This window comes from Hordeum vulgare, chromosome 1H (genome assembly GCF_904849725.1).
Source record: "Hordeum vulgare subsp. vulgare chromosome 1H, MorexV3_pseudomolecules_assembly, whole genome shotgun sequence".
In the NCBI taxonomy this organism is placed as follows: Eukaryota; Viridiplantae; Streptophyta; class Magnoliopsida; order Poales; family Poaceae; genus Hordeum; species Hordeum vulgare.
In genome coordinates, this window is record NC_058518.1 from 476,009,467 (window position 1) to 476,081,555 (window position 72,089).

Sequence of the window (72,089 nt, forward strand, 5' to 3'; positions counted from 1 at the left end):
CATAGTTCGTTAATGCACTTGTCTGTTGCTTTGAGTTTACACTTTGGGTGGGGCTCGCAACTTAATACCGGCGAGATGTTCTGGATAGATATCTCAAGGTGGATGATTAGTAAGTAGATGCTGATGAATAAGCGATCTACTTGTCTTGGCGTACTGCCCATTACTATTGAACCTCTAACTATCAAGTAGCATAATTAGCATTGTGGTGCGTTCATAATTCTGTCAATTGCCCAACTGTGATTTGTTTACCCAAGCATAGTTGTTTATCGTCTTTTGAGAGAGAGACATCACTAGTGAACATCATGTGACTACGGTCCATATCACCATCATTGTTTACACCTTCGTCATTTTCTGATTTCATTTACTTTTCCGTTGCAATCACTATTACCTTCCCGCTTGTGTTTTGATCCTTTGCAAACTATAAGGCCGGAGAGATGGACAACCTCTCTGTACTCGTTGGGAGCAAAGTTATTTGTTGTGTGTGCAAGTCTACGTCTTCTGCTAGCGCCAGGGTGGAAGACACCTACTTGTTGATCCTAGGAGTCCTCCTGGTTCGCTAAACCTCACAGTCTCCGTGTGAGGGAAAACTTGCTGCTGACTACATCTGAACCTTCCACTTGGGGTAACCAACGAGGTGCGAGAAGTATATACATCATCTCGTCATCACCATCCTCTTTGCAGATCTTGCAGACTTCGTGAGCATCGCGGTCACCACCTCTTTGGCGGCGCGCACCGCCAGAGCCGCCACCACCTGAATTATCGGGTAGCGGGAGCCACCTCCCTGGTTGTTGTTGCTAAATCCGCCACGTCTATCGCTACTCCCACCATCGTGGCCGCCGCGACTGTAGTTCCCACGTCCGCGAGATGCAAGGTTGGCGGAGTGGTTGGTGAATGTCGCCTGCTGCGCGGTGATGCGAGCTTCCGCTGCAAGGAGCAGCGAGAAGAGGTCGCCGAGCCCAATCTGCTGGTCTGTTTCGGGTGGGTGGAGATGGCCAAAAAATAAACCATTGTAGTCGGGCCCATGTAGTTGACCTTGGAGGATATGGGAGACGATGTCGTCTTCCTCGAGCGGCTTCCTGGCGGTGGCAAGTTCGTCAGTGAACCCCTTCATCTTGGTGAAGTAGGAGGCTGGTGAGAGGTCGCCCTTGCATGTGTTTCCAAGCGCATAGCAAAGATGAATAGTTCACATCATAGATTGCGAAGAAAAGCTCTGGAGCAGCACTTGCCAGATGCTAGCAGCAGTCGTGAAGGTAGAAAATTGTAGCAAAACTTCACGAGAGAGGGAAGCGATCAAAGACATCAGAACATGTTCATCCTGAGTTACCCAAACAACATGTTCAGGGTTTGGCATGGAGGTGACCTCCTTCTTCCCCGCGACCTCCTTCTCGGAGAGAAGGGCAGCGGTTGGCTCCCGGATCGATCCATCTATATACCCCCATCATCCCTACCACCCGGATATGAGGGAGAACCTGCGCCACCTGTGAGGAATCTGACGTATGTATAATGTACAGGATTGATCATATGCATGTACCACTTGTGCAGCCGCACTCGGCCTCCTAGAATCAAGGCCCCTCATTCAGGACATGTCATCTAGATATTATACGTTTAGAAATGAAAACAGGAATTAGAAATGAAAAAAAAAGCAGATGAGGGGGCCCTTTCTTTGGTCTTGCACAAGGGGCCCTACATGACAGGGGAGCAACTAATGGAGAAGTACTCCTCCGGAAGCCTCCCTAAGAGTCATTCATGTCTCTCAACCGCCGTCAAGTATCACGCTTTGGACGCTTCCATCGAAAAAAAAGTATGTATGTGTTTTAGGCTCACACTGTGACCGTTCACATTAGTTCCGGTTCGTAACGCAATCGGGACTATTGCTCCGATACGGCTAGAACGAAAGCCTTGTTTCTACTAGTGTTATATATGCAGCAGCTAAGGTAATTTTTTATTTATTTTTTGTGGGAGTAGATTTTTGGAGGCATCCATCAAAACATGTTGCATGCATGAACGATGATGATTCGCGAGAATTATTTCAACAACAGAAAAACATGTTGCATACACCACTTTAATTGTTGCAACAAAGAACATATTGATTCACAATTAGACATGCATGCTGAACAACCCTCTATACACAAGCAAGTAATTCGGTAGCTTGACAAGAATTGAACCAAGGAATAACCAAAGATAAAGAAACTCGAGATGATGAGTGCTAAAAAAAAGCGTGCAGTAAATATTCGCCAAACTTTAGAACATGAACTCTCTTGAAAAGGTTGCAGCAAACCACTGAGGTCGAGTGATCCTTCAACATGCATGCATGCACGTACGAACGGGCGCAGCTGCTGTACCACGTACTCCACTTGTTAGTAGTAGTTGATTGCGCGGCAGTTCTTCCTGACCTGGCCCTGGTAGCCGGTCTTGACCTCGATGCCGGCCATCTTCACCATGGCCTTCTCGAACCTGTCCTCCCACCACCCGGGGATTTTGGCGTTCTCCACCACCATTCTCGCCGTCTCCGCCGACGTCATGAGCGCCGCGTCGGAGGTGAAGAGCACCGTGTGCGACAACACGTTCTTGTAGTACTGCCTGTCCAGCTTGTTGGGCGTCACCACGTCCTGCATCACCGTCGGGTCGTTGCCGCCAGGCGTCGCGTCGGCCGGGCACTGCCCCCGCAGGAACGCGGCGAGGCCGCCATTGATGTCGGAGGGGGTGTTGAGGCGATCAGAGACAAAGGACGAGCAGTGGGAACGCCCAATAGTGTGCGCGCCGGAGAGGACGACCAGGTCCTCCGTGTTGAGGCCCTTGATGACAAAGCTGGCGACGAGGTCGCTGAGGTTGGACGTCGGCGGGACCAGGAACTTGAGCGGCTCGGAGGCGTTGGAGAAGGTGCCGTCGCGGCGGCCGGACGGCATGTCGAAGTTCACCTTGCCCCTGCTGAGGATGCAGGACGCGTCACGGGCTGCGAAGGCGATGATGTCTGCACAGGAGACGACGCCTGGGCAAGCCGCCTCGACGGCATCCTTGATCGCGTCAATCAGCTCGAAGCCGCGCAGGGAAGGGTCGTTCGGCGGGCTGAGTTTCTCCGGCGTCGGGCTGAACGGGGTCGGGTCCAGGAGAACGGAAGCATCACAGCCCTAATCATCATCAACGCAACCAGATCAATCAAGTCTGGCTAATCCATGTATACTTTGCAAATTGGTTTCTTGCCGTGCCAGTACCTCGACGAAACAGTCGTGGAAGAGCATGCGGATCATGGCGGCGCCATTGCCGGGGTTCTGGAAGATGGCCTTCTCCATGACGCCCTTGACGATGGCCTCTGCCTGGGGGCACTTGTCGTGGTAGTAGCCGATCTCCAGTGGCCAGAAAGGGCTGGCCTGGCACCCCACAGCGAGGAGCAGCAAGGCACAAGCCACGAAAACGTGCAGCTTCGCAGCAACAGACGCCATTTCTTCCAAGGTAGCTAGCCTTGCTTGCTTGACTAAGAGTCTGAGGCGAAGAGAGATCGGGGGAGAATGCTTGTTGCTATAGCTCAAGCAGGAAGCTCTACTTATATAGGCGGGCACTCGGGGAATGCATATGTATGTTAGCACGAGCTTAAAATTAACAACGATTATCTTGGCTTCGTTGGAACGTTACTACACCAGGTAGTTGCCACCAATCGCCATTCATTTCGTTCACTGTACTCCTCCCACCCAGCGGCACCGAAAATTAATCAAAGGGCGTGTCGGTAAACACACAAATATTTTGTAGTAACAAACAGCAAGCAGTTCACTAACCCTGATTGTTACATGCGGTTGACTCCATCCATGCACTTCCTCTGTACCGGGTTTTTCCAACTACAATTATTTAGATATAAAGAAAATATATATGAACCGGTCACATATATACATAAGTTGGAGCTATTTCGTAGCTAATAGCTAGAGAGCAGCTGATTGATCTAGCCATCTAGGATGCAAGCTAACACGTCCGCGACGTTTGCACGAAACTGAAAATAAGCTAATCAATTAGGATGTGGAGTTTTTGAGCTCGAGCTTAAATACACCTACATGTATAATAAAATCGATAAAAAAATTCAAAATCATTTCACAAAATAATATATTTTGCCACGCCTTATATAATGTGATCACATGATGAAAATTGCAAGCATTTAGAACATTTATCAAAGTTCATCACAAAAAAAACAATTATTTTAAGGTTTTTAATTAATTTATTTATTTACTGTTCATGTGTGTGCATTTCAGCTAGGACTCAAAGGAATACTTTCTAATTAGTCACTTTTACTTTAACATAATAATAATCAAGTGGTAAGATATTATTCCCTTTGTATCTAAATATTTATAGTTGGAGGAAACTAGACTAGAGGGAGTATAATTTAAAATGGAAAGTAAAAATGATCAACGTAAACGGTCATGGACTTCGCAGACGCGTCCGCCTGCATCCTTATTGCCAGTTCCATGCTTCCTTCTATCCTCTTTTTAGTGGAGTGTTTCCTTCTTTCATGTTTCCTACTCTATAAACGACATGATCCACCGTGCTAGTGGCATATGTGGACGCCTGCTTTTCCGGTCGTTGAGAGGTCAGGTTAATTAAGAACGTTTCATCTGTGCTTCATCTTCTTCAAATTCGTTAGAGCATCTCTAGCAGACCCCTTGTAATGTTTCGACCCACAAAATAACTGTTAAAAAAGGATTGGGATGGAAAATGTTGTCAGATCAGATCCCGCAAACTCGTTCGACCGTAAAAAAAATTAAGGGGCGCGGTAAAATCCCCTTCCCGATCCGTGAAAATACATGTTTCTGCCTCGCGTATACGGTGCCCTGTATCGCAGGGAAACGGTTGGCCGGACGGGCGTTTCAGCCCGCTCCCTTTGCCCACCCCCTTCCGCCGCCGCCCCACCATTGGTTCCCCGAGTCCGCCACCGGCTCTGGGGCGCCGCTATTAGTCGAATCTTCTGGGCGAATCGTATCGCTAGTTCGCCGCTTCCCTCTTTCGCCGAGCCGCTGCACCGGCTCCCCTGGTGCCGCCTATCCACGGTGGTGGGAGAGCCACCGCCGGAGATGGACTTGAGCCTGTGCGAGAAGTATATGCTCGAGGATTCATCATCTTCCGATGACTCGGATGTTGGGCGGATGCTTGTCACATTTCACCAACAGAGCTTAGTGACGGCCCTTGCCGTGAAGGAGCACGAAGACAAGAACCAAAAGAGGCAGCGTGGATCGACTGTCGATCGTCTTTGCATTCCTCGAAATCGCCATCTCAGCAACGAGATGTTGATGTGAGACTACTTCGCCGCCAATCCAACATACCCGCCGCACCTCTTCCGGAGAAGGTACCGTATACGTAGATTCCTGTTTGTTAAAATTGTTCAAGCTTGCAAGGCAAATTGTCGATATTTTACTCAAAGAAGGAATGTCACGGGCTTGAAGGGATTTAGTGCATATCAGAAAATCTCGGCAGCCATGCGGGTAATTTCATACGGCGTTCCAACTAACTATACCGATGAGTACCTTCGCATTGGGAAAGATAGTACAATTGTGTCGGTGCGTAGGTTTGCCAAGGTGATTGTCCGCGTCTTTGGTCCTGAATATCTTCGGGCACCGAACGAGGAAGATACAAAAAAATTGATGGCATTTAACGAAAGAAGAGGTTGGCTTGGCATGCTGGGAAGCATAGAATGTATGCATTGGACTTGGAAAAATTGCTCAAAGATATGACAAGTAATGTATGGTGGCAAGTCTCGTGATGCAACAATTGTGCTAGAGGTCGTAGCTTCACATGATTTATGAATTTGACATTGCTTTTTTGGTATGCCGGATAATTTAAATGATACCAATGTGTTGCAACGGTCTCATTTGCTTGCTAGACTTGCTAGTGGTGATGCTCTAGCTTGCAACTACACTATCAATGCGCATGAATACACAAAAGAATACTATCTTACAGATGGTATATACCCTTCTTGGTGCATTTTTGTGAAGAGTATCAAAGACCCCCAAAATAGGAAAGAGTATGAATTCACAAGGACGCAAGAGGCAACCCGAAAAGACATTGAAAGAGCATTTGGGGTTTTGCAATCTAGCTAGGTTTGCCATTGGTCGTGGTCCTGCTCGGTTTTGGGACAAACGATCCTTCAAAAATATCATGACATGATGTGTTATTCTTCACAATATGACTCGAAGATGAGAGAGGCATGAACTTAGAGTTCTTCTATGACAATGTGGGCAGCCGTGTCAAACCAGCTAGAGACCCTAACTGAATCAGAGCTTTTCTTCAGACCTACAAAGAGATTCAAAATACAAACACCCACTGTCAACTAAAGAATGATCTCATTGAGCACCATTGGCAAAGGGCTGGGGGATAGTAACATTCCATTTTTCCATTATTTTGATTTCATTCGTGTGTCATTTGTTTACAAGACAAGTTTTGTATTCATGTGTGACATACATTTAGTTTGCTACGGTGATTTGAATAATTATTATGCTTTGGATGATTAATGTATTGATATTCTATTTATTTTGCACATGATGAGTAATTCTGATTTACCTAGTATTCGGTTTGTGGGTTCACAGGGTGTCGCTCGAACAGAACCCGCATTGACGACCTGTATAGCAGCATTTTCTGCGAATATGCTTTTATATGTGTCCGTTTTAGGGAGTATGCTTCTGTCCACATCCGCGCCTACCTGCAAAATCTGTTTTTCGTGAACTAACGATCTTTGTGGGTCTTTGTGGGTCGGCATTATACGGGATCAGTTAGAGATGCTCTTAGGTCTTCTAGCTATAAAGGAATAAATAAATAAACATACTCCCAGCGCGAGAAATTTCCATCGAGGCCACTTTCTTTCGTTAGAGGGCACGAGTTTTTCCCTCGCATAAAACAAAAGGCGGTATGAGCTTTTAGCAGGTGAGACGTAGGTATGCTCCTGGAAGCGTCAAACACTTTAATTGCGTCGTCTCTTTGACCAGTTCATTTGTCACGTCTGACCATTACATGGCTTTTAGATAGCTGAGATGTTAAAGTTAAACCTAACCTGACGTGCATATCTTTTGTAATGTACATGAGGGGTTATGGCCACGCGTGCGAACTGGCCGACCGCTAGCGTGTGGAATGTGAACTCTTTTTTTTCTCAAAATAAAATAGAAAATAAAGAGCTGTAGTACATAACATACCGTGAGAATATTGATGTGATACTTCGTTTGCCAATAATGTTGAGCCACTTGTGGTACATCACTACAGATAGCGAAGATGACCGAAATGTCAATATACTTCTCATAGTATATGTGCCTTGAACGATTTCAATCTCTGAACACACGACTCATTCAGTAAACCCCGGCTTGTCATCTACTTCCTCCGTTTCTAAATATAAATCATTTTAAAAAAAATTATTAGAGACTACATATGAAATAAAATGAATGTATCTATAATATAAATTATGTCTATATACATTCGTATGTAGTCTCCTAATAAAACCTTTAAAAAAATTATATTTAAAAACAGAGGGAGTAGGTAATAACCAGTTGTTTAAATTTGTATGTTGTCGGTTGCAAGATGATGGTTTGTGGACATGGCGTCCAAATAGTGGTGAGATGAGCATCGAGGATCCATGTTTATGCAGATTTGTCCTAATAAAGTTCACACAACCGCCAATTCTTTTTAGGTTGACATAGATAAGTAGTAGAAGCATTTTTTCCATACCGTTGATGATTTAGAGCAACTCCAACGCAAAGATCAAACGGACATCAGTTTTTATCCATTTGTGTCGGCTAAACGGACATGTTTGGCCGCTTTTTTATTTGGATCACGTAATGCGTTCAATAACAGTTGAGTGGATGCATGGATGGGAGAAGAGAGAGGTGGGATGGGATGGATAGGTGGATGACAAGTGGGCCACGCGGTGGCTTTATGACCGGGAAAAAAGAGAGGAAGAACGAGAGAGATGGGATGCCATGGGTGGGTGAATGGCAGGTGGGGCACGCTCACATGCAGCGGACAAAGGCAGACGAAGAAGATACAGAAAATGTCTGTTTTGTGTCCATCCGTGATCCAAATACGGACCAAATTTGGCATAAAAATAGGTTTGCACGGACAGAGGATGGACACAAAAATGGAAATGAGTCTCCGGTTTGGGCCATATTTTTTCCGCGGTGACCCAAAAAGACATGTACGGACGAAATGGGTCACCCGGTTCGAGTTGCTCTTAGGCAAGAAATTCCGGCATACATATGTCTACTACACATTTCTGTTTCTGTAAGCTTTGTTTAGTCCTCCAAGTGTATATAATTGTAAGACGCAACAAATTTCTTTCAAGTGGAATATTTAAAATTTATTAATCCATGAGCGGTGTAAGATGAATGTATTCTTCTCTCAAGCCACCCTGAAATAAGATACAAGTAGTCTCCTATGATAACAATGCACCTAGTACAATTGTCAATCGTGTATAGGTCCACTACTTCGACAAATGTATTCATAATTTGGACAATACATAGATAGTACGGATGATGACAATATTTTTTGTATTTTCTGAAATAATAAAAACAAAATGGTAACAAGACGAAAACGTGACAGAAACAATGTTTGAAAGAGTTGGAAACAATGCTTAGAGTTCAAAGATTCACTATTGTCAACTCTCAACATTGACAACTTCAATAAAATACATAATATAGCCTCACAAAGTTCTGTTATATTGCATCAAACCCAGATGAAATCTATTAAGCCACCCCAGTGGGTGTGTAAAGTACAACACCTCAAAGTTATTTTTTAATGATAATCTATTAAGCCACCCCAGTGTCACTTCACACATCCTTCGAAATTATTCTAGCCAGCAACATATTATATAGAGTCGTCCCAATGTCACTATAGATGTATCCAAAAATTATACTCGATGTGCATCATTAATCTCATTAATTTCCAATATTCAACATAACATGACCAAGATTCAATCCATAAAGAAACTCATCAAAAGAGGTACTCCCTCCATCACAGTATATTGGGCGTATCTCACAGGGCTCTCGGACCTAGATGTTTTTCTATTGCTAGAAAAAACCGAGCCGACGAGCTGTAAAAGCATTGTACTGCAAGGTGCAGTTGCCTGCACGGGTGGTGCTGACGCGAGCGCAAGCAGCGCTGCTGGATCCCGTGTGTGAGGAATTTTTGCTTTAGGTGCGTTGGTGGTGTATTGCTTGAAAACGATGTTGCTAATCTAACGTGTGGGGATCCTTTGATCGGATGGATAGGGACCCGACTTATTACCACCTTGGAATCCGTTTCTTGTGTAATTTCTACCGTTTGGCACGTCATCCACACGTTTGCCCCAAAAATAGAGGCCTTCCCGGGGGGAGCACAACGCTCTTTGTGAAGAACGGAGTCGAAAAATTGAATTTCATCGAGTTCGGAGGACGAAACCTGCAAGGCGGCATATGCTAGTCTAAAGAAATCAACATATAGTGAAAAATTCGAGCAGGGGGTCAACATCGCCCCTCCGGTTGGGGATTGCTCGGAAGGTCCGGAGCTAGACAAGCCGCTTCGGGGACGTAAAGAACCTATAGAACCTATTTTCATTATTTCAGTGTGTACCTGGAACGACCTAATAGAAATTCCCATGGGTGTGGAGGAGAGCGGCTCCACCCAAACCACATGCCCTCTCTTGGATGGGCACATGGAGGGAACCTTTCAAAAGACAAAAGCCACAAATGTTCCCTAGATCAAACAAACGCAAAGGGGGACCAAGATTTCAGGTTGAACCTTTTGGAAACCATAAAAAGGGACAATATCATTGAAGAAGTACATGTGATTTAGTTTCAAAGATCCTTACGCAAGAGCTTCCATGGTGAAATGGTTTGGGATTTGACGCATAGTTCCAGATATAAAATATTTTAAATAAATAAATCTACGAAAAAAGAAAACATTCAAGTCGCGACAGGTGATGCACATACAATACGCCACTTGTCAGCATTCAAGAAGGGGGTTGTGACACTTGCAAGGGCTAACACTTTAACTAGTGATTTCATCGTACATGACGGCTAGTCATATTGGTCACACAACTAGCGATGCAACGTGCACCATCCTACTGCGCACGTCCTTTGTACGGGCTATCCCATATTGAGTTTTCCCCCACCGATTTTGGGAACTTTCTAGAACCTTCTTGGAATCGATTTTCCCTTTTCTTATTCTTTTTCATTTTATTTCATGTTATATATTTTTCTGATTACCCATTTCTTTTTTCTTTTTAATTTTCTAAAATTGTGAGAGCCTGACATCGCTAATATTTTTCAATTTTTCAACAAAATTTGGGAAATTTTCTTAACAAACTAACATTTTGTAAATTTTGCTAAAACAATCTTCACAAGCTTTCCTCGATACAAATTGATTCTTCGCTGGAGTACTCCTACCGCCTAGGAGTCTTTGACCCCAAAGAGTAACATGATCAAGGGGGGGAATTATTAAGATTGCTAATATAACGACTTAAGCTGATCAAAAGAGGGAGAGGGAGAGTGGATCTATGTATGGTGAAATTTGTCTCAAGGGCTTAAGAATCTCCACGAAATCTTCGTTTTGGTGTGTGGGAGAAAGAGGGAACCTTTCTCACATCTAAGGTTCTTAGTGTTGTGTTGGTAAAGCCCTCAACAAAGTGGTGGAGGAGTATTTGTACACCTTGAGAAAACTAGCCATTTTAGGCTGAAAACAGATGGCTTGTACAATCTCTCCGCTAAAGCACTTACATTAGAGTCCAGAATTCAATAAGAAAATGGATAGTTCGGCATGGTTAGCCGAACAAAGACAACTCCTATGTGATCATCTAGCACTAAGTTCAACTAATTTTTTCACGTACTCATGTCTCGGTGAGGGTCCGTAAGACAGTCCCGCATGTTGCCGAGCAAAACCCAATTTTGTCTAACCACCCGATGAACCGGTTGGCTATATTTTTTGCTTTTTGTACATGGACGCTAGGTAGTCGGACAGTGCGACACATTTTCATGGATAGTCCTACCACATACATAAACTCATTCTTTTGCCAAATTGGAAATAGGACTTTGGTAGGCTTTTGGCATTCATTTTTTATATGATTGGAACGGAATAATGATTGTGAGCTGAGAAATTATCTCGTGATCCCATTTCAATCCCTCTTAATAGTATGGGATGCCAAAGAGAAAGGATTCGTTTCTCATTATTGTTGCACATTTCCTAAGTCATTATCATTTTTTTTTGGGGGGGGGGGGGGTCTATGATCCGCAAACGAACTATCCTTGGGCACTAAAACACATTACTTCGTGAGCAAACCTCATTAATCCCCTAGAAGTATATTTCCATCAATACCAAAATACGATTAGGGGCGTGATTGCACTTTTAGTAGTGCATGTCAACTTACTTGGAATGGCTATGAAAATAACATTTTAGGTAGATATGGTAATTGGTTTTAAGGAGATATGGGGATCATGTAGAGGAGAAAGAGAGGAACTCCTCTCATAGAGTTGGGCGTACCATTGAAATATGCACCATGTCCAATTTAAGAGTAGTGAATGCTCAGTACCGTAGAGGCTAGCAATAAGTTTTTTATGAAAGTATGGAGCTCTAGAACTTGCATTAATCATAAGGAACTTGACAAGTCAACAAGTGATTCATGGTATAATATTGCATAATACAACTATCAAAGTATCCCATGGACGAAGGTTGGTCGGTTAAAAACCAATGCATCGCTTCAGCCATATTAATATCACTAGTCGAAAATTATAGGATCTAATATGGAGGCATAGCGGTTTAAACAGGCAACAAGTTATGTATTCAGCTCGAGCCAGGGCTAGAGGCCAACGACTAACTTGATCATGATGGCATGACCACTTGACATGAGTGGTACGCTATATCAAAATCAATGAACAAATCAATGAAAAATGATCATGATGGCATGACAATATAATCTTCGGTTGCTTCAAACTTCATCTCCCCTCCATTTCTCCTTTCCTAGGAGGACAACAGACTAAGGGGAAAAAGTTTACCTATTTTTTTATGCTCGGCTTTTTTTCATTAAAGGTTAGTTGGACTCCTTTTGTAATATATTCCCGCCCTTCCGGTTTAAAGAGCCCAACTTAAAACTTTCATATTTTCATTATATTTGTCCCATTTTAAGTCCTATCCAGTTTAAAGTGTTTTGAATCCCATGCCACATTTAATAATTGGAGACGAGAGGAACAAAAGTAATGAGGAAGGGTGATGCACCTAATGCTTTTATATTCAAACGTGTAGGGCATATTTCATTAGTCAATTTTAAGCCCACGAAAACCATGCCCTTCACTCGCCATCAACCTTCGTTGCTGAAAATTTTGAGATGACCCACTTGAATAGGAAGGGAGAGAGTAGTCATGTATAGCACCTAAACTTTTCGCCCCCACCCCTATATTTTTTTTGTTTTATCTTATCTTGGTAGTTTGCCTTGGTTTGTATTTATTTTCTTTGTAATCTCAAAGACATGGGCGGAGGATGTCTTTCTTTTCCCTAGAAAAAAAAGATGTCTTTCTTTAGGAGAAAATAAGATTTATTTTATAGAAAAATAAGCACTTTTTGGAATATGTAAACATTCGTTTACACGTCAAAAACATGTTATTCCAATGTTTGAACATTTCATCTCGAATATATGAACAATAGTTCGGAGTATAGGTAGACGTTTATTTCTTTAGCATAGAATACATTTGGTGCTGAGGAAGAATTCATTGAAGTCAAATGAAGTATGTTCATTTGAGCGGCTTATGTATTAGTAGAAAAATGAAAATCGAAGTTAGGTGTTGGGATAGAATTTAAAGTTGAATGAACTTGCAGAATCCATGGTTGGAGGGTGGAGGTCGATGGGAGCTTCTATTGGATGGTCCTTGCGGCAAACAGCGAGCGACACACATGGGCAGCCCCGACTACGCCACCGGCCCGTTGCACGTACTGCTACCTCTGTACCGGTTTGATATTCTGTAGCGGGCCAAAAACATTTGTAGTGAACCCATTGTAACACGTGATATTCCGATTTAAACATTTTTAGAAAACGCTATTACAACACTATTAACAAGGTTGTTTTTTATAAAGAAGTTTAATTTTTCAAATTTGTGAACATTTCTTAAGAAATAAAATATTCTAAAAATTTGCAGAAAAAAATGTAAACAAGAACGTCTTCTCAAAATGTGAATATATTTAAAAGTTCTGACTTTATTCTTAAAACTTGAGCAATTTTCTGAATTCTAAACATTTTCGTGAACAAGTTTTGGAAAGAAAACAAACAAATTTTAAAGTTCCAAATATTTAATTTCATGAGAAGTAAAAAAACAAAACAGTAAAGGAAAAAAAGAATCATTCGAGAACCTTCTAGCAGCTCCAAAAACTGATAAAAGTTGGACTAAAAGCTTATCGAAGGTTCACTAAAGCCAGAACCAGAACCTCCTCCTCTGTTTAGCGCTAAAATGGCCGGTCCAGTTTGCTCTAGTTAACCTCTCTCCTGTGCGAAACAACGCCATTTTGAAGCAGGCCTAAATCTGTGCATTCAGTTTGCACGGTTCAGTTTAATTCGGTATTAATTAATAATTTGGTAAATACGATAAGAAATTAAGATATGGTTCGGTTTTCATATATATCAAATTATTTTGCTATGATTTGGGTATATACCATAATAACCAAAGTGACGTAAATTTGAAAAGGGTAATGCTACGCGTCGGCCGATGAATTTTTTAAAGCTCCGTCACTTGCGCAGCCATTTGATTTGAGGCTATCTTTTCCCCACTAATGCAACAAAGGTAGTGTTGCGGAATTCTTTGCAACATATTTTCTGTTGCAGGAACATATGCAACAGAGATTTTATAGCAAATGTTTTTCTGTCTCAATTTTTCCAAAACATGTGTACCGTTCCGGAAGGATTTCTCCAACACAGATGATGTTGCAGAATTTTTTCATCTTAAAATTTCCATAACGTGGCTATTGTTATGGAATGACTTTTGCAACACGGATGATGTTGTAAAAAGTAGTCAAAATGCCATAGGCACACCTCTAGTGATGAACGTCATGATCGGCTGTTCGATCAAATAGTATCTGACGGCTGCGCGTGCGACGGAACTCAATACGTGATCGGCATATTGTAATTATTTTCCATTTAAAAAGCATAATAACAATTTACAAATTTATTACTCAACACACATGCTTTTCTTATAAAAGCAACATATAACATATATATGCACGCATGGTTTCATGCCTTGACGTGCTTAGCGTTTACTAAAAGAAATGTAACTATATTACAACTAAAATGACTAAGTTACTAGAAAAACAATATCTAAAGTTCATATTATACCGAAACCATACAAAATGTAAACAATAAAATTGGCTCGTCTCAGCTTATTTTCACCATAGTTGTTTGGTAGTATGGTTTTAAATTGCACAGATTGATGCAGCCAAATCTTATTTTCCGCCAGAGCGCGGCAAATAGTCATGGCTTCGCTGAAGCCATCCTCCGGTTAGGCCAGCCATTTTCTTGGTCTTTTTAGGCTATTTTTTCCTTCTTCTTTTCGTGTGTGTTATTTCCTTTTTTATTCATATATTTAGTTATTTTTTATTATTTTTTTACTTCTGGTATTAAGTTCTCTGTGCACATATGCTTTTTTATATTTTTTGCAATATATAGTCAATTTTGTTTCGGAATAGACGGTGAAATTTTCCTTTTTGCTCCTTTTTAGTATGATAACACTGTTTTTTTCTATATGGTGAACAAAAATAATATATATTAAATTTATTTAATGGGCTATGAACATTTTTAAACTACATGATGAAAATTCATTTAAACGGTGAACCTCTTTTTAACATACACTAGTCTCTTTTGAAAACAAATAAACATTTTAAGCATGTTCAAAACTTCCATTCGTATTTTAAGAAATTTTTCAGGAAAACCCGATTAAAATATCGCTACAGTATTGTGCTTGCTTTTTTAATTAGGATTTTCTCGGCTTTCTATATTTACTCTTGTTTATAATACATCAACCGTGACAGTGTTCCGCCGAATAGTTCTTTTAATGGCTTAAAAAATAAGCTGCCTTTTCTCTAGTTTTTTTCATAAACCGTCTCCCTTATTCATTGGGGGCTTCTAAACTAGTTATGAAACAATTAATTTAAAGCCCTAAAAAAATTGAGAAAGGCTTAATTTTTAAGCTGGAAAGAGGCAGCTTATCTTCTATTCTTAAATAGTTGCAATCCACTATCTATTTTTCCTTCTCATTCAACCATGTCACATCATCAAATCATGCATTTAGTCATAAATATTGTTTTTTTCTCATGTAACCATGCCACATCATCAAGTCATACATGTGGTCATAAGTTATATTCTGCATTTCTGTGTACATTAATCTACACATTGTTTCATTAATTTTTGTTATGGGCATAAGCAGTATCTAGCAAATACATGTAGATCGTGTTACACTTTTTTAGGCATCTTTTGTCAGATGCTTCATATGAGTTATTGTTCTTAAAATATAAAACAAAAGCAATCCTAATATCTTTTAGTAATAGTTTTTATTTTTTAACACCTATTTATACATATATTTATCATATTTCCCGCAGCAACGCGCGGGACATCATCTAGTTTTTTAAGCCGCCCATAATGTGCCGGCTAATGAGGACAGTAGGCATTGAGCGCGTTATTTTAAGTTCGTTTTCCTCCCATGTATTTGCTTTATTTTCCTTACTTGGATTTCAAAATTGACTAAATATATTCACTGTGAAAATCACTTCCGATAATAGATTGAAAAATATTCGTCACACATATAAAAAATGTTAAACATGTATAGGGAAATATTTATAATGTACGTGCAAAAAGTTAGTAATAAAACATATTGCGAAAATGTTAATCATATGTTTTAAAATGTTATTCAAAAACGTAAGTCAGGTATAAAAAGATATTTCTGATGTGTACAAAATATGTATAATCTGTATATAGAAACTAAAGTAGATAAAAAAATGTTAACCGTGTATAAAAAATGTTATTCATGTAGGCAATGTGTATGAAAAAAAGTTGACATGAAAAAATGTATTCAAAAAATGTAATTGTGTATTGAAAAAATCAATGTGCACACAACAATTGTTTAATGTACTAGAACAAATGTCTAGTTTATATATTAAACTAGTAGAAGGTCCGTATGTTGTTACATGCTATGTTGCATATACTTTAGGAAGCAACTCTCGTCTGAACTCTTAATCCAACTATGTTCTCAATATAGTCGATTACACCTATTGCTTATTATTATTTTTATTATTTTTGAAGGAAAACTATAAGGAAAACCCCCACAGCGAGCTTTTTTTTAAATAATAAGAACCCAAATTCGCGTCCGTGGGGACTTGAACCTGGATGGCTGGGTTGTACATCCACTGCACTAGCCAAGTGAGCTAGGCTCTATTTTTTAAATGGACCTTTTGTTTGGTTGTGAGTATATCGTGGAATAAAATTGAGCTACAAAATAAAATTCACTAATTAAACATGCATGACCATGGTATCAAGAATGATTGCTATCAAATAAAATTCAGTAACTAGACCTGCACAACCTTGATATCAGGAATGAACACTAATTAAACATGTTTTCATACTTTTGTATACATGTTTGGATGAACCGGATATACAAAATGGTTGTGTGCATTATTCGATGCAGAGACCGGTATTTATTCTACTTTTTGGAAACAAGAAAACCTAGGGACTCGTAGGGGAGAATGGCGTTTTGGAGCTCGGCCTCCATGAAGGCCGAAATATTTGAAAAAATCAAAATTCAAAAAAAATTGTTTTGAAAAATCTGAAAAATATATACGACTAAACAAGGATGTGATCCGTGTGTGTGTGTAAAATTTCAGGTCAAAATACTTTGAAACACGACCTGTACAAAAAAGAAAAAATCATGATCTGAAATGATGAATAGTAACATGTGTTAAAAGGTTTCAGATTTGTCTTTTTTGCACAGCCCTTTCAACGTATTTTGTTCTGAAATTTTACACACTTGTGTATTATACATTTATCTATCTATATAATTTTTTCAGAATTTTTTGAAATATTAAAATACAAATTTTTACGAAATTTGGAGTTTGAATTTAAAGGCCTCCATGGAGCACGGGAGTCAAAAGCAGTTTCCACTCGTAGGGCTATTATACTTTTATATGAACTCACACTTGAGGTGAGCCTTTGAGCAATGTCGATTGCTTAGGACTGGACTAATTCATATAGTTTAGTCTGTTTAGAACTCTCATATGGCAATAGAAATGTCATGGATGAATGGAACTATATACTACTCCTTCCGTTCCATAATATAGTGTTAGTAGTTTTTCCTTGAAGTCAAACTTCATCAACTTTGACCAAGTTTCAAGAGAAAGTATCAACATATATAATATCAAATTCATATCACTACACAAGACAGAAGATATACTTACATATGGTATTATTTTGTATTGTTGTTGTCAATATTTTCCTTAATAAACATGGTGAAACATTGTAATGTTTGACTTTAAGAAAGAACTATGCTTTGCTGGAATCCGAACAACGGCCACGTAGAACTAGTTTGACTTTAAGAAAAAAATACTATGCTTTGCGGGAGTTCAAGAAGTACAACTACACACTTTTTCCGCAAAGTTGAAACAAACATGGGGTCCTTTGCCGGAATTCACACAGCAGCCACGTAGAACTCGACACCCACAGCCCTCCCAAACCTACTCTTGAACCCCGCTCGTCCATCCTCCCGTCCTTTTCTGATTATTTTTCTCTCTTGCCTTCGTCGTCACTTCACCACGACCCCAGTGACCAGCCACACCATTGTTGGGACTAGACGACTCCATCTCCTCCAACGCTACCCTCGGGCTCGACGTCGCTTATCCCCCGTCATCATTCCATTCCTCTCCTCCGTCTATCGCTCAGGTACTATCCGCCACTACGGTACTGGACATGCCTGACAAGTGTTCGGTGAATTTACCGTGCTAATTTGTTTGTCCCTTCTTCTTTGAAGCAATGAATTTGTATATGAAGTACATATATGAGCACTATGTTGAGTAGTCGGACGACTCTTCCGACGAGGAGGACTACACGGATGAGACGACAATGATGTAGAGGTGGTCCTTGCAGAAGCGGAGCCTGTGGAAGAGCGTGTTCTAAATTTCAAGGATTCAATCAAGGGTCATTGAGTGCTCAAACGCAATAGTGGGCGCGACCATTTGATGTTGATGTACGAGTACTTTTCCGTGGATGCCCTATTTGCTCGCAATTTTTGCAACCTCTTTTGGATGCAAATATTATGTCTTAGATCGTCTTTACCATGACATTTGGTCCTTTGATGACTAGTTCATATTGAAGAAGGATGCCATGTGAAGGACTCGGTTCTTCGGTAACATAATTTCATGATCGTTGATTAATGGGACAAATACCTATGAATGTCGGAGAGGGCATATGCGAAGATGCCATGGTAAGATTTGCTACTGTCGTGGTCTCGGTGTTTGGACTACAGTACATGAGAGAACCAACTATCACAGGCAAAGAGAGGATCTTGACAATATGTGAAGTAAGAGGGCGGCCACGTTTGGTCTGATCTCTTAACTACATGCATTGGAGATGGACAAACTAATGAAAGCTCTACAAGGGCAATACCACGGTCATGTTAAGAAGCCCACCATCATTATTGAAGCAGTTGCATCACATGTTCTTTGGATTTGACACTCTTTTTGTCTTGTGCGGGTCTCACGATGACATTAATATGCTGTAGCGATCACCATTTTTTGCCAGCCTGAGTGAAGGGAAAGCTCCTCCTTGCCAATATACTATCAATTGGCTACTATCTTGTTGATGACATCTATCCTTCGTGGGCTACATTTATGAAGATCATCACTAACCGAGTTGGCCATAAAAAGTCTCACTTTGCCCAAAAACAAGACACGACTAGAAAGGATGTTGAGAGGCCATTTGGAGTTCTACATGCACGTTTTGTAGTTTTCTGTGAACCTGCTAAACAATGCGATCCGCAGACCTTGTTGATACGTCTCCAACGTATCTATAATTTTTGATGGTTCCATGCTATTATCTTGTCAAACTTTGGATGTTTTGTATGCCTTTTATATATTTTTGGGGACTAACTTATTAACTCAGTGCCAAGTGTCAGTTCCTGTTTTTTCCATGTTTTTTACTCTTTTCAGAGGAGAATTTTAAACGGTGTCCAAACGGAATAAAACTTCCGAAAAGATTTTTTCCGGAACAGAAGATACGCACGGGATGTGCGAACCAAGGCAGAGGCCACCAGGGGAGGCCACAAGCCCCCTAGGCGCGGCCAGGGGGCCGCGCCTAGCAGGCTTGTGGGCCCCTTCTGGTTCATCTGCCCTACCTCTTCCACCTATAAATTCCCGAAAAATCCAAAACTGCGCGAGAGATCCACGAAAATACTTTTCCGCCGCCGCAAGCTTCTGTCTCCGCAAGATCCCGTCTGGGGCACATTCTGGTGCCCTGCCGGAGGGGGGATTCGGATACGGAGCGCTTCTTCATCAACACCATCGCCTCTCTGATGATGCGTGAGTAGTTCACCATAGACCTTCAGGTCCATAGCTAGTAGCTAGATGGCTTCTTCTCTCTCTTGGATCTTCAATACAAAGTTCTCCATGATCTTCATGGAGATCTATCCGATGTAATCTTCTTTTGCGGTGTGTTTGTCGAGATCCGATGAATTGTGGATTTATGATCAGATTATCTATTAATCTTATTGGAGTTTCTTCCCATCTCTTATATGCATGATTTCATATCCTTGTAATTCTCTTCGACTTCTGGGTTTTGTTTGGCCAACTTGATCTATGAGTCTTGCAATGGGAGAAGTGCTTGGTTTTGGGTTCATACCGTGCGGTGACCTCACCCAGTCACAGAAGGGCTAGCGAGGCACGCATCGTGTTGTTGCCATCAAGGGTAAAAATATGGGGTTTACATCATTGGTTTGAGTTTATCCCTCTACATCATGTCATCTTGCTTAAGGCATTACTCTGTTCGTCATGAAGTCAATACACTAGATGCATGCTGGATAGCGGTCGATGTGTGGAGTAATAGTAGTAGATGCAGAAAGTATCGGTCTACTTGTCTCGGAGGTGATGCCTATATGTATGATCATTGCCTTAGATATCGTCATGACTTTGCTCGGTTCTATCAATTGCTCGACAGTAATTTGTTCACCCACCGTAATATTTGCTATTTTGAGAGAAGCCTCTAGTGAACACTATGGCCCCGGGGTCTACTTCACATCATATTTTCAGCCTTACACTTTTACTTCGTTGCACTTTCCGCCTTCAGATCTCACTTTGCAATCAATCTTGAAGGGATTGACAACCCATTTATAGCGTTGGGTGCAAGCTTGTTTCTGTTTGCGCAGGTACTCTAGACAGTTGGCTTGATTCTCCTACTGGATTGATACCTTGGTTCTCAAAACTGAGGGAAATACTTACTGCTACTGTGTTGCATCACCCTTTCCTCTTCAAGGGAAAAAACAACGCAAGCTCAAGAGGCAACAGAAGGATTTCTGGCGCCGTTGCCGGGGAGGATCAAGTCAAGAATAGTCTCCCGTCAACGTGTCAATCTCTGGCACCGGGGATTATTCTAGGTGAAGCTCATCCAAGTAAGTGTTGCAAACTCATCTCTTGCATTTACTTTTTTGCCTCTCGTTTTCCTCTCCCCCACTTCAGAAAAACAAAAAATTACAAAAATATTTGCCTTTTTCGTTCGCCCTTTTCTCTCGTTTGCTTTCTGCCTTCTTGAGTGGGATAGTCTACCTGTCCTCATGGCTAGACCCACCGCTTCGAATGATACTCCCGAGAATGAAGTTCTCAGTTTCAAACAAAATGAGGAAGAGAACTTAAAGGATGCTTGGTATAGGATTTGCAATGCTCAGAGTAGATCTACTCGTAAGAAATCTACTACCGTCCTGCTTCACAGCTTTTATGTGGGTATTTCCCCTTGGAATAGGTATTTTCTTGACACCATCGTAGGTGGAAATTTCTTGGCTATCCATACCGTTGATTCTTACAGAGCTTTAATAAATTTGGTAGGCTCACCCCCACTCATGGTTAATGGAACTACCTTAACTCTGGAACATGTGATGCGTAGGCTGGATATCATTGAAAATAAAGTTGCTACGATTGAACTCACTGAGAATTTGGATAAAAAGATCCACAATCAAATCACTCAGTACGGATCCAAGGTGGGAATGGCTTTGAAAATTTTAAAGGAGAAGGAACCCACAGTTAACGAAAAACTAGGTCATGATTCCGCTAGGATTGGCAAACTAGAGGATGTTATAACCAACTTGGGTTCCGCTTTTGCCCTGTGCATAACACTCCAAATTTTGCCCATAATAAGGCCACCAAGTCTGTTTTTGTTCCTAAAAGTAGTGGTGAACCATCTAGTAAGAGAGATGAAGACCTTAAGATGATGAGTGATCACTCTACTTATGGTTTGAGCACCAAAGACGACGATACGTGATTCAATCGCCTTATGCCTAGCTAAGGGCGTTAAACAATAGCGTTTGTTGGGAGGCAACCCAATAATTCTGTTATGATTGTGTTTCTTTTTGTGTTTGAGCAAAACCTTTATGACTAGTTTGGTGTGGGTTGTTTGATCATGCTGGAAAAAGACAGAAACTTTTCGCTCACGAAATTATTTTTCATTTATTCAGAAAGAGCTTTTGAGTTGATTCTTCTTGTTGCTGGTTGATATGCCTTTTTCCCAGGCTCTCTGAATTTTTCAGAATTTTTGAGGTACCAGAAGTATACGAAGTATATAGATTGCTACAGACTTGTCTGTTTTTGACAGATTCTGTTTTTGTTGTATTGGTTGCTTGTTTTGATCAAACTATGGATAGTATCGGGGGGGGGGGGGTACTAGCCATGGAAAAGTGAGAATACAGTAATCTAACACCAATATAAATAGAAATCAAGATTTCTACAGTACCTCAAGAGGTGGAAGTTTGTTTTCTTGTGCTAATGATATCATGGGTTTCTGTTTAAGTTTTGTGTTGTGAAGTTTTCAAGTTTTTGTTGATGTTCTCAGGGACAAAGGGATAAAGAGTGGAAAGAGCTCAAGCTTGGGGATGCCCAAGGCATCCCAAGCCCAATTCAAGGACACCAAAAAGCCTAAGCTTGGGGATGCCCCGGGAAGGCATCCCCTCTTTCGTCTTCAATCCATCGATAACATTACTTGGAGCTATATTTTTATTCACCACATGATATGTGTTTTTCTTGGAACGTCTTGTATCGTAGGAGTCTTTTCTTTTTGTTGTGTCACAATCATCCTTGTTGCACACCTTTTGAGAGAGACATGCACTCATTGTGAATTTGCTATAATACTCATTGTGCTTCACTTATATCTTTTGAGTTAGGCAATTTAGCTCACATGTGCTTCACTTATATCTTTTGAGCTAGATAACTTTGCTCTATGTGCTTCACTTAGATCTTTTAGAGCACGACGGCGTCATATTTTGGAGAAATAATAACTCTCGATCTTCACTTATATCTTTTTGAGAGTGATCTCTCTGAGTAACTTGGTAGTTGGCTTGTGCTATGAAAGTAGTCCCAAAGGTGATAGGTACCCAAAGAGGATACAATAAAACTTCCATCTTCATGTGCATTGAGTAGAAAGAGAAGTTTGATTTCTCTCAATTAGTTTTTAGACGTGGATTCGGTAATATTAAGAGTTATGTTAGTAGGGTGTTGTGAATCTAGAAATACTTGTGTTGAAGTTAGTGATTCCCGTAATATGCACGTATGGTGAACCGCTATGTTAGGAAGTCGGAGCATAATTGATCTATTGATTGTCATCCTTTGTGTTGCGGTCGGGATCACGCGATGGTTTACACCTACCAACCCTTCCCCTAGGAGTATGCGTTTAGCACTTCGTTTCGATTACTAATAAAAACGTTCGCAACAAGTATGTGAGTTCTTCATGACTAATGTGAGTCCATGGTATAGATGCACTTTCACCTTCCACCATTGCTAGCCTCTCTAGTACCGCACAGTTTTTCCCAGTGCACAAACCCACCATATGCCTTCCTCAAAACAGCCACCATACCTACCTACTATGGCATTTTCATAGCCATTCCGAGATATATTGCCATGCAACTCCCACCGTTCCGTCTCATGACTTGTGCCGTCACTCTCATATTGCCATTGCATGATCGTAAGATATCTAGCGAGATGTTTCAACGTCATACACCTACCAACCCTTCCCCTAGGAGTATGCCCAAGCTTGTATATTCCAATGATGGGCTTCCTCAAAATTGCCCTAGGTCTTCGTGAGCAAGCAAGTTGGATGCACACCCACTAGTTCTCCTTTTGAGCTTTCACATACTTATAGCTCTAGTGCATCCTTTGGATGGAAATTCTGGTTATGGGTTAGACATAGTTGCAACAACAAGATCAACCAGAGTTTGTCAAAGTTTTTCTTTCTCTCTCAGTTTGTCAACTAAGTTGCTTGAGGACAAGCAATGTTTTAAGCTTGGGGGAGTTGATACGTCTCCAACGTATCTACTTTTCCAAACTCTTTTGCCCTTGTTTTGGACTATAATTTGCATGATTTGAATGAAACTAACCTGGACTGACGTTGTTTTCAGCAGAATTGCCTTGGTGTTATTTTTGTGCAGAAATCAAAGTTCTCCAAACGTCCTGAAAATATACGGGGAGCAATTTTGGAAAATATCAAAAATACCTGCGCCAGGATCCACCTCAGGGGGTGGGCCAGTGGGCCACAAGCCCCTGATCCTCCACCACCCCCCTCGTGGCGGTGGGCAGGCTTGTGGGGCCCACAAGCACCTGCCGCCCCCAACTCCAGCTCTATAAGTTGTCTTTCGTCCCAGAAAAAAAATAAAAAGTGAAGTTTTCGTCGCGTTTTCGATACGGAGGCGCCGCCACCTCCTGTTCTTCATCTGGAGGGCAGATCTGGAGTCCGTCTTGGGCTCCGGAGAGGGGAAATCATCGCCATCGTCATCATCAACCTTCTTCCCTCTCCAATTCCATGAAGCTCTTCGTCGTCCGTGAGTAATCTATTCGTAGGCTCGCTGGGCGATGATGAGTAGGATGAGATCTATCATGTAATCGAGTTAGTTTTGATGGGGATTGATCCCTAGTATACACTATGTTCTAAGATTTGATGTTGCTACTACTTTGCCATGCTTAATGCTTGTCACTAGGGCCCGAGTGCCATGATTTCAGATCTGAAATTATTATGTTGTCACCAATATTGTGTGTTTTTAGATCCGATCTTGCAAGTTGTAATTACCTACTATGTGTTATGATCCGGCAACCCCGGAGTGACAATAACCGGAACCACTCCCGGTGATGACCATAGTTTGAGGAGTTCATGTGTTCACCAAGTGCTAATGCGTTGGTCCGGTTCTTTATTAAAAGGAGAACCTTAATATCCCGTAGTTTTCTTTTGGACCCCGCTGCCACGGGAGGGATGGACAATAGATGTCATGCAAGTTCTTTTCCCTAAACACGTATGACGACACACGGAATGCATGCCTAAATCACATTGACGAACGGGAGCTAGCCACTTATCTCTCCGTGTTATAGCTGTTGCATGATGAATATCATCCAAACAAATCACCGACCCATTGCCTACGAGTTTGTCCTACTGCTGATGTTACTTGTCTTGCTCTGCTGCTGCTACTACTGCTAACACTACTACTGTTCCTTGCCACTGCTATTGCTCGTTACACTGCTCCTACCTGTTACACTGTTGGATCGCCTACCGTTGACGGGAATTGACAACTTCCGTCAACGCGGCAACGGAAGCGCCATTGATACAATCGTTAGGAATAGTCAGCTGTCAACAGATCGTTTCTGACACCGTTGTTATCATATTACTTTGCTGTTACTATTGTGCTCGCAGATACTAATCTTTCAGGTGTGGCTGAATCCGACAAATTCACCTGCTAATACTCGAGAGTATTGTCACCTCCTAAGGCTTATCTACAAATTGGGTCGAATACTCTACCCTCGGAAATTGCTGCGAACCCACGCGCTAGTGGGCCATCAACAACATTCTTCCAGTTTCATTACCGGGGAGTGCTAGCAGCATTCTTCTGGTGCCGTTGCAGGAGAAGGTTTGTTGTTATAAGCATTCGTCTAGCTAACACTAGAGATTACAGGATCAACACTTTTCTGGAGCCATTGCCAGGGAAGTACAGCTCACGTCAAAGATCACCATGACTCTTACAAGGGTAAAAAGTAAAGGTACAAGATAGGCTCTTCGCAGAGGGAAGCAGAGGTTGTCATGCGCTTTTGAGGTTTGAATGCGTGTCCTATTAGTGCGGAGGAACGTCACTTTATATTGCCTCCTGTGATAAAGAACTTTATTATGCAGTCTGTCGCTTTTATGTCTTCCTCATCACAGGTTCGTACAAAGCTTATTTTCCACACACTAATAGATCATACATATTAGAGAGCAATTTTTATTGCTTGCACCGATGACAACTTACTTGAAGGATCTTATTCAATCCAAAGGTAGGTATGGTGGACTCTCATGGCAAAACTGGGTTGTAGGTTTATGGATGCACAAGTAGTATCTCTACTTGGTGCGGGAGTTTTGGCTAATATGACGTGGAAGCAATCGTCACATGCTAAGGGATCTATAATCATATAACATTGTTTGGAACCAAGCAAACACAATTCATTATGTTGTCTTCCTTGTCCAACATCTACTCCTAAGCATGTAATAGTTTGGTGAGTGCTCACAATTGTAAAAAGTGTCTAAGATGATATATTTATATGTGAACCTCTCTTTCCTTATTACTTCTTATTAATTGCAACAATGACTAAGGTCTGTGTTGATTTATTCTCAACAAGTTTCAATCATCATACGTGTCATAAGTGAAGTTGTCACTTTCCATAAGATCGTCTCATGATCTTTCATGCTATCGTTCTTTTCATACTTTTGATCATGGCACAAAGCAAAGCCCTTAACTGAGATACTCTTTATTATATAGCTCGTAAGCTCGAATACATCGGGGGAGAGACAAAAGCAAGAGACTCAAACTAAACACTAAAGACTTATTCCTCTAAAATAAGAAATAAAAACTGAAAAGGAAAGAACTAAAACAAAGGTAAAAGCAAAAGATATAAAGGCGATACGATACCAGGGCAACTCCCCCAAGCTTGGCAGAAGCCAAGGGGGTTGCCCATACCAATGCTTAGTTGCCTTCCTTCGGTGGTGATGGTGGTGTTGTTGTCGGAGTAGTCTGATCCTCCGTCTTCCAAGGCGTAGGTGCTCCATCATGGCAGGATGAACGAGTCGCCGGAATCCTCAAATCTGCAGCCAACCTTATTGATTTAAATCTGTACTCATACTCACAGTTTTGGTTCTGCAGGTCATAGATAGTTGATCAACCCTGTCATAGAGCCTGGAGAGGTGTTTCCCAATATCAATGGCATCCATCTTGTGATTGCTAGTGAACTCCGTGATCATTGTGTGGTTGGCATTGAGTCCACGCTCCACCATCCCTTGGCACTTGAAGACTTGTTGCTGCATTGCTTCGAGCCTCGTCTCCACGCTTCCGGTCTTCTTAGGCCCCTCAACATCACGGATGTGCAACATCCCCTCGCTCATCTTGATAGATTGAGGGTGTTTCAGCACTTCCGTGAGGTAGGGATTGATGACCTTCTCGAACATCTTGTCCTTAGGAGCGTTTGGGGAAGTCATGATGATCTAGATCTGTCACAGAAACAGGCTCGAAACGAAAACAGAGGAAAACTACGCGATACGGAGATCAAAACCTTCGGGCGACTATATATTGATTTTTTCTGGGCCAGAAGGAGTCCTCCGCATGAAAACGGAGTCCAGGAGTCACAGGAGGTGCCCACAAGCTTGCCCTCCACCACCAGGGGGGTAGGGGCGGTGGCAGGGCTTGTGGCCGCCTCGTTCGCTCTCTCGACTGCTTTTTATTTTTCTAATTTTCCAAAAATTCCAGAACGGAGGAAATTTCCTATTGGAAAAGCATCGGAGTCCAATTTCTTACCGAAACAGATACATCTTCGTTTTCAAGGTCTGAAACAGGCTGATAAACATCCCTTATGTACTCCTCTAGAGTTATGACATTGATGATATTGGTCTCAACATTTATGGGAGTACCAGAGATGTAATGCTTGATTCTTTGCCCATTTACCACTCTAGGAAAATTTACTTCCTCGATAACATAGGGACCTTCCCATTTAGAGAGAAGCTTGCCTACAAAGAATCTCAAACGAGAATTGTATAGCAGGACATAATCACCTACATTGAACTCTCGTTTCTGTATTCGTTTGTCGTGCCATCTCTTAACATTTTCCTTGAACAACCTGGCATTCTCATATGCATGGGCTCTCCATTCATCTAACGAGCTGATATCAAACAACCGCTTCTCACCGGCAAGTTTCAAATCAAAGTTGAGCTCTTTGATTGCCCAATAAGCTTTGTGTTCCATCTCAAGAGGTAAATGACAGGCCTTACCGTGAACCATTTTATACGGTGACATGCCCAATGGATTCTTATAAGCAGTCCTATAAGCCCATAGTGCATCGTCAAGTTTGCTAGACCAGTTCTTTCGAGATCTATTGACGGTCTTTTGTAGGATCAACTTGATCTCCCTATTACTCAACTCCACTTGACCACTAGACTGAGGATGATAAGGAGATGCAACTCTATGGTTGACATCATACTTAGCTAGCATCTTGCGGAAAACACCATGAATGAAATGTGAACCGCCATCAGTTATCAAGTATCTAGGGACTCCAAATCTTGGGAATATGACTTCTTTAAGCATCTTAATAGAGGTGTGGTGATCAGCTTTTTTAGTGGGTATAGCTTCTACCCACTTAGCAACGTAATCCACAACAACTAAGATGTGAGTGTACCCACTGGAACTCGGGAAGGGTCCCATATAATCAAAGCCCCAGACATCAAATGGTTCAATGACAAGTGAATAGTTCATAGGCATTTCCTGACGCTTAGTAATGTTCCCTATTCTTTGGCATTCGTCAGAAGACAAGACAAACTTACGGGCATCCTTGAAGAGAGTGGGCCAATAGAAACCTGATTGCAATACCTTATGAGCAGTTCTGTCTCCAGCGTGGTGTCCTCCCTAGGCTTCGGAATGACACTTCTGCAAGATCTGTCCCTGTTCATGTTCAGGCTCACAACGTCTAATAACACCATCTACTCCTTCCTTATAAAGGTGAGGATCATCCCAAAAGTAGTGTCTCAAATCAAAGAAGAATTTCTGTTTTTGTTGATAGGTGAAACTGGGTGGTATGTATTTGGCTACGATATAGTTTGCATAATCGGCATACCACGATGCACTATGTGAAGTGCGGATGACACTTAATTGCTCATCAGGAAAGCTATCATCAATAGGTAGTGGGTCATCAAGGACATTCTCTAACCTAGACAAGTTATCTGCTACAGGGTTATCAGCACCCTTTCGGTCAACGACGTGCAAATCAAATTCCTGTAGCAGGAGAACCCATCTGATAAGCCTAGGATTAGCGTCCCTCTTCTCCATGAGGTACTTAATAGTAGCATGATCAGAGTGAATAGTGACTTTGGAGTCAACTATATAAGATCTGAACTTTTCACATGCAAACACGACTGCTAAAAATTCCTTCTCCGTAGTGGCATAGTTTCTTTGGGCACTGTCTAGAGTTTTACTAGCATAGTGAATAACATTCAACTTCTTGTCAACTCTTTGTCCTAGAACAACACCAACAGCATAATCACTAGCGTCGCACATGATTTCAAAGGGCAAGTTCCAGTCAGGTGGTTGAACAATAGGTGCGGTTATCAAAGCCTTCTTATGTATTTCGAAGGCTTCCTCACAATCCTCATCAAAAACAGAAGGAACATCCTTCTGCAAGAAATCTTAGAGGAGTCTTTAATGAACCTTCTATAGAAACCATCATGACCTAGGAAACTTCATATACCTCTGATATCTGTGTGGCAAGGCATTTTATCAATTGCATCCACCTCAGCCTTATCAACTTCAATGCCTCTCTCAGAGATTTTGTGTCCTAAGATGATACCTTCATTAACCATAAACTGGCACTTCTCCCAATTCAAGACGAGGTTGGTTTATTCGCATCTCTGTAAGACTCGATAAAGGTTGCTGAGGAAATCATGAAAGGAAGACCCGTAAACAGAGAAGTCATCCATGAAAACCTCGACAATCTTTTCACAAAAGTCAGAGAAAATAGCCATCATACATCTTTGAAAGGTGGCAGGTGCGTTACATAAGCCAAAAGGCATACGTCTATAGGCAAAGGTACCGAAAGGGCAGGTGAAAGTGGTTTTCTCCTGATCAGATTGTGCAACAGGTATTTGCGAGAAACCTGAATAACCGTCTAGAAAGCAGAAGTGTGTGTGCATTTATAGCCTTTCTAGCATTTGGTCGATGAACGACAAAGGATAATGATCTTTCCAGGTTGCCTTGTTCAGTTTCCGAAAGTCTGTCACCATCCTATAGCCGGTAATAATCCTTTGTGGGATTAGTTCATCTTTATCATTAGGAACGACGGTGATACCTCCCTTATTAGGTACGCAATGTACTGTACTTACCCAATCACTATGAGCAACAGGATAAATGATTCCTGCTTCCAGAAGCTTTAATATTTCTTTTCTAACGACCTCTTTCATCTTAGAATTTAATCTCCTTTGATGATCAGCAACTGGTTTAAAGTCAGGATCGGTTTTAATCTTGTGCTGACATAGAGTAGGACTAATACCCTTAAGATCATCAAGAGTATATCCAATAGCAGCGCGATGCTTCCTCAGAGTCCTTAGTAACTTCTTCTCTTCGTGTTCTGAGAGGAGGGCACTAATAATGATAGGATATATCTCCTTCTCATCAAGATAGGCATACTTAAGAGTATCAGGCAACTGTTTAAGCTCGAACACAGGATCACCCTTTGGTGGGGGAGGATCCCCAAGCAGTTCAACAAGCAGATTATTCTTGAGAATAGGATATTGTTCTAAGACAATTTTATCTAGCTCATCTCTCTCCTCCATATGCATATCATTTTCATGCTCAAGCAGATATTGCTCTAAAGGATCCGTAGGAGGTATGGCAATAGAGGCAAGAGCAATGATTTCACCTCTACGAGACGACTCTCTTTCATGAGGTTGTCTTCCAAACTTGGAGAAGTTAAATTCATGAGCCACACCCTCGAAACTTAATGTGACAGTCTGCTTAATGCAATCAATGTGAGCATTGACAGTATTGAGAAAGTGTCTACCAAATATGATGGGACAAAAGCTATCTTGTGAAGTACCAAGGACGAGGAAATCAGTAGGATACTTAGTCTTACCACACAGGACTTCTACGTCTCTCACAATTCCGAGAGGGCAGATAGTGTCTCAATTAGCTAGCGTGATAGTGACATCAATGGGTTCTAACTCAGCAGGTGCAATCTCATCTTTGATTTCATCATATAGAGAACGGGGCATTGCACTAACACTAGCTCCCATATCACATAAACCATGGTAACAGTGGTCCCCTATCTTAACAGAAACAACGGGCAGGCCAACTACAGGTCTGTGTTTGTCTTTCGCGTGAGGTTTAGCAATTCTAGCGGAGTCCTCACAGAATTTGATAACATGCCCATCTATGTCTTCGGCTAAGAGATCTTTGATAATAGCAACACTAGGTTCAACTCTAATCTCCTCAGGGGGTGCAAGTGGTCTAATGTAACCCCTATGTATCACAGTTGAAGCTTTAGAATAATCCTTTATCCTAGCAGGGTATGGTGGTTTCTCAGTGTAAGCACCAGGAACAACAGGATCACTAAAAGCAATGACTTTCTACTCAACTAGATTGGTTTTGGCTATGTTGCTTTCTACGGGAGGATGATATTTAAACCACTTCTCTTTGGGAAGATCAACATGAGCAGCAAAAGATTCACATAGAGAAGCTATTATCTCAGAGTCAAGTCCATACTTAGCGCTAAAATCTCTAGAAGTGTTTGTCTCAACAAAAGATTTAACGCAATCAAACTGGAAATTCATACCTGACTCCTTACCTTCCTCCAACTCCCAATCTTCAGAGTTGCATTTGATTCTCTCCAATAAATTCCATTTGTGATCAATATCCTTCTTCATAAAAGAACCGGTACAAGAAGTGTCAAGCATGGTACGATCTTCATGAGAAAGTCGAGCATAAAAGTTTTGAGTGATGATTTCTCTCGAGAGCTCATGATTGGGGCATGAATATAGCATTGATTTAGGACTCCCCCAAGCTTGAGCTATGCTTTCCTTGTCACGAGGCCAAAAGTTATAAATAAAGTTCCGATCACGATGTACTAAATGCATAGGATAGAACTTTTAATGAAATTCCAATTTCAACCGATTGTAGCCCCATGATCGAGTATCATGACATAGCCTATACCATGTCAACGCCTTATCCTTCAAAGATAAAGGAAAGACTTTCTTCTTTACCTCATCCTCGGACAAACCTGCAAGCTTAAATAAACCACAAACTTCATCTACATAGATTAGATGCAAGTCTGGATGTGAAGATCCATCTCCTGTGAAAGGATTAGCCAGGAGTTTCTCAAGCATACCTGAAGAAATTTCGTAAAAGATATTTTCAGTAGGTACCTCAGGTTGACGAACAACTCCTCGTGCTTCCGTTCGTGGTGAAGATACCCCGAACAAACTCCTCAAAGGAACAGTTTCCATAGTGACAAGTAACAATAAATTTCAGCACAATATATAAATGTTTCCTTACCAATTTCCACTTACCAAAGGCGCTTCACTCCCCGACAATGGCGCCAGAAAAGAGTCTTGATGACCCACAAGTATAAGGGATCAATCGTAGTCCTTTCGATAAGTAAGAGTGTCGAACCCAACGAGGAGCAGAAGGCTCTGATAAACGGATTTCAACAAGGTAATAACTGCAAGCACTGAAAGTAGCGGTAACAAGTGATTGTGTAGCGAGGTGAAACGTAGCAAGCAAAGAGTAACAAGTAACAATTAGTAGCAACGATGCAGCAAGTGGCCCAATACCTTTTGTAGCAAGGGACAAGCCTGAACAAAGTCTTGTAGGAGGAAAAACGCTCCCGAGGACACACGGGAATTTCTGTCATGCTAGTTTCATCATGTTCATATGATTCGCTCCTTTTCGAGTCCAGAATTCCAGCTGCCTAAATTCTCCCTCTTCAAATAAACCTTGCAAAATAAGAGAGAAAAGGCATAAATATGGTACCACAAGTAATATAACAGCCCAAAAAGCAATAAAAATCAACATGAAAGCATGATGCAAAATGGACGTATCAGCCACCAACCGGGACCAAAGGGCGAGAAGTTAGGCCTTTAGTTCCTGTTGGTGGCTCGGATGAGGACTAAAGGGGGCCTTTAGTCCCGGTTGGAGCCACCAACCGAGACTACAGGTCTCTTGCTCGCACGACCGAGGTGCGGTGGAAGTTTAGTCCGACCACACCAAGCGAGAGCCGCTCGCGGCGGTTTATAAGCCCTGCTATGACTACGGTCCCGAGCTCCTCTCTAATGCACACAGTAAATGCCTAACGTTCCTCTCTACCCCGTGGGCCCTACTTGCCCTACGGGCCTGCATCCTGGCCCACATATAGTTGGGTTTCTAGTCGTATGCACGTCCTGGTGGCCTTAGCAGGCGGGCATTTTTTTATTTTTATGTTATTTTTTGGATATGTTATGTCAATTTTTTGACCTTCTTCAAATCACATCCTATTTTTTATACATACTAACTTATGTTATTTTTTGCATATGTTATGTCAATTTTTTGACATTCTCAACATCACATCCTACTTTTTAATACATACTCACTTATGTTTTAATTTAATTATTTTTGCTATTAAAGATTTTAAACAGAAATACTTTATGAAAAAATTAGTTGCATAAATTTTGTATAATTTTAAGTTACTGTTATTTTGATCATAACTCGAGTTTTATAAAAGCTTTTTAGTTGATTTTTTTGCTATTAGAGTTTTATAAAAGCTTTTTAGCTGATTATTTTAATAATTTTTTGAGCTAATTGACCATGAAAGTGAAAAGCACTACAAATGCAGAATATTATAAATGTACTTTTTGTTATCCTAATAATGTTATCTTTTCATGCATTTAATATTTTTTGAGCTAAATGACCCTGAAATTGAGAAGCACTATAAAAGAACTCTGAAAAGGTTGAAACTTGGCATGGTATCATAATTTCACCCACATAGCATGTGCTAAAAAGTTATGAGGGTTACGAAAAATACTGGATGCACTTCATGTACAAACTGAACAATCTCTTTCGAAGTATCACGGTTTCGCACAAAAACTCATCTACTACAAAAGGGATTTCATATTTTTAACTTATTTTAACTACATACCTTTTGTGCGTTCAATATGCACCATTCAAAGCCACATCATCAATTTTTAACCCTTTTCTGACTCCATTTGTTATTTTTCATGCATTTAATAAAAAAATTAGGCTTCACTGGAACCATTTGGTTGGTGAGCGTGCGGACATGAAATATGATGGGTGATGCCAATGAGCTCAAAAAAGGAGTTTATCTTGTGATATTCACCACCCCAATCGGTTTGCATGGAAATAATCTCGCGATCAAATAGGCATTCCACATGTGGTTGAAAATGTGGAATTTCTAAAACACATCAGATTTGTTTTGAAGCAAGTAGATCCAACCGAATTTATTGAAATCATTAATAAAATTCACACAATATTTTTTCCTGCCTACACAGACGAGTCCAGGACCCCGAACATCCGAAGAAACAAGCTCTAAAGGAGCTTTTGAGTCACTAGTGGATCAAGAATATGGTAGTTCATGAATCTTAGCCATCTGACATGCATCACAAACTAACAAATGATCTTGTTTATTTGGCACTAGAAGATTAAAATCACGAAGAATTTTCCGAACTACCGAAAAGAGGGGTGCCATAAGAGTTTGTGCCATCGAGAAGTGAATGGTTTGATTGCACCAACCACTTGACATTGAGGAGCACTCTGTCGACCGGTCACAGGAATCAGCCCCCTCCTACACCTGTTTTGAAGAATAGTTCTCCGGGTATCGTCATCCTTGACAAAAAAGATTTCAGGGTGAAGCTCAATAAATACATGATTATCGCTCATAAGTTGATAGGCGAAAGAAGAATTTGGGCAACACTAGGAGCATGAAGGATATTATTTGAGCTTAGGGAACCAAAAGGAGTAGACAAGACTGAATGGCCAGCATGCACAATTTCCATACCTTGACCGTTTGTAGTGTGGATTTGCTTGGTGACGGTGTAGTGATCACGAACCGCAAGTTTCTCCAACTCGTAGGTCACATGGTTCATGGCGCGAGTGTCAAGATACTAGTTGATATCCACGCCATATGCATGGGTTGCATTGGCAGCAGGATGATTGCCACCACCTCCGCCATTGCCGTCGATGCATCTGTTGTCTCCATTGCCGCCGCCACCGCCCGCGGAATGACGAACATTGTTGTTGTAGCAGTGAACGTATCATTTCTTGCAGCGCCATGAACCATGGCCATCTCATACGTCACAAACGTATCTACAATTTCTGCTTGTTCCATGATCTTTTAGGTGACATTGTTATATGTTTTGCTACACTTTTTTATCATTTTACACATATTTGGACTAACCTACTAACTCAGTGCACCCAGTGCCAGTTTCTGTTTGCTGATGTCTATTTTGCAGGGGCTTTTAACCAATTTTCCAAAGCCCTGAAAATTCCAGGAAAAATATATAAAAAATCAGTGAAACAGAAGCTTCCGGATCACCGAAGATGGACCACAGGGGCTAGGGGCTGCCCAGGCGACCTGCTCGCGCGGTCAGGCCCTAGGCCGCGCCAGGAGGCTGCCTGGGTGGGCCCCACCTCCTCCGATGCCCTCCTTTGGCCTATATTTAGATTCCCGAGAGGAAACCCTTCCACACCTTCCAAAACCGCGAATTTCTCCATCGTTCGGTCGCCGTAGCGCCTCCGAGATCAGGAGCGTTATGAGACCTCTTCCCGGCACCCTGCCGGAGGGAGGATTGACCTCCGGGAGCTTCTCCACCGCCATGGACGCTTCTCGGACGTGCCGTGAGTAGTCCTCCTTGGACCATGGGTCCATGACCAGTAGGCCGCGCCAGGAGGCTGCCCTACATGATCAAGGCATCTATGTAATTCTCTTGCTATTGCTATGCTCGGTTTGTTGGGATCCGATAGATTATGAGATTATGTTCAGATTGTTATGAGTTATATATTTGATTATCCTTTTATATTATGTTCCTTAGTGATTCATGCATGTTCTACGTTGTTATTTATTGCTTTGGCCGAGTAGTAGATTGTAACTCCAAGAGGGAGCGTTATGCATGATTGTGGGTTCATGCCCCTCGATGTCTAGCTTGAGTGAAGGAACATGAGACTAGGGGATGTGATGTTGCCACCAAGGAAAAAATAATGGTGCTTGTGACCTCGGTTGCAAGGATTGTTTACCTTATGCATAGTTCGTTAATGCAGTTGTCTGTTGCTTTGAGTTTACACTTTGGGTGGGGCTTGCAACTTAATACCGATGAGATGTTCTAGATAGATATCTCAAGGTGGATGATTAGTAAATAGATGCTCATGAATAAACAATCTACTTGTCTTGCCGTACTGCCCATTACTATTGAACCTTTAACTATCAAGTAGTATAATTAGCATTGCGGTGCTTTCATAATTCTGTCAATTGCCCAACTGTGATTTGTTCACCCAAGCATAGTTGTTTATCGTCTTTTGGGAGAGAGACATCACTAGTGAACATCATGTGACTCCAGTGCATATCACCATCATTGTTTACACCTCCGTCATTTTCCGCTTTCATTCATGTTTCCGTTGCAATCACTATTTCCTTCCCGCTTGTTTTTTGATCCTTTGCAAACTAAAAGACTGGAGAGATTGACAACCTCTGTGTACTCGTTGGGAGCAAAGTTATTTGTTGTGTGTGCAGGTCCACATCTTCTGCTAGCCCCAGGATGGAGGACACCTACTTGTTGATCCTAGGAGTCCTCATGGTTCGATAAACCTCACAGTCTTCGTGTGAGGGAAAACTTGCTGCTGACTACATCTCAACCTTTCACTTGGGGTAACCAACGAGGTGCGAGAAGTATATACATCATCTCGTCAGCAAGAAAAGTTTTCTGGCGCCGTTGCCGGGGACTCCAGTCTTCAAGATAGGGGAGTGCACACTATCCTTTACCTTTGCTTTTTAGTCTTGTTAGTTTGCTTTCTAGTTTTTGCTTTAGAGTCTTATACCAAAAACCACAAAAAAATAGTTGCTTTGTTCTTGCTTGTTGCCGCTGCTATGGGTTCCACTAAAAACACCAAGTTGTGTGACTTCACTAGTCACAACAACAATGACTTTATATGCACTCATATTGCTGTTCACGCCACTGGAGCCACGTCCTATGAGATTAAACCTGCTTTACTGAACCTAGTTATGAAAGATCAATTCTCCGGTGCTGGAGATGATGCTGCTTTGCACTTGAACAATTTTGTTGAGTTCTGTGATATGCAAAAATATAAATAAGTAGATGGTGATATTGTTAAGCTTAAGCTTTTTCCTTTCTCCTTGAGAGGAGGAGCTAAAGTGTCGCTTCAATCTTTGCCTAGGAATAGCATAGATTCTTGGGATAAGTGCAAATATGCTTTTATTGGGAAGTATTACCCGCTTGCTAAGATTATCCAGTTGAGGAGTAACATTATGGATTTTAGGCAATTGGATAATGAACATGTTTCTCAAGCTTGGGAACATATGAAATCTCTTGTTAAGAATTGCCCTACACATGGTTTGACTACTTGGATGGTTATCCAAACTTTCTATGCAGGATTGAACTTTACCTCGCGGAATATGTTAGACTCGGTCGCGGGAGGAACATTTATGTCAACTACACTTGGTGCTGCCACAAAGCTATTGGATGAGATGATGACAAATTATTCTCAATGGCACACCGAGAGAGCTCCAACATGTTGGAAGGTAAACTCTATTGAGGATATCTCCTCCCTTAATGATAAGGTTGACATAATCATGACTTACTTACTAAGCAAGCTCCGGTTGATCCTCATGATGTTCCCTTAAATTTTTTGGTTGCTCAAGAAAGAGAGCAAGTAGATGTTAATTTTATCTATAGGGACAACTTTAATAATAATGCTTATAGGAGTAATTTTGGTAGCAATCCTAGACCATTTCCATCCAACAACTATGGGAAAAACAACAATTATCCTAGCACCAAAAACTCCACTTCTCAATTAGAGAGCATGCTTAAATATTTTATCACTTCTCAAAAAGCTTTCAACAAGAATGTAGAAGAGAAACTAGAAAATTAGATAGTCTCTCTTTGAAGGTGGACAACATAGCTCATGATGTAGAGATGCTTAAAATTAGAACTTCCCCACTTGAGGAAAGGAACACTACACCCATGAATGCTATCCAAGTCCAAATTAATGAGAACATAAGGATGCTAGCCAAACTTAAGGATAGATGAGATAGAGAAAAGGAAGAGGAAGAGAGAATTAAGAGCCTTCCTACACACACTACCATTGCTACTATACAAGTTGTTGAGGATCTCAAAACTTTTAGCACCCATCGCACTCCTAGTCCCAATGGACCTAGTAATGGTGATGCTAATACCTCAACTATAGGACAAGAAGGTCCTTTGAATTTAGAGACTACTAAAATAATGAGCTTAGATGACATTACTACCACTTTAATTAATGGTAGTAATCTTGATTTTGACCATTCTAGTCTTTCCGAAGTCATCACCTTTTTGCAAAGAATGGCTAAAGACCCCCACACTAGTACACTCAATATTGCCTTCACCGAGCATATTACCAATGCTCTTATCAAAGCTAGGGAGGAGATGCTGATGAATAAGCGATCTACTTGTCTTGGTGTAGTGCCCATTACTATTTAACCTCTAACTATCAAATAGCATAATTAGCATTGCGATACGTTCATAATGCTGTCAATTGCCCAACTGTGATTTGTTTACCCAAGCATAGTTGTTTATCGTCTTTTGGGAGAGAGACATCACTAGTGAACATCATGTGACTACGGTGCATATCACCATCATTGTTTACACCTCCATCATTTTCCAATTTCATTTACTTTTCCGTTGCAATAACTATTACCTTCCCGCTTGTGTTTTGATCCTTTGCAAACTATAAGGCCGGAGAGATGGACAACCTCTCTGTACTCGTTGGGAGCAAAGCTATTTGTTGTGTGTGCAAGTCTACGTCTTCTGCTAGCGCCAGGGGGGAAGACACCTACTTGTTGATCCTAGGAGTCCTCCTGGTTCGATAAACCTCACAGCCTCCGTGTGAGGGAAAACTTGCTGCTGACTACATCTCAACCTTCCACTTGGGGTAACCAACGAGGTGCGAGAAGTATATACATCATCTCGTCATCACCATCCTCTTTGCAGATCTGGCAGACTTCGTGAGCATCGCGGTCACCACCTCTTTGGCGGCGCGCACCGCCAGAGCCGCCACCACCTGAATTATCGGGTAGCGGGAGCCACCTCCCTGGTTGTTGTTGCTAAATCCGCCATGTCTATCGCTGCTCCCACCACCGTGGCCGCCGCGACTGTAGTTCCCACGTCCGCGAGATGCAAGGTTGGCGGAGTGGTTGGTGAATGTCGCCTGCTGCGCGGTGATGCGAGCTTCCGCTGCAAGGAGCAGCGAGAAGAGGTCGCCGAGCCCAATCTGCTGGTTTGTTTCGGGGTGGGTGGAGATGGACAAAAATAAACCATTGTAGTTGGGCCCATGTAGTTGACCTTGGAGGATATGGGAGACGATGTCGTCTTCCTCGAGCGGCTTCCTGGCGGTGGCGAGTTCGTCAGTGAACCCCTTCATCTTGGTGAAGTAGGAGGCTGCTGAGAGGTCACCCTTGCATGTGTTTCCAAGCGCAGAGCAAAGATGAATAGTTCACACCCTAGATTGCGAAGAAAAGCTCTGGAGCAGCACTTGCCAGATGCTAGCAGCAGTCGTGAAGGTAGAAAATCGCAGCAAAACTTCACGAGAGAGGGAAGCGATCAAAGACATCAGAACCTGTTCATCCTGAGTTACCCAAACAACATGTTCAGTGTTTCGCATGGAGGTGACCTCCTTCTTCCCCGCGACCTCCTTCTCGGAGAGAAGGGCAGCGGTTGGCTCCCGGATCGATCCATCTATATACCCCCATCATCCCTACCACCCGGATATGAGGGAGAACCTGCGCCACCTGTGAGGAATCTGACGTATGTATAATGTACAGGATTGATCATATGCATGTACCACTTGTGCAGCCGCACTCGGCCTCCTAGAATCAAGGCCCCTCATTCAGGACATGTCATCTAGATATTATACGTTTAGAAATGAAAACAGGAATTAGAAATGAAAAAAAAAAGCAGATGAGGGGGCCCTTTCTTTGGTCTTGCACAAGGGGCCCTACATGACAGGGGAGCAACTAATGGAGAAGTACTCCTCCGGAAGCCTCCCTAAGAGTCATTCATGTCTCTCAACCGCCGTCAAGTATCACGCTTTGGACGCTTCCATCGAAAAAAAAGTATGTATGTGTTTTAGGCTCACACTGTGACCGTTCACATTAGTTCCGGTTCGTAACGCAATCGGGACTATTGCTCCGATACGGCTAGAACGAAAGCCTTGTTTCTACTAGTGTTATATATGCAGCAGCTAAGGTAATTTTTTATTTATTTTTTGCGGGAGTAGGTTTTTGGAGGCATCCATCAAAACATGTTGCATGCATGAACGATGATGATTCGCGAGAATTATTTCAACAACAGAAAAACATGTTGCATACACCACTTTAATTGTTGCAACAAAGAACATATTGATTCACAATTAGACATGCATGCTGAACAACCCTCTATACACAAGCAAGTAATTCGGTAGCTTGACAAGAATTGAACCAAGGAATAACCAAAGATAAAGAAACTCGAGATGATGAGTGCTAAAAAAAAGCGTGCAGTAAATATTCGCCAAACTTTAGAACATGAACTCTCTTGAAAAGGTTGCAGCAAACCACTGAGGTCGAGTGATCCTTCAACATGCATGCATGCACGTACGAACGGGCGCAGCTGCTGTACCACGTACTCCACTTGTTAGTAGTGGTTGATTGCGCGGCAGTTCTTCCTGACCTGGCCCTGGTAGCCGGTCTTGACCTCGATGCCGGCCATCTTCACCATGGCCTTCTCGAACCTGTCCTCCCACCACCCGGGGATTTTGGCGTTCTCCACCACCATTCTCGCCGTCTCCGCCGACGTCATGAGCGCCGCGTCGGAGGTGAAGAGCACCGTGTGCGACAACACGTTCTTGTAGTACTGCCTGTCCAGCTTGTTGGGCGTCACCACGTCCTGCATCACCGTCGGGTCGTTGCCGCCAGGCGTCGCGTCGGCCGGGCACTGCCCCCGCAGGAACGCGGCGAGGCCGCCATTGATGTCGGAGGGGGTGTTGAGGCGATCAGAGACAAAGGACGAGCAGTGGGAACGCCCAATAGTGTGCGCGCCGGAGAGGACGACCAGGTCCTCCGTGTTGAGGCCCTTGATGACAAAGCTGGCGACGAGGTCGCTGAGGTTGGACGTCGGCGGGACCAGGAACTTGAGCGGCTCGGAGGCGTTGGAGAAGGTGCCGTCGCGGCGGCCGGACGGCATGTCGAAGTTCACCTTGCCCCTGCTGAGGATGCAGGACGCGTCACGGGCTGCGAAGGCGATGATGTCTGCACAGGAGACGACGCCTGGGCAAGCCGCCTCGACGGCATCCTTGATCGCGTCAATCAGCTCGAAGCCGCGCAGGGAAGGGTCGTTCGGCGGGCTGAGTTTCTCCGGCGTCGGGCTGAACGGGGTCGGGTCCAGGAGAACGGAAGCATCACAGCCCTAATCATCATCAACGCAACCAGATCAATCAAGTCTGGCTAATCCATGTATACTTTGCAAATTGGTTTCTTGCCGTGCCAGTACCTCGACGAAACAGTCGTGGAAGAGCATGCGGATCATGGCGGCGCCATTGCCGGGGTTCTGGAAGATGGCCTTCTCCATGACGCCCTTGACGATGGCCTCTGCCTGGGGGCACTTGTCGTGGTAGTAGCCGATCTCCAGTGGCCAGAAAGGGCTGGCCTGGCACCCCACAGCGAGGAGCAGCAAGGCACAAGCCACGAAAACGTGCAGCTTCGCAGCAACAGACGCCATTTCTTCCAAGGTAGCTAGCCTTGCTTGCTTGACTAAGAGTCTGAGGCGAAGAGAGATCGGGGGAGAATGCTTGTTGCTATAGCTCAAGCAGGAAGCTCTACTTATATAGGCGGGCACTCGGGGAATGCATATGTATGTTAGCACGAGCTTAAAATTAACAACGATTATCTTGGCTTCGTTGGAACGTTACTACACCAGGTAGTTGCCACCAATCGCCATTCATTTCGTTCACTGTACTCCTCCCACCCAGCGGCACCGAAAATTAATCAAAGGGCGTGTCGGTAAACACACAAATATTTTGTAGTAACAAACAGCAAGCAGTTCACTAACCCTGATTGTTACATGCGGTTGACTCCATCCATGCACTTCCTCTGTACCGGGTTTTTCCAACTACAATTATTTAGATATAAAGAAAATATATATGAACCGGTCACATATATACATAAGTTGGAGCTATTTCGTAGCTAATAGCTAGAGAGCAGCTGATTGATCTAGCCATCTAGGATGCAAGCTAACACGTCCGCGACGTTTGCACGAAACTGAAAATAAGCTAATCAATTAGGATGTGGAGTTTTTGAGCTCGAGCTTAAATACACCTACATGTATAATAAAATCGATAAAAAAATTCAAAATCATTTCACAAAATAATATATTTTGCCACGCCTTATATAATGTGATCACATGATGAAAATTGCAAGCATTTAGAACATTTATCAAAGTTCATCACAAAAAAAACAATTATTTTAAGGTTTTTAATTAATTTATTTATTTACTGTTCATGTGTGTGCATTTCAGCTAGGACTCAAAGGAATACTTTCTAATTAGTCACTTTTACTTTAACATAATAATAATCAAGTGGTAAGATATTATTCCCTTTGTATCTAAATATTTATAGTTGGAGGAAACTAGACTAGAGGGAGTATAATTTAAAATGGAAAGTAAAAATGATCAACGTAAACGGTCATGGACTTCGCAGACGCGTCCGCCTGCATCCTTATTGCCAGTTCCATGCTTCCTTCTATCCTCTTTTTAGTGGAGTGTTTCCTTCTTTCATGTTTCCTACTCTATAAACGACATGATCCACCGTGCTAGTGGCATATGTGGACGCCTGCTTTTCCGGTCGTTGAGAGGTCAGGTTAATTAAGAACGTTTCATCTGTGCTTCATCTTCTTCAAATTCGTTAGAGCATCTCTAGCAGACCCCTTGTAATGTTTCGACCCACAAAATAACTGTTAAAAAAGGATTGGGATGGAAAATGTTGTCAGATCAGATCCCGCAAACTCGTTCGACCGTAAAAAAAATTAAGGGGCGCGGTAAAATCCCCTTCCCGATCCGTGAAAATACATGTTTCTGCCTCGCGTATACGGTGCCCTGTATCGCAGGGAAACGGTTGGCCGGACGGGCGTTTCAGCCCGCTCCCTTTGCCCACCCCCTTCCGCCGCCGCCCCACCATTGGTTCCCCGAGTCCGCCACCGGCTCTGGGGCGCCGCTATTAGTCGAATCTTCTGGGCGAATCGTATCGCTAGTTCGCCGCTTCCCTCTTTCGCCGAGCCGCTGCACCGGCTCCCCTGGTGCCGCCTATCCACGGTGGTGGGAGAGCCACCGCCGGAGATGGACTTGAGCCTGTGCGAGAAGTATATGCTCGAGGATTCATCATCTTCCGATGACTCGGATGTTGGGCGGATGCTTGTCACATTTCACCAACAGAGCTTAGTGACGGCCCTTGCCGTGAAGGAGCACGAAGACAAGAACCAAAAGAGGCAGCGTGGATCGACTGTCGATCGTCTTTGCATTCCTCGAAATCGCCATCTCAGCAACGAGATGTTGATGTGAGACTACTTCGCCGCCAATCCAACATACCCGCCGCACCTCTTCCGGAGAAGGTACCGTATACGTAGATTCCTGTTTGTTAAAATTGTTCAAGCTTGCAAGGCAAATTGTCGATATTTTACTCAAAGAAGGAATGTCACGGGCTTGAAGGGATTTAGTGCATATCAGAAAATCTCGGCAGCCATGCGGGTAATTTCATACGGCGTTCCAACTAACTATACCGATGAGTACCTTCGCATTGGGAAAGATAGTACAATTGTGTCGGTGCGTAGGTTTGCCAAGGTGATTGTCCGCGTCTTTGGTCCTGAATATCTTCGGGCACCGAACGAGGAAGATACAAAAAAATTGATGGCATTTAACGAAAGAAGAGGTTGGCTTGCCATGTTAGGAAGTATAGAATGTATGCATTGGACTTGGAAAAATTGCCCAAAGGCATGACAAGTAATGTATGGTGGCAAGTCTCGTGATGCAACAATTGTGCTAGAGGTCGTAGCTTCACATGATTTATGAATTTGGCATTGCTTTTTTGGTATGCCGGATACTTTAAATGATATCAATGTGTTGCAACGGTCTCATTTGCTTGCTAGACTTGCTAGTGGTGATGCTCTATCTTGCAACTACACTATCAATGCGCATGAATACACAAAAGAATACTATCTTACAGATGGTATATACCCTTCTTGGTGCATTTTTGTGAAGAGCATCAAAGACCCCCAAAATAGGAAAGAGTATGAATTCACAAGGACGCAAGAGGCAGCCCGAAAAGACATTGAAAGAGCATTTGGGGTTTTGCAATCTAGGTTTGCCATTGGTCGTGGTCCTGCTCGGTTTTGGGACAAACGATCCTTAAAAAATATCATGACATGATGTGTTATTCTTCACAATATGACTCGAAGATGAGAGAGGCATGAACTTAGAGTTCTTCTATGACAATGTGGGCAGCCGTGTCAAACCAGCTAGAGACCCTAACTGAATTAGAGCTTTTCTTCAGACCTACAAAGAGATTCAAAATACAAACACCCACTGTCAACTAAAGAATGATCTCATTGAGCACCATTGGCAAAGGGCTGGGGAATAGTAACATTCCATTTTTTCCATTATTTTGATTTCATTCGTGTGTCATTTGTTTACGAGACAAGTTTTGTATTCATGTGTGACATACATTTAGTTTGCTACGGTGATTTGAATAATTATTATGCTTTGGATGATTAATGTATTTGTAATATTGATATTCTATTTATTTTGCACGTGATGAGTAATTCTGATTTACCTGGTATTCGGTTTGTGGGTCCACAGGGTGGCGCTCGAACAGAACCCGCATTGAAGACCCGTATAGCAGCATTTTCTGCGAATATGCTTTTATATGTGTCCGTTTTAGGGAGTCTGCTTCTGTCCACATCCGCGCCTGCCTGCAAAATCTGTTTTTCGTGAACTAACGATCTTTGTGGGTCGGCATTATACGGGATCTTCTAGAGATGCTCTTAGGGCATGTACAATGGGGTACAGTCAGCCGTCTGTAACACCTGACACATAGGAAAATAAATGATATGGAAGAAAGAAAAAAAGAAAGAAATCGAGTCTGTCTGCAGAATTAACGACGATCTATTCCCGTGCAAGTCGCTCGTTACAGACGAGCTTTTCCCTGTTGTACGAGGGCGTCGTCAACGGTGGGTTGCATCTGGATCTCGTGTTCTAGGAAAACAGATTTTCCCCTTTCCCGCGAACCAGGTTTCCTTCTCCCGCGAACTCTTGTTCTCGCGCGCCAACGAAATCAGATCGAGCGCACCTTCTTCTCCATGATTTGCTCATCCTCCACTTCCCCTTCTCCACGACGCCCTCTCCTGGTGTAGCCTTTTCTCTGCTCTGGAGAGGATGGAGCGCCAATCCATGCGGATCCCTACGCCGCCGCCGCCGCCGCGGGAGCCTGAGCAGGTCACCACCGCCGAGCAAGGAGCCGATGTTCCCCACTTCAGAGCAGCCTCTTCCTCGACTCAGCCTCCTCCAATGGACAAGCAGGCATGGAACGCTGCAGCCGCTGCCTCCGAGTTCTTGTCCCCAATATTAAATTGGTATGATCCATCTCAGTTTTCAGTTTAGAAATCAACAAGATCTTGTGGGATAATCTGTAGCTGTTAGGTTAGTTTCTAAAGATCTTGTGGGATAACCTCTACGTACATGTTCTGTAATTATGAGTACTTTGTAAGTAACGTGTACATGTTTAGACATCAAACAAGATCTTGTGGGATAACTAGTTTGTAAGTAACCTGTACATGTTGTGCAAATATGAAAACTCAATAGAAAATGGAAAAAAGCAAGCCTTGAGTTAAATAGTTCATGAATTTAGAAAATCAAAGCTTGGCCTACAGCATGACCATGTTATTTTTCAGGGGTGTGGATCCCCGTCCGCCAGGTGGTTTCGTAAGCTATTTGGGAAATCCTTCAAGTTACCCTCTTCCACAACAGCCGCTTAATCAGCAGGCCATGTTGCAACATCTCCATTACTCTGGTGGTCACACTATGTTCCATGTCCAGCACCACAACCATCACCATCAATTCGCAAGCCAAGAACTCCAGTTAAACCTTCTGGTTCACAACAAACAATCAGTGTTGACAATGGAGAGGATGGAGATAAGAGGACCGAGAAGCGACTTGCATGGACATCGCAGGAGGATGTAAGATTGGTAAGTTTTCTGTGTACACATATTTGATAATCTAAATTATTATGCCAGAAGGAACACTCATGAACTTTGTTGAAATTGTAGATGAGTGCCTGGTTACGTTGCTCTACTGACCCAATTAATGGCAACAACAAGAAGAGTGATCAGTATTGGGGAGATGTCACTAATGTCTACAACAGCACCACTCCAAAAAATCGAAGAAGACAAGTGAAGCAAGCAAAAGACCATTGGCATACTCTTAATAAGCTAGTATTCCAGTTCCATTGTTGTTGTACCAAGGCTTCTGTCATATATGTGAGTGGACAGTCGGACGCCCAGTTGTTGGAGAAAGCACACGCATTCTATGAATCTGACTACACAGCACAGTTCCATCACATGGATTGTTGGCGGGCTGTTAATGAGCACACGAAATGGACTACATACAATGAGTGGCTCGAGCAATCAAAGAAAAGAAAGATGCCAGAAACAGGGGAGATGGGAAAGCATACTTCCACTCTAGAAGACGCTGAAGATATTCCACGCCCACCTGGAATAAAAAAATCCAAGAAAGAATGTAACGGCAAAGGTAAGTCAAAGGAGGTTGCAGCTGATATGGAGTTGCTCGAGAAATTGGTAGCCACTCACGAGGAAGCTAAGAAAACTCGTAGGGATATGATAGAAATGCAGCAACGTTCCTCTAGTGAGAAACTTGAGGTAGCAAGGCTCTCGGCGAAGACAGCACGGCTGTCAGCCCTTGCAGCAAAGGACAACATTGAGGCTAAGAAGCAAGAAAAGGAGGCTGAAATGATGAGAGCTTATAGAGCGCTCCTTGTGCAGGATACAATAGGAATGACAGATGAAATGAAGAATGAGCTTGTGAAGACACTGAAGGTTATGAGAGAGAGGTTATTTGGTACATAGGCTCTTTGGAGTGCTTACTGTTTACGGACTGACACGTGAAGAAAGAGTTAGATGGTTTGCTTTATTTCCAGTCTTTAATTTGTGTATCTGAAGACCTAGTAGAAGTTTTCTATGTTTACATACTTTAGATTGCATGTCGTTTTATGTATTTCGCTGAACCTGTCAAGTTTGCTTTTGAAAGAACATGTGTTTGCCTGAAATTACACTGAAGTTTAATTTGGTACTCCTTTGGATGCGCTAGCATCCAGTGCAGTTACGTCTACTTTCACCTGGTCTATAGTACCCGAATTTTTGTCCAAAGGGACCCCCTGTCGAACGTGATTGCCAAAAGAGACCAGCTGCGAATGGAAAGAAGGGAAAGGACCCCCACCCCGGGTGGCGGCAGGCGCGCCAGGCGGCACGTGGCACCTACCGCCACCGCACGAGGCGGCCGTGGGGCCTGCCGCCACCGCCCGAGGCGGCTGGGGCCTGCCGCCACCAGCTGAGGCGGCCGGCTGGTCACCCCGTTCCCGCCACGCATGCCCGTAACGGACAGCGCTGGGTGGGCCCTGCCGCCACCTCCCAAGGCGGCCGGCCGCTCTGCGCTGCTCTTCCCGCTCGAGGCACTGGGTGATTTCGCTGACTACGAGGCACTGGCCGCGCTTCCCGCTCGAAATTTTGCCGCTCTAAGTTGCATGCGGTATTGGATGTAGTCCATCCGTTCCAAAATATAAGACCTTTTAGGTATTTCACTCGGAGACTACATACGGAGCAAAATGAGTTAATTTATACTCTAAAGTATATCTATGTACATCCGTATGTAGTTTATTGTACAATTTCTAAAATGCCTTATATTTAGCAATGGAGGGAGTTTATTTTTTACGGAGGGAGATTTCCTAAATATAAGTTTTTTAAGAAGTTTGTACTAGAAGACTACATATGATGTATATGGACTCATTTTAGAATGTAGATTCTGTCATTTTGCTTTGTATATAGTCATGTGCGCCTAAGTTTCCCGCTGCAGTTTCCCGGCTAAATTCCCACACGTTATTTTTCCGCCTAAGTTTCCCGCCAAATTTTCCCGCTGCAGTTTCTCGTTTTCGCGCCCTTTTTTCCCGCGTAGACATCCGGCAGGGCCTATAAAAGGAGGCAGGGAGTGAAACTCTCTTCACCATCAGCCAGACTTCAAAGCACCTGCGCCTCCATAGTCAGTATGAGTTTGCCTTGTTCGGATCAGAGCATTAGGCCTAGGAAAATGCAGAGTGCAAGCTTGCCTCGGGGGATGGAAGCAGTTCGATGTTGGTGCGGAGATGTCTGCAAGGTGAAGGAGGTGACGGATTTTTCAGATTGGTTGGGCATGAAGTTTTTCATGTGCGCCAATTATGAATCTGATCCACCCGAATCTATTTCTGCGTACGTCAGGCCTCCGGTATGCTCAAGTCATCCAGATTATTGTTATTTGATATTATTGTTTACTTGAATCTGATTCATCCTTTAGTCTCCTCCTCCTCTCTGCATGTACTATCGTTGGATTGACACGGAAATGCCGGACTGGGCGGTGACCGAGATTCGTGAAAGAGGTCATCGTGCATGGGCTAGCTTGGACTTGGAAGAGCGTCGTGAGAAGGCTGAAGCAGAGGAGAAAGGAGAGCAGAAGAAAGAGTGGGAAGATTACTGTGTGGAGCAGAGGGCTTTTCTTGATGAGATGAAAAGGAAAAATCAAGAAGAGAAACTTCGGCTGGAGGAGGTTTACAGACAGCGGGAACAGGCCCGTGAAGCTGAGAGGGAGAGAAAGAGATAAAGGGCTCGTGCCGCCAAGGGAGCAGAAGAAGCTGGTGATGGAAAAGGAAAATATCCACGTTGGACTCAGTAGATTTATTTTATTGTATGTTAAGTTGTCTTAGTTGTATCTTAATTTCTGTAAGATGTATCTTAATTTCGGCAAATTGTATCTTATTTTCAGTAATGTGTATCTTAGTTTCCACAATGGGTATCTTAATTTCAGCTACGTGTATGTTCATTTTATCCCGCCATTTATTTCCCGCCTCGCTTTCCCGCCATTTTATCCCGCGTATAGCTTTGCCGCCATTTTGTTCCCGCCTCGCTTTCCCGCCCTCGCTTTCCCGCCTCGCTTTCCCTCCTCGTTTTCCCGCCATTAGTTATTCGTCTCGCTCTGCTGCACCTATAAGACCCCCTCCAGACCAAGGTGGGTAAGGAGTGTGCTGAAAATGTCTCATTATCCTTTCGATCGTAGTTTTCATAGTGGTATGTCCGAGTGTCTTCTGCGCTTAGCTAGCAATTTTAAGATAGATAATAGAATAGTTTCATGGGACGAACTCATCAGTAGTGACACGCTACTGAATGAGGTTGCCCACGCATTAGCTAGGAAGGGGTGGCCTGCAAGGACATATGAGGAGATTCGGAAAGAACTTCTGCGGTTGAATGAAAGATGGAAGAAGAAAGGCCAACACATACGCGGTGGAGGTGGAGTAAAACATCCCTTCTTATGGATTGACGATAGTGAGGACGAAGACGATATCTTCATGCCGAATACCAAGAGCGCGTCATCGACGAAGGCCAAGAGCGCATCATCGACGAAGGCCAAGAGTAGCGCTTCGTCAAAGGGCGAGAGTTCTACATCGTCGAAGGATGACGACGACTTTATGTAGTTTTTTTATGAACTCTACATCTTAATGTATCTTATTTTATGTATGTTATTTTATGTATGTTATTTTATAAATCTTATTTTATGTATCTTATTTTATGGAAGCAACTTCAAACATATCGAGAACTTTTATTTCATGAAACTACATAGATGTCTTGTACGTACATCTGAAAGTTTGAAACTGACATAGAGAGATGCAATTGTTCGCACACATACATAGACGAATCACCCTATGCGACGACGACCAGCTGGCCTTGCCCGACGACCGGAGGGTGACAATCGATCAGGGGGTCTGTGTTCACGAAGACCACGACCGTACTGTCCCTCGTGTTCCTGTGTCTGCGACTCATGCATAGGTGGTGGAGTCTGAAATCCATATTGAGATGATGATTCTAAATTGTAAGTGAATGGCTGTGACTCAGAATTGATATAAGATGGACCAATAACGTCCTGCTCGAAAAAATCATTTATCATTCCTGGGAGCGTGCATTGAGTATCATGGGTTTCTGTGAGTATTTCTTTCTGTACGCCACGCTGGGTATGTTCATCTCCCCATGATGGATCATTAATTTCCTGCTCCACGAAAAAATGTTTTTAAAATAAACTGTGTGTAGGAAAAAGATGTGTAAATAGAAGTTATGTAATTGCTTATTATAATTGTACATACCTGACCGCTGTTGTAGCTTTGTGCTCCCTCGCTTGTCTCAGCCCAACGATTCTCCTCGGGCATCCTAATCCCTCGCGTGGGCAGATATGGCTGAGATCCTTGAGTGTGTGCGCCATATGCTGTATATGCATCCTGCTCCACGAAATGAGCCTGTTCGGGCGTCGAACCTAAATCTGGAGCATTTACCTGTGATGTCTGCCCATGTATTGGTAGAGACGAGTCATGTCGTGGAAGTGTCGGCGTAGTATTAGGACCCTCTCCCCACCGCATGGACGACGACGGCGCCGCACTCGGTCTAGCTGACCTTGGTTCCGGAATGTTGTACGCTGCAGTGACAACGTCGTTCTCTGTACCGCATCTCGTAAACCTTGTGCTGGCGAATTCGCTAATTTTTTTAAAGAAGGACCTGCCTTTAGAATCAATTCCCTGGGCTCGCATTCCTTCCCTCGCCATCGCTTGTACTTGGGTGCAAATATCAATCTGAAAAAAATCGTTGTTCGTTGGTTAAATTGTTCATGAAATGATGGACCTGAATAGCAAGATGTTGATTATTACCGCGGAGTCACGATAGTAAGCTGATGATGTGTCCATCCGTCTCTGCAACTGCCCGCAATACGTGACTGCAAGGATATCCCAGAAGCTTGGGCTTGTTGCAAGTGCACTCACACGAGGTTGCGCCAAGCGTCACAGCTTGTTTTTTGCTCCCCTGTGGTGACCCTTCACAAACTTTGCTCGCACACTAACTTCTCATTTATTCCTAAGTGCATCTACCTGCCTGCACCCATGTCTTTGCGACTTCTTTGCTTTGTCATCAAGATGTCTTTGCATCTTCTCAGACCAGGTCTTGTTCAAATCAACTAGTGCCTTGGCAACGGTGACTCTATCTGCAAAGTATGACACAGTCCGGTTCCAAGTTTCATCAATTAGTGCTGTGATAGGTAGTGGCCTCACCCCTTTAAGAACACCATTGTACACCTCGGACATGTTGCTTGTCATTATACCGTATCTAGCACCAGTGTCATGAGACTGCGCCCACTTGTATAAATTGGGACAATTCTCATTAATCAACTGGCTCAAATTTATTGTTGTTCGACGACCCCTCCGGTCTTCTCTCGTCGGGAGGGATGCGCGCTCGATCTGACCATTGATACCTGCCCAGATAGCATTCATTTTTGTTGTAGTTTTCTGCATGCACATCCTCTTGAATAGCTTGAACCAATCTTTGTTTTTGAATTTCGAATAAAAATTAGCTGCCAAATGCCTCATGCACCACCTTGTCTCCAGATCGGGCCAGCCCCAATCTGGATCTTGTGAAGCCTTAATTATCTCAAGCGCGCTTAATAGTCCGGTGTTGCGATCAGAGATGATGCAAACCCCTTCCCGATCTTTGATGACACCCATCTTCAGGCAACACAGGAACCATAGCCAACTATGTTTGTTTTCGCTCTCCACTAGTGCATAGACAATAGGAAGAAGTTGATTGTTTGCATCAGCTGCCATCGCCACTAAGAGTGTGCCCTTGTACTTTCCAGTGAGAAATGTACCATCAATTGATACAACCGGACGACAATGCTTGAATGCTTGTATAGTCTGGGCGAATGCCCAGAATAAGCGGTCCAGGATTTGCTCGTCCGGGTTCAATGGATTTGGACGTTCTTTCCGGAAAACTTGAGTCCCCCTGTTAGCAACTGAAATCTGATGCAACATTCTAGGGGCAAAAGAGTACGCCTCCTCATAGGTTCCATACAACCTTTGAAATATCTTTTCCTTTGCATGACGAGCCTTGCTATAGCTGACAGGGAAACCAATCAGATCAGATGCAGTTGCACGCAAAGCCCTAATACTAATACTAAGACTTTGCTGCACAATGGTTTGCATCACCTGTGACACATATTCTGCAGTCACATTGCGGTGCTCTGAAAGAGTGCCGGTTTGCTCACAACCATGTTGCTCTATTTTTGTGACATGCCATGGCTGACATACCCCAGGCTTCTGGCGAGCAATAACTCTTCCGCGGCAACCCGCTTTGCGATGGATGCATATGAGCTTCAACTCCTTTTTATCAGACTGCTTCACTCTATGTTGCCTGTGTATAGCAATTTCATAGCTATGTATTGCTTGTTTAGCAGATTTCTTATCTAGGAAAATCTGTCCAACGGCCAGACTCCCCGCGTCTAGGCCAGCAACAGAGTGAAATTCATTGGTGATGCTCATAACCTGTAAAAACTCTGGGTTGATTGCTGCAGCGACCGCCTTCTCAGAAGGAACAACTTCATCATCATCTGATTCCGAAGACGCAGAAGAATGACCATCATCGTCATCATCTAGCGCCTCCGGCAATCCCTCGACATGTTCGCTCATGTCAACGACCGTAGACCAATATCCCGTGTCATACACTTGTTGGCCACCTGTTGGTTCCGTTGGGCCGGCGTCGGGGGCTACAGTTATGGCCACTTGTTGGCCACCCCTTGGTTCCGATGGGCCGGCGTCGGGGGTTACAGTTATGGCCAACTCGGCCTCACCGGCACCGCTACTGCACTCGGCGACATCACTGGCAGAAATGAACTCCACATAAGCCATGGGTTGTCCATACATGGAGTTACTGGGATTGCTTGCAAAACCCATGTACGACGCCCATGCTCTTTCACCAGTAACCCGTCGCAGAACCCAACGATTTCCTCCCTCAACCACGAAAGCCTCCAGGGTCATTTTTTTTCCATTCATCGTTGAACCAAACACCGATCGGATGCACCTTCTAACTGCCGCATACTCTACATTAACCATGTCTTTCACTACAACCGTAGTCATCCCGCACCTAGACACATCCACACCAGAAGGACCCTCACGTACGATGTGCCCATAAAACACTAACAAATTTTCCATAGTACCTAACGAGCAGCCATATTTACATCGTTAGTCCATTAAAAATCATATTTTTATATTTACATTGTAATAACAATATCCATTACTTATCTTTTTTACATATAACAATTTAACAACATTCATTACATCTACGCATAATAATTTATATTGTATCATTTATCGTGACACTACATCTATAAAATAAATAGAAGATGAATTACAATATGTCATTCATACCTCTGGTTTAAATAAGGATATCCTTCCGAATATAATATATCACCAGAATAATATCAGCGAATTCCACCTATTTTCATATGAACAAAAATATTACACACATAATTATTTCCGTGCTAGCAAAAGTCTAAAAATACATACTGCAAGCATATATATATATATATATATATATATATATATATATATATATATATCACGAGTCATATTTCTACGGGGTTGACAAATTATCACATAAACAAATATATTACACACGCGTCTTGCATGTAATAATACTAATGGAGCTAACATATTATTACGTGTTTTTTACAAAAATGCTAGTTACATAGGCATTTTTCCGGCTCCTTTCTAAATACCAGTTGCATGCAAACACGAACAAATCGTCGGTAATATATGAACATAGTCGACCTATTATCACATGAACACAAATATGAACAGAGTCTCATACCTTGATCTTCAACTTAGTAGTTCATATCGCATGACAAAATAGTTCCACAAAAGTGATAATACGCTCCCTAAGACAAAAGAAAACACATACTTAGAAACTAATCAAACAAAATAAAACATCATGCATGCAAACACAACCAACACAAATGGAAATCTCTTACCTTGATCTATCTTTTCTTCAACTACAACGTCTTCAAAATAGTTCCACAAAAGTGATAATACGCTTCCTAAGACAAAAGAAAACACATACTTAGAAACTAATCAAACAAAATAAATACATCATGCATGCAAACACGACCAACAGATATGGAAAGCTCTTACCTTGATCTATCTTTTCTTCAACTACAACGTCTTCAAAATCTAACTTTAAACCGTCCTAAATCGCCACTTAAAAATTCATACGGAGTAGCTCTTGAGAGAAAGAGAAGAGAGTGAGAAAGAGAAAGAGAAGAGAGTGACACGGGAGGCAACGGCAGGAGAAGAGAGTGAGAGAGGAGGCAGCGACGCGGTTCGCTTATGAAGAAGAAGTTTCGCACTGTTTCGTCGGTGGGAGGGGGAAAATTCCCACTGTTTCGTCGGTGGGAGCGGGAAATATCTGTCTCAGCCTGGGAATCAGCGTGTACGAAAATCAGCGCAGTCAGCAACAGTGCGACATGTCTGCCGCGCGGAAACAGTGTCGGCCGCCTCCTCCCGAGGCGGCAGGGCCCGCCTGGCCGCCTGCTCCCGAGGCGGCAGGGCCCGCCTGGCCGCCTGCTCCCGAGGCGGCAGGGCCCACCGCTCTGTCGCCGTTACGTTGCAGCGGGGCGGGAACGGGATCTGGCGTCGGCCGCCTGGCCTCGTGGCGGCAGCCCTGCCGGCCGCCTGCGCCCGTGGCGGCAGGTGCCACGTGCCGCCTGGCGCGCCTGCCGCCACCCGAGGTGGGGGTCCTTTCCCTTCTTTCCATTCGCAGCTGGTCTCTTTTGGCAATCACGTTCGACAGGGGTTCCTTTTGGACAAAAATTCATAGTACCCTGCATGTGTGGAACTAATTCATCTCTTCGGCTGGTGATAGTCAAAGATTGCATGGAGGAAAGTAATGTGTATCTTTACTCCGTCTATGTACTGCCTGCATGTGTGGAACTAATCCACCTCTTCCGTAGGTGCAAGTCAAGATTTCCATAGAGAAAATTTCGGATCAGGTAGCTGACCACCTGGACTACTTCACTCACGTACCTACCTTTTCTATTGCACATAAAGTCAGTGCCCACACGGGCATCTTACCTCTTCTCTCTTCCATCAACATCTTCCCTGTTTGTTCTCTGGCTACACCTCCAAAGTGTGTCCGCTGCTGTGTTGTGTAGATCGCTACAACACCTTTTGGGCTTCTGATAATAATTTGTAAGTCATTGCATTATATTATCATGATGAATAGAGGAAATTTGAGATTTCCCGTGTTATTGTTTGTGATTGGCACATCCAGGCTTGTTTTTCTATGTGATTTACTAATACTGGGTCAATTTGAATATAGTATAAATTGCATATTCATGTAGCGTGTGATATTATCATAGGGAAGATAGACCAAAGTTTGTTTCAGAAATTTTGTCTTAGTACTTTGTAAAGTAACCCTAGTAACAAAATTTGACATACTAAATTTCTACACTCATGTAGGACCTCAACGACACGACATGTCGCATCAATCCGACTCTTCATCTTCCACTAATGAGGATGATAACTTGAATAATTTTGGCCGAGTCGAGGACATCGACACATGGGAAGTCTTCACAGTGGAGCAAGAAATATTTGAACGAGTCATTGATAGGATAGATGAGCGTCTCACTGATAGGTTGATCACCAGGTTCGAGGAATGAAATTTTGAGCAATCTGTCCGTCGAAGCGGCACGAGAAGGTACATATATAGGATTCGTGAAATAGCCCATCAGAACCTCGTGCAGTATTACTTCTCTAAAAATCCAATGTACACCGATGAGATGTTCCGTGGAAGGTTTCGCATGAGAAGGCCTTTGTTCTTACGAATTGTGAATGCTCTTGGCGCATGGGATCCTTATTTTACTCATAGAACAGATGCCACCAACCGACCCAGGCTCACACCTCTGCAAAAGTGTACAGCCGCAATCCGCATGTTAGCGTATGGAACCTCCGCGGACCAACTTGATGAGGTACTGATGTTAGCTGCAAGCACTACTTTAGAATGCTTGGGGATGTTCGCACAAGGGGTGATTGACATGTTTGGCCAAGAGTATCTGAGGCCCCCAAGATGTGATGAAGTGGAACATTTGCTTCAAATTGGTGAATCTCGTGGATTCCCTGGCATGTTAGGGAGCATCGATTGTATGCACTGGCAATGGGAGAAATGCCCTAATGCTTGGAGAGGACAATTTACCCGTGGTGATCACGGTGTTCCTACTATGATCCTTGAAGCAGTTGCTTCTTACGACCTTCGCATATGGCATGCTTATTTTGGTGTTGCCGGCTCAAACAATGATATAAATGTGCTCAACAAGTCACCTTTGTTTGTCCAAGAGTTGAAAGGGGAAGCTCCACGGGTACAGTTCATTGTCAATGGAAGGCAATATAATCAGGGTTATTACCTTGCAGATGGTATTTATCCAGAATGGGTTGTATTCGTGAAGACTATAGCACTACCTCAGATAGAGATTGACAAATTGTTTGCACGACATCAAGAAGGGGCAAGGAAAGATGTTGAACGGGCATTTGGAGTGTTGCAATCCCGTTTTAACATCGTGCGACGTCCTGCAAAGTTATGGAAGCGTGCTTCGGTCGGTAAAATCATGGAAGCTTGCATCATTCTTCATAATACGATTATCGAAGATGAGGGAGACATGGTTCACGTCCCTTTAGATTTGAATGAGAATCCTGAAACATGTTTTGCTTTACCGCCGGAGGTCAATTGTGGTCTCAACATCTTCTTTACAAATGTGCTACAAAGGAATTCCTCTATTCGTGAACGATCAACACATCTAAAACTGAAGCAGGATTTGGTCGAGCATATTTGGCAGAAATTTGGGGATGAGTGAATAATTGTAACTAGTTTAAATAAATTTTTATGTATTGTTTTTTCATTAATGATCGCCATATATCATAATTTTGAACCAATTTAAGTGAATAATTACAAATAGTTTGAATAATTTTGTATGTGTTAATTTGTTTCATTATTGATTTCGATATTTAATAATTTTGTGCCAATTTGAGTTTATATTATTTTTATTACTTTCTATATAGTTCACGTATACACATGTTACCATCATGTAATTTATGTGTGATCTCATTTGCAAACAGAAGCAACAGAATAACGTATAATGATATTATCCGTGCTTGATCATGGATGCATGCATGCATTGTGCAGTAGTACACAGTCAAATAGACGGCTCATTGTACAAGATGTCTGTTTAGCCGTCTGCAAGTGAGGTATCAAGTAGTTACAGATAGCTGCCGTCTAAACCATTGTACATGACCTTAGGGTCTTCTAGCTATAAAGGAATAAATAAATAAACATACTCCCAGCGCGAGAAATTTCCATCGAGGCCACTTTCTTTCGTTAGAGGGCACGAGTTTTTCCCTCGCATAAAACAAAAGGCGGTATGAGCTTTTAGCAGGTGAGACGTAGGTATGCTCCTGGAAGCGTCAAACACTTTAATTGCGTCGTCTCTTTGACCAGTTCATTTGTCACGTCTGACCATTACATGGCTTTTAGATAGCTGAGATGTTAAAGTTAAACCTAACCTGACGTGCATATCTTTTGTAATGTACATGAGGGGTTATGGCCACGCGTGCGAACTGGCCGACCGCTAGCGTGTGGAATGTGAACTCTTTTTTTTCTCAAAATAAAATAGAAAATAAAGAGCTGTAGTACATAACATACCGTGAGAATATTGATGTGATACTTCGTTTGCCAATAATGTTGAGCCACTTGTGGTACATCACTACAGATAGCGAAGATGACCGAAATGTCAATATACTTCTCATAGTATATGTGCCTTGAACGATTTCAATCTCTGAACACACGACTCATTCAGTAAACCCCGGCTTGTCATCTACTTCCTCCGTTTCTAAATATAAATCATTTTAAAAAAAATTATTAGAGACTACATATGAAATAAAATGAATGTATCTATAATATAAATTATGTCTATATACATTCGTATGTAGTCTCCTAATAAAACCTTTAAAAAAATTATATTTAAAAACAGAGGGAGTAGGTAATAACCAGTTGTTTAAATTTGTATGTTGTCGGTTGCAAGATGATGGTTTGTGGACATGGCGTCCAAATAGTGGTGAGATGAGCATCGAGGATCCATGTTTATGCAGATTTGTCCTAATAAAGTTCACACAACCGCCAATTCTTTTTAGGTTGACATAGATAAGTAGTAGAAGCATTTTTTCCATACCGTTGATGATTTAGAGCAACTCCAACGCAAAGATCAAACGGACATCAGTTTTTATCTATTTGTGTCGGCTAAACGGACATGTTTGGCCGCTTTTTTATTTGGATCACGTAATGCGTTCAATAACAGTTGAGTGGATGCATGGATGGGAGAAGAGAGAGGTGGGATGGGATGGATAGGTGGATGACAAGTGGGCCACGCGGTGGCTTTATGACCGGGAAAAAAGAGAGGAAGAACGAGAGAGATGGGATGCCATGGGTGGGTGAATGGCAGGTGGGGCACGCTCACATGCAGCGGACAAAGGCAGACGAAGAAGATACAGAAAATGTCTGCTTTGTGTCCATCCGTGATCCAAATACGGACCAAATTTGGCATAAAAATAGGTTCGCACGGACAGAGGATGGACACAAAAATGGAAATGAGTCTCCGGTTTGGGCCATATTTTTTCCGCGGTGACCCAAAAAGACATGTACGGACGAAATGGGTCACCAGATTCGAGTTGCTCTTAGGCAAGAAATTCCGGCATACATATGTCTACTACACATTTCTGTTTCTGTAAGCTTTGTTTAGTCCTCCAAGTGTATATAATTGTAAGACGCAACAAATTTCTTTCAAGTGGAATATTTAAAATTTATTAATCCATGAGCGGTGTAAGATGAATGTATTCTTCTCTCAAGCCACCCTGAAATAAGATACAAGTAGTCTCCTATGATAACAATGCACCTAGTACAATTGTCAATCGTGTATAGGTCCACTACTTCGACAAATGTATTCATAATTTGGACAATACATAGATAGTACGGATGATGACAATATTTTTTGTATTTTCTGAAATAATAAAAACAAAAGGGTAACAAGACGAAAACGTGACAGAAACAATGTTTGAAAGAGTTGGAAACAATGCTTAGAGTTCAAAGATTCACTATTGTCAACTCTCAACATTGACAACTTCAATAAAATACATAATATAGCCTCACAAAGTTCTGTTATATTGCATCAAACCCAGATGAGATCTATTAAGCCACCCCAGTGAGTGTGTAAAGTACAACACCTCAAAGTTATTTTTTAATAATAATCTATTAAGCCACCCTAGTGTTACTTCACACAACCTTCGAAATTGTTCTAGCCAGCAACATATTATATAGAGTCGTCCCAATGTCACTATAGATGTATCCAAAAATTATACTCAATGTGCATCATTAATCTCATTAATTTCCAATATTCAACATAACATGACCAAGATTCAATCCATAAAGGAACTCATCAAAAGAGGTACTCCCTCCATCACAGTATATTGGACGTGTCACACATGGCTCTCGAACCTAGATGTTTTTCTATTGCTAGGAAAAGCCGAGCCGACGAGCTGTAAAAGCGTCTAATTAATCATAAAACTGACGCATTAGTAACCTCCGTCCACTAAACGAGCAACTTCCTCGCATATATTGATGAAGACGGCTTTCAAAACACCCCAATTAATAAGTTAATTAATGTCATGCATCTTATTTCCTTCTAATTGTAAAAAAGAAAATTTGAAGATACACCCAATATACTGTGATGGAGGGAGTACGTCATATAATTAAACTAATCATCAATTTCTTCTCTCTTTCCCTTACATCTCATCGCAAGAAGAGCAGTCATGACAAGCACCAACACAGCAACTAGCAAGTAGCAGCCTGAGTTCCTCCAGCGATATAGCTACAAAGCAAAGGAGGAGCTCCTTCAGCGGCATAGCTTCAAAGCAGAGTCTACGATGGGGAGCCATGTCGAGCACCACCACCACAAGGGAATCGAGAGCTGCTGTCGATGATGCAAAACGACGCTCGTCCACGAATGTCGTTGCTACCGGGATGCGATGCAGAAACTTTCTCCATGGCTATCGCGCTGCCTTGCAACCTCGACTGCGCTGCAATGCAACCTCGTGCTCTCGCGGCGGAGCTTCAAAGGACCGCTTGTCGCCGGGGTCGCAGCTGCCATGGAACCCGCATCGCTGTCGTCCGCGTGGAGCTGCAATGGAGCGCCCGTTGTCGGCGTTGGAGCTGCCATGGAGCGCCCGTCGCCCGCGGTGGAGCTGCACTGGAGCGCCCGTCATCGACGGTGGAGCTGCCATGGTGCGTCCATCGTCGTCTCCCGCGCGAAGCTGCAACAGGGCGCCCGTCACCGACGGGGGAGCAGCCATGGAGTGACCATCATCGTCGCCCGTGCGGAGTTGCAATGCAGCGCCCGTCGTCAACGTCGGAGCTGCCATGGAGTGCCCGTCGTCGTCGCCCGTACGGAGCTGCAATGGAGCGCCCGTCGCCGGCGACAGAGCTGCAATAGAGCTCTGATCGTCCACGGCGGAGCTGCAATGGAGCGCCCGTCGGCGTCAGAGCTGCAATGAAGCACTCGTCACCGGCTCCCCCGAGCCCCGATGAGGCTCTCGTGGGACAGGCCCCGAACTCCCGATGCAGCGTCACAGGTGGCTCTTGGGGGTGCTTGGCATTGGTCCCACATTGCGGGCGGCTCTTGAGGGAGCTTGGCGCTGATGTCATGCCTGGAGTCAGCCTCGTTACCCTGACTGACGACGATGCTGCATCGTACCAGGTTGGTCTACTGCAGAAGCGAGTTGCCATGGTCGGGGTGGTGGTGTAGGGGAAGGCACCGGGTACTGCAAGGTGCTGCCTGCACGGGTGGTGCTGACACGAGCGCAAGCAGCGCTGCTGGATCCCGTGTGTGAGGAATTTTTGCTTTAGGTGCGTTGGTGGTGTACTAGCAAAATGGCCCATGCGTTGCAATGGGAGAAAGAAATACCATACGACACACGCTCTTAATTTATAAAAAAATGTCTATAATTTGAGAATTTATAGTTACGATATAAATAAAGATGGTCTTATCCTACAAAAATGCAGTTTAAAATTTCACATGTCTTTTATTTTAACACGGTTTGCATGTAGATTTAATACGTACAAAGAATCATTCAGTGACCTTCAGTTTCATCTCTAATCCTGATTTTGTTGACGTGTTCATCCCCAACCCGGATGAGTACCGGTATGAAAGAAAGACGAATAATGACTTATTTATTAAGATTGCACCCTAGATAGTATTTTTATTAAACGTTTAACAGATAAAATAATATCATATTTAAATTCTACATATTTTTCTAATCAAATTCCATGTATAATATGTTAAATTTGGAGTTATGGTTTAAAAGATATGAGTATTTTAAAAAATATTTAATATATACTACGAGTTTAATGTCATAAACAGTAAGGTTTTTTTTGTAAAATCACCTCGGTGGGTTTTCCGACGGAAGCGATAGCCTCTTTATTATTAGGTAAAGATTGCTTGAAAACGATGTTGCTAATCTAACGTGTGGGGATCCTTTGATCGGATGGATAGGGACCCGACTTATTACCACCTTGGAATCCGTTTCTTGTGTAATTTCTACCGTTTGGCACGTCATCCACACGTTTGCCCCAAAAATAGAGGCCTTCCCGGGGGGAGCACAACGCTCTTTGTGAAGAATGGAGTCGGAAAATTGAATTTCATCGAGTTCGGAGGACGAAACCTGCAAGGCGGCATATGCTAGTCTATAAAAATCAACATATAGTGAAAAATTCGAGCAGGGGGTCAACATCGCCCCCCCCCCCCCCGGTTGGGGATTGCTCGGAAGGTCCGGAGCTAGACAAGCCGCTTCGGGGACGTAAAGAACCTATAGAACCTATTTTCATTATTTCAGTGTGTACCTGGAACGACCTAATAGAAATTTCCATGGGTGTGGAGGAGAGCGGCTCCACCCAAACCACATGCCCTCTCTTGGATGGGCACATGGAGGGAACCTTTCAAAAGACAAAAGCCACAAATGTTCCCTAGATCAAACAAACGCAAAGGGGGACCAAGATTTCAGGTTGAACCTTTTGGAAACCATAAAAAGGGACAATATCATTGAAGAAGTACATGTGATTTAGTTTCAAAGATCCTTACGCAAGAGTTCCCATGGTGAAATGGTTTGGGATTGGACGCATAGTTCCAGAGATAAAATATTTTAAATAAATAAATCTATGAAAAAAGAAAACATTCAAGTCGCGACAGGTGATGCACATACAATACGCCACTTGTCAGCATTCAAGAAGGGGGTTGTGACACTTGCAAGGACTAACACTTTAACTAGTGATTTCATCGTACATGACGGTAGCCGTATTGGTCGCACAACTGGCCAAGTAGCGACGCAACGTGTACCATCCTACTGCGCACGTCCTCTGTACGGGCTATCCCATATTAAGTTTTCCCCCACCGATTTTGGGAACTTTCTAGAACCTTCTTGGAATCGATTTTCCCTTTTCTTATTCTTTTTCATTTTATTTCATGTTATATATTCTTCTGATTACCCATTTCCTTTTTCTTTTTAATTTTCTAAAATTGTGAGAGCCTGACATCGCTAATATTTTTCAATTTTTCAACAAAATTTGGGAAAATTTCTTAACAAACTAACATTTTGTAAATTTTGCTAAAAAAATCTTCACAAGCTTTCCTCGATACAAATTGATTCCTCGTTGGAGTACTCCTACCGCCTAGCAGTCTTTGACCCCAAAGAGTAACATGATCAAGGGGGGGATTATTAAGATTGCTAATATAACGACTTAAGCTGATTAAAAGAGGGAGAGGGAGAGTGGACCTATGTATGGTGAAATTTGTCTCAAGGGCTCAAGAATCTCCACGAAATCTTTGATTTGGTGTGTGGGAGAAGGAGGGAACCTTTCTCACATCTAAGGTTCTTAGTGTTGTGTTGGTAAAGCCCTCAACAAAGTGGTAGAGGAGTATTTGTACACCTTGAGAAAACTAGCCATTTTAGGCTGAAAAGAGATGGGTTGTACAATCTCACCGCTAAAGCACTTACATTAGAGTCCAGAATTCAATAAAAAAATGGATAGTTCGGCATGGTTAGCCGAACAAAGACAACTCCTATGTGATCATCTAGCACTAAGTCCAAAGCAGAGGCGGCAGATACCGAGTCTTTACAAAAGGCAATAGTGGAGTAATTTTGTATGATATTTTATTTTATAGATTGCCTGCCTTATTTGCTTGCAGCTAGAAACTACTTATCAGTTGGCGGTAAAGCGTATTCTGAGCAAGTTGTTTTGTCAGGATCCGCTTCCCTAGAGTCCATGTAACCACAACCTTCTTTGCCTCCTTCCTTGCATTGGTGACCCGGCCAAAACACCTATTCCAGTAACTGGTTCTAATTGCGTCTGAATTTAAGGAGCCTGATCCAGTGGCGCACACCGATTGAAGGAAACACTTGTCCTTGTGAATAAAGATGCTCGCCAACTAATTTTTTCACGTATTCATGTCTCGGTGAGGGTTCGTAGGACAGTCCCGCATGTTGCCGAGCAAAACCCAATTTTGTATAACCACCCGATGAACCAGTTGGCTATATTTTTTGCTTTTTGTACATGGACGCTAGGTGGCCGGACAGTGCGACACATTTCCATGGATAGTCCTACCACATACATAAACTAATTCTTTTGCCAAATTGGAAATAGGACTTTGGTAGGCTTTTGGCATTCATTTATTATATGATTGGAACGGAATAATGATTGTGAGCTGAGAAATTATCTCGTGATCCCATTTCAATCCCTCTTAATAGTATGGGATGCCAATAGCTCAACAATAAAGAGAAAGGATTCGTTTCTCATTATTGTTGCACATTTCCTAAGTCATTATCATTTTGGGGGGGGTCTATGATCCGCAAACGAACTATCCTTGGGCACTAAAACACATTACTTCGTGAGCAAACCTCATTAATCCCCTAGAAGTATATTTCCATCAATACCAAAATACGATTAGGGGCGTGATTGCACTTTTAGTAGTGCATGTCAACTTACTTGGAATGGCTATGAAAATAACATTTTAGGTAGATATGGTAATTGGTTTTAAGGAGATATGGGGCTCATGTAGAGGAGAAAGAGAGGAACTCCTCTCATAGAGTTGGGCGTACCATTGAAATATGCACCATGTCCAATTTAAGAGTAGTGAATGCTCAGTACCGTAGAAGCTAGCAATAAGTTTTTTATGAAAGTATGGAGCTCTAGAACTTGCATTAATCATAAGGAACTTGACAAGTCAACAAGTGATTCATGGTATAATATTGCATAATACAACTATCAAAGTATCCCATGGACGAAGGTTGGTCAGTTAAAAACCAATGCGTCGCTTCAGCCATATTAATATCACTAGTCGAAAATTATAGGATCTAATTGTTGGAAATATGCCCTAGAGGCAATAATAAATTAGTTATTATTATATTTCTTAGCTCATGATAATCGTTAATTATCCATGCTATAATTGTATTGATTGGAAACACAATACTTGTGTGGATACATAGACAAAACACTGTCCCTAGTAAGCCTCTAGTTGACTAGCTCGTTGATCAAAGATGATCAAGGTTTCCTGGTCATAGGCAAGTGTTGTTACTTGATAACGGGATCACATCATTAGGAGAATCATGTGATGGACTAGACCCAAACTAATAGACGTAGCATGTTGATCGTGTCATTTTGTTGCTACTGTTTTCTGCGTGTCAAGTATTTGTTCCTATGACCATGAGATCATATAACTCACGGACACCGGAGGAATGCTTTGTGTGTATCAAACGTCGCAACGTAACTGGGTGACTATAAAGATGCTCTACAGGTATCTCCGAAGGTGTTCGTTGAGTTAGTATGGATCGATATTGGGATTTGTCACTCCGTGTGAAGGAGAGGTATCTCGGGGCCCACTCGGTAATACAACATCACACACAAGCCTTGCAAGCAATGTGACTTAGTGTAAGTTACGGGATCTTGTATTATGGAACGAGTAAAGAGACTTGCCGGTAAACGAGATTGAAATAGGTATACGGATACTGACGGTCGAATCTCGGGCAAGTAACATACCGAAAGACAAAGGGAATGACATACGGGATTATATGAATCCTTGGCACTCAGGTTCAAACGATAAAGATCTTCGTAGAATATGTAGGATCCAATATGGGCATCCAGGTTCCGCTATTGGATATTGACCAAGGATTCTCTCGGGTCATGTCTACATAGTTCTCGAACCCGCAGGGTCTGCACACTTAAGGTTCGACGTTGTTTTATGCATATTTGAGTTATATGGTTGGTTACCGAATGTTGTTTGGAGTCCCGGATGAGATCACGGACGTCACGAGGGTTTCCGGAATGGTCCAAAAACGAAGATTGATATATAGGATGACCTCATTTGATTACCGGAGGTTTTCGGAGTTACCGGGAATGACGAATGGGTTCCGGGAGTTCACCGGGGGGGCAACCCACCCCGGGGAAGCCCATAGGCATTGGGGGTGCCGCACCAGCCCTTAGTGGGCTGGTGGGACAGCCCAAAAGAGCCCTATGCGCACTGGAAGAAAAATCAAAGAGAAAAAAAAGAAGGAGGTGGGAAAGGGAAGAAGGACTCCACCTTCCAAACCAAGTAGAACTCGGTTTGGGGGGGGAGACCTTCCCCCTTAGGTTCGGCCGACCCCTTGGGAGTCCTTGGACCCTAAGTCAAGGCTCCCCCCTCCTCCTCCTATATATAGTGGGGTTTTAGGGCTAATTTGAGACAACTTTGCCACGGCAGCCCGACCACATATCTCCACGGTTTTACCTCTAGATCGCGTTTCTGCGGAGCTCGGGCGGAGCCCTGCTGAGACGAGATCATCACCAACCTCCGGAGCGCCGTCACGCTGCCGGAGAACTCTTCTACCTCTCCGTCTCTCTTGCTGGATCCAGAAGGCCGAGATCATCGTCGAGCTGTACGTGTGCTGAACGCGGAGGTGCCGTCCGTTCGACACTAGATCGTGGGACTGATCGCGGGATAGTTCGCGGGACGGATCGAGGGACGTGAGGACGTTCCACTACATCAACCGCGTTCACTAACGCTTCTGCTGTACGGTCTACAAGGGTACGTAGATCTCACATCCCCTCTCGTAGATGGACATCACCATGATAGGTCTTCGTGCGCGTAGGAAAATTTTGTTTCCCATGCGACGTTCCCCAACACTAATATGAAGGCATAGCGGTTTAAACAGGCAACAAGTTATGTATTCAGCTCGAGCCAGGGCTAGAGGCCAACGACTAACTTGATCATGATGGCATGACCACTTGACATGAGTGGTACGCTATATCAAAATCAATGAACAAATCAATGAAAAATGATCATGATGGCATGATAATATAATCTTCGGTTGCTTCAAACTTCATCTCCCCTCCATTTCTCCTTTCCTAGGAGGACAACAGACTAAGGGGAAAAAGCTTACCTATTTTTTTATGCTCGGTTTCTTTTTCATTAAAGGTTAGTTGGACTCCTTTTGTAATATATTCCCGCCCTTCCGATTTAAAGAGCCCAACTTAAAACTTTCATATTTTCATTATATTTGTCCCATTTTAAGTCCTATCCAGTTTAAAGTGTTTTGAATCTCATGCCACATTTAATAATTGGAGACGAGAGGAACAGAAGTAATGAGGAAGGGTGATGCACCTAATGCTTTTATATTCAAACGTGTAGGGCATATTTCATTAGTCAATTTTAAGCCCACGAAAACCATGCCCTTCACTCGCCATCAACCTTCGTTGCTGAGAATTTTGAGATGGTCCACTTGAATAGGAAGGGAGAGAGTAGTCATGTATAGCACCTAAACTTTTTGCCCCCACCCTCATATTTTTGTTTGTTTTATCTTATCTTGGTAGTTTGCCTTGGTTTGTATTTATTTTCTTTGTAATCTCAAAGACATGGGCGGAGGATGTCTTTCTTTTCCCTAGAAAAAAAAAAGAAGATGTCTTTCTTTAGGAGAAAATAAGATTTATTTTATAGAAAAATAAGCACTTTTTCGAATATATAAACATTCGTTTACACGTCAAAAACATGTTATTCCAATGTTTGTACATTTCATCTCGAATATATGAACAGTAGTTCGAGTATAGGTAGACCTTTATTTCTTTAGCATAGAATACATTTGGTGCTGAGTAAGAATTCATTGAAGTCAAATGAAGTATGTTCATTTGAGCGGCTTATGTATTAGTAGAAAAATGAAAATCGAAGTTAGGTGTTGGGACAGAATTTAAAGTTGAATGAACTTGCAGAATCCATGGTTGGAGGGGTGTACGGAGGTCGATGGGAGCTCCTATTGGATGGTCCTTGCGTCAAACAGCGAGCGACACACATGGGCAGCCCCGACTACGCCACCGGCCCGTTGCACGTACTGCTACCTCTGTACCGGTTTGATATTCTGTAGCCGGCCAAAAACATTTGTAGTGAACCCATTGTAACACGTGATATTCCGATTTAAACATTTTTAGAAAATGCTATTACAACACTATTAACAAGGTTGTTTTTATAAAGAAGTTTAATTTTTCAAATTTGTGAACATTTCTTAAGAAATAAAATATTCTAAAAATTTGCAGAAAAAAATGTAAACAAGAACGTCTTCTCAAAATGTGAATATATTTAAAAGTTCTGACTTTATTCTTAAAACTTCAGCAATTTTCCAAATTCTAAGCATTTTCGTGAACAAGTTTTGGAAAGAAAACAAACAAATTTTGAAGTTCCAAATATTTTAATTTCATGAGAAGTAAAAAAACAAAACAGTAAAGGAAAAAAATCATTCGAGAACCTTCTAGCAGCTCCAAAAACTGATAAAAGTTGGACTAAAAGCTTCTCGAAGGTTCACTAAAGCCAGAACCAGAACCTCCTCCTCTGTTTAGCGCTAAAATGGCCGGCCCAGTTTGCTCTAGTTGACCTCTCTCCTGTGCGAAACAACGCCATTTTGAAGCAGGCCTAAATCTGTGCATTCAGTTTGCACGGTTCGGTTTAATTCGGTATTAATTAATAATTTGGTAAATACGATAAGAAATTAAGATATGGTTCGGTTTTCATATATATCAAATTATTTTGCTATGATTTGGGTATATACCATAATAACCAAAGTGACGTAAATTTGAAAAGGGTAATGCTACGCGTCGGCCGATGAATTTTTTAAAGCTCCGTCACTTGGGCAGCCATTTGATTTGAGGCTATTTGATGGTATGTATCTTTTCCCCACTAATGCAACAAAGATGGTGTTGCGGAATTCTTTGCAACATAATTTCTGTTGCAGGAACATATGCAACAGAGATTTTATAGCAAATGTTTTTCTGTCTTTATTTTTCCAAAACATGTGTACCGTTCCGGAAGGATTTCTCCAACACAGATGATGTTGCAGAATTTTTTTCATCTTAAAATTTTCATAACGTGGCTATTGTTATGGAATGACTTCTGCAACACGGATGATGTTATAAAAAGTTGTCAAAATGCCATAGGCACACCTCTAGTGATGAACGTCATGATCGGTTGTTCGATCAAATTGTATCTGACGGCTGCGCGTGCGACGGAACTCAATACGTGATCGGCCGGCATATTGTAATTATTTTCCATTTAAAAAGCATAATAACAATTTACTAATTTATTACTCAACACACATGCTTTTCTTATAAAAGCAACATATAACATATATATGCACGCATGGTTTCATGCCTTGACGTGCTTAGCGTTTACTAAAAGAAATGTAACTATATTACAACTAAAATGACTAAGTTACTAGAAAAATAATATCTAAAGTTCATATTATACAGAAACCATACAAAATGTAAACAATAAAATTGGCTCGTCTCAGCTTATTTTCACCATGGTTGTTTGGTATGGTTTTAAATTGCACAGATTGATGCAACCAAATCTTATTTTCCGCCAGAGCGCGGCAAATAGTCATGGCTTCGCTGAAGCCATCCTCCGGTTAGGCCAGCCATTTTCTTGGTCTTTTTAGGCTATTTTTTCCTTCTTCTTTTCGTGTGTGTTATTTCCTTTTTTATTCATATATTTAGTTATTTTTTATTATATTTTAACTTCTGGTATTAAGTTCTCTGTGCACATATGCTTTTTTATATTTTTTGCAATATATAGTCAATTTTGTTTCGGAATAGACGGTGAAAAATTTCCTTTTTGCTCCTTTTTAGTATGATAACGCTGTTTTTTTCTATATGGTGAACAAAAATAATATATATTAAATTTATTTAATGGGCTATGAACATTTTTAAACTACATGATGGAAATTCATTTAAACGGTGAACCTCTTTTTAACATACACTAGTCTCTTTTTAAAACAAATAAATATTTTAAGCATGTTCAAAACTTCCATTCGTATTTTAAGAAAATTTTCAGGAAAACCCGATTAAAATATTGCTACGGTATTGTGCTTGCTTTTTTAATTAGGATTTTCTCGGCTTTCTATATTTACTCTTGTTTATAATACATCAACCGTGACAGTGTTCCGCCGAATAGGCCAACACAGTTTTATCGGTCCTGACGCATGAGTTCTTTTAATGGCTTATTAAAAAATAAGCTGCCTTTTCTCTAGATTTTTTCATAAACCGTCTCCCTTATTCATTGGGGGCTTCTAAACTAGTTATGAAACAGTTTATTTAAAGCCCTAAAAAAATTGAGAAAGGCTTATTTTTTAAGCTGGAAAGAGACAGCTTATCTTCTATTCTTAAATAGTTACAATCCACTATCTATTTTTCCTTCTCATGCAACCATATCACATCATCAAATCATGCATTTAGTCATAAATATTTATTTATTTTCATGTAACCATGCCACATCATCAAGTCATACATGTGGTCATAAGTTATATTCTGCATTTCTGTGTACATTAATCTACACATTGTTTCACTAATTTTTGTTATGGGCATAAGCAGTATCTAGCAAATACATGTAGATCGTGTTACACTTTTTTAGGCATCTTTTGTCAGATGCTTCATATGAGTTATTGTTCTTAAAATATAAAACAAGAGCAATCCTAATATTTTTTAGTAATAGTTTTTGTTTTTTAACACCTATTTATACATATGTTTATCATGTTTCCCGCAGCAACGCGCGGGACATCATCTAGTTTTTTAAGCCGCCCATAATGTGCCGGCCAATGAGGACAGTAGGCGTTGAGCGCGTTAGTTTAAGTTCGTTTTCCTCCCATGTATTTTCTTTATTTTCCTTACTTGGATTTCAAAATTAACTAAATATATCCATTGTGAAAATCACTTTCGATAATAGATTGAAAAATATTCGTCACACATATAAAAAATGTTAAACATGTATAGGGAAATATTTATAATGTATGTGCAAAAAGTTAGTAATCAAAACATATTGCGAAAATGTTAATCATATATTTTAAAATGTTATTCAAAAACTTAAGTCAGGAATAAAAAGATATTTCTGATGTGTAGAAAATATGTATAATCTGTATACAAAAACTAAAGTAGATAAAAAAAATGTTAACCGTGTATAAAAAATGTTATTCATGTATGCAATGTGTATGAAAAAAAGTTGACATGAAAAAATGTATTCAAAACATGTAATTGTGTATTGAAAAAATCAATGTGCACACAACAATTGTTTAATGTACTAGAATAAATGTCTAGTTTATATATTAAACTAGTAGAAGGTCCGTGTGTTGTTACATGCTATGTTGCATATACTTTAGGAAGCAACTCTCGTCTGAACTCTTAATCCAACTATATTCTCAATATAGTCGATTACGCTTACTGCTTATTATTATTTTTATTATTTTTGAAGAAAAACTGTAAGGAAAACCCCCATAGCGAGTTTTTTTTTGAAATAATAAGAAACCAAATTCGCGCCCGTGGAGACTTGAACTTGGATGGCTGGGTTGTACATCCACTCCACTAACCAAGTGAGCTAGACTCTATTTTTAAATGCACCTTTTGTTTGGTTCTGAGTATATCGTGGAAAAAAATTGAGCTACAAAATAAAATTCACTAATTAAACATGCATGACCATGGTATCAAGAATGATTGCTATCAAATAAAATTCAGTAATTAGACCTGCACGACCTTGATATCAAGAATGAACACTAATCAAACATGTTTTCATACTTTTGTATACATGTTTGGATGAACCGGATATACAAAATGGTTGTGTGCATTATTCGATGCAGAGACCGGCATTTATTCTACTTTTTTGAAACAAGAAAACCTAGGGACTCGTAGGGGGGAATGGCGTTTTGGAGCTCGGCCTCCATGAAGGCCGAAATATTTGAAAAAATCAAAATTCAAATAAATTTGTTTTAAAAAATCTGAAAAAAAATATACGACTAAACAAGGATGTGATCCGTGTGTGTGTGTGTAAAATTTCAGGTCAAAATACTTTGAAACGCGACCCTACAAAAAAGAAAAAATCATGATCTGAAATGATGAATAGTAACATGTGTTAAAAGGTTTCAGATTTGTCTTTTTTGCACAGCCCTTTCAACGTATTTTGTTCTGAAATTTTACACACTTATGTATTATACCTTTATCTATCTATGTATTTTTTTAGAATTTTTTGAAATATTAAAATACAAATTTTCACGAAATTTGGAGTTTGAATTTAAAGGCCTCCATGGAGCACGGGAGTCAAAAGCAGTTTCCACTCGTAGGGCTATTATACTTTTATATGAACTCACACTTGAGGTGAGCCTTTGAGCAATGTCGATTGCTTAGGACTGGACTAATTCGTATATTTTAGTCTGTTTAGAACTCTCATATGGCAATAGAAATGTCATGGATGAATGGAACTATATACTACTCCTTCCGTTCCATAATATAGTGTTAGTAGTTTTTCCTTGAAATCAAACTTTATCAACTTTGACTAAGTTTCAAGAGAAAGTATCAACATATATAATATCAAATTCATATCACTACACAAGACAGAAGATATACTTACATATGGTATTATTTTGTATTGTTGTTGTCAATATTTTCCTTAATAAACATGGTGAAACATTGTAATGTTTGACTTTAAGAAAGAACTATGCTTTGCTGGAATGCGAACAACAGCCACGATAGAACTATGTTTGACTTTAAGAAAAAAACTATGCTTTGCGGGAGTTCAAGAAGTACAACTACACACTTTTTCCGCAAAGTTGAAACAAACATGGGGTCCTTTGCGGGAATTCACATAGCAGCCACGTAGAACTCGACACCCACAGCCCTCCCAAACCTACTCTTGAACCCCGCTCGTCCATCCTCCCGTCCTTTTATGATTATTTTTCTCTCTTGCCTTCGTCGTCGCTTCACCACGACCCCAGTGACCAGCCACACCATTGTTGGGACTCGACGACTCCATCTCCTCCAACGCTACCCTCGGGCTCGACATCGCTTATCCCCCATCATCA

The 72,089-nt window shown here is 42.1% G+C and overlaps 3 protein-coding genes and 2 long non-coding RNA genes across 5 annotated transcripts; 1 reads left to right on the forward strand and 4 right to left on the reverse strand.

Annotated features, from left to right (window-relative positions):
* Window positions 1-2,104: 2,104 nt before the first annotated feature.
* LOC123415943 (peroxidase 2-like) lies at window positions 2,105-22,627 on the reverse strand. The gene is made up of 4 exons (XM_045106768.1): window positions 22,621-22,627; window positions 12,837-12,844; window positions 3,213-3,488; window positions 2,105-3,128 (listed from the first exon to the last, which is right to left on the reverse strand). The coding sequence occupies exons 3-4, from the start codon at window positions 3,438-3,440 to the stop codon at window positions 2,358-2,360; spliced, it is 999 nt and encodes a 332-aa protein (XP_044962703.1). The 5' UTR covers window positions 3,441-3,488; window positions 12,837-12,844; window positions 22,621-22,627; the 3' UTR covers window positions 2,105-2,357.
* A 17,231-nt stretch (window positions 22,628-39,858) lies between these two features.
* Window positions 39,859-41,265, reverse strand: LOC123415959 (peroxidase 2-like). The gene is made up of 2 exons (XM_045106769.1): window positions 40,967-41,265; window positions 39,859-40,882 (listed from the first exon to the last, which is right to left on the reverse strand). Exons 1-2 carry the CDS (start codon window positions 41,192-41,194, stop codon window positions 40,112-40,114), a joined length of 999 nt encoding a protein of 332 aa, XP_044962704.1. The 5' UTR covers window positions 41,195-41,265; the 3' UTR covers window positions 39,859-40,111.
* An 8,442-nt stretch (window positions 41,266-49,707) lies between these two features.
* Window positions 49,708-50,194, reverse strand: LOC123415975. The gene is made up of 3 exons (XR_006615667.1): window positions 50,100-50,194; window positions 49,914-50,003; window positions 49,708-49,819 (listed from the first exon to the last, which is right to left on the reverse strand). It is a non-coding gene; the product is annotated as an uncharacterized LOC123415975 (long non-coding RNA).
* Window positions 50,195-52,526: 2,332 nt separating this feature from the next.
* LOC123415987 lies at window positions 52,527-53,497 on the reverse strand. The gene is made up of 3 exons (XR_006615678.1): window positions 53,455-53,497; window positions 53,013-53,079; window positions 52,527-52,801 (listed from the first exon to the last, which is right to left on the reverse strand). It is a non-coding gene; the product is annotated as an uncharacterized LOC123415987 (long non-coding RNA).
* A 1,944-nt stretch (window positions 53,498-55,441) lies between these two features.
* LOC123422333 lies at window positions 55,442-56,488 on the forward strand. Its single transcript, XM_045107680.1, has one exon. It carries the CDS (start codon window positions 55,442-55,444, stop codon window positions 56,486-56,488), a length of 1,047 nt encoding a protein of 348 aa, XP_044963615.1.
* The last annotated feature ends 15,601 nt before the right edge of the window (window positions 56,489-72,089 follow it).

Bases quoted from the DNA above. Each gene is read 5' to 3' on its own strand.
- LOC123415943 (XM_045106768.1), bottom strand. From the start codon at position 3,440: ATGGCGTCTGTTGCTGCGAAGCTGCACGTTTTCGTGGCTTGTGCCTTG. The intron at 3,129-3,212 runs GTACTGGCACGG...GATGATGATTAG, and splicing joins TCCACGACTGTTTCGTCGAG to GGCTGTGATGCTTCCGTTCT.
- LOC123415959 (XM_045106769.1), bottom strand. From the start codon at position 41,194: ATGGCGTCTGTTGCTGCGAAGCTGCACGTTTTCGTGGCTTGTGCCTTG. The intron at 40,883-40,966 runs GTACTGGCACGG...GATGATGATTAG, and splicing joins TCCACGACTGTTTCGTCGAG to GGCTGTGATGCTTCCGTTCT.
- LOC123422333 (XM_045107680.1), top strand. From the start codon at position 55,442: ATGAGAAGGCCTTTGTTCTTACGAATTGTGAATGCTCTTGGCGCATGG.